Source organism: Haematobia irritans, chromosome 2 (genome assembly GCF_050003625.1).
Source record: "Haematobia irritans isolate KBUSLIRL chromosome 2, ASM5000362v1, whole genome shotgun sequence".
NCBI lineage: Eukaryota > Metazoa > Arthropoda > Insecta > Diptera > Muscidae > Haematobia > Haematobia irritans.
In genome coordinates this window covers 68003341-68075429 of record NC_134398.1, presented here as the reverse complement: position 1 = coordinate 68075429, position 72089 = coordinate 68003341, and the positions used below count along the sequence as shown (strand labels likewise).

Sequence of the window (72089 nt, the reverse complement as noted above, 5' to 3'; positions counted from 1 at the left end):
GTTGACCTTCCGGATTCTTGAATTGGAGCAACCATCGTAGAGCTGAGTGATCAGTCCTGAGCAAGAAGTGTTGTCCATACAAATATTTATGATAATGTTTTACACTCTCTATGACGGCTAGCAGCTCTCGTCGCGTTACACAGTAGTTCTTCTCGGGCTTGGACAACGTTCGGCTGAAATATCCGATGACCTTCTCCTTGCCGTCTATCTGTTGGGATAGCACACCTCCAATACCATGCGCGCTAGCATCTGTATCCAAAACAAATTTTTCGCCCGGAATAGGATACGCTAGAACAGGAGCTGAACATAAAAGTTCTTTTAAATGTTGGAATGAATCCTCCTGTTCGTCGCTCCACTGGAACTTCTGACCTTTTTGCGTCAATTTATGGAGACTAGCGGCGATGCTTGCGAAGTTTGGGATGAATCGTCGGTAATATGTACATAACCCAAGGAAACTTCTTAATTCGTGGAGATTTCGGGGTCGTGGCCAATCTCTGACAGCTTGGATTTTGTCTTCATCGGTTGATATGCCCTCTGCAGTCACATGATGACCCAGGTATTTAACTTCCCGCTGGAAAAGGTAGCATTTCTTTGCGTTAAGGCGTAGACCAGCGGCTGACAATTGCTGGATAACGTCCTTCAAGTTCTTAAGGTGCTCGTCAAATGTTTTGCCCATCACTATGATGTCATCCAAGTATATCAAGCACGATTTCCAGTGCAACCCCTTCAGTACCCGCTCCATCAATCTTTCGAAGGTAGCCGGAGCGTTGCAGAGCCCGAACGGCATTACATTGAATTGCCAGAGACCGCCATTAACGCCAAAAGCCGTCTTTTCCTTGTCTTTCTCGGCGATCTCTACTTGCCAATATCCACTCTGCAAATCGAGCGTAGAAAACCATGTTGTTCCGGCTAGTGTGTCCAACGTGTCATCAATGCGTGGGAGCGGATAACTGTCCTTTTTGGTGACATCATTCAGTTTTCTGTAGTCAACGCAGAATCAGGTACTTCCATCTTTCTTTTTGACCAGCACAACTGGGGAACACCAAGGACTTGATGACGGCTCGATCACACCACTCTCCGCCATTTCCTTTATGAGCTTTTGAACTTCGTCTCTTTTTGCCAGGGGAACACTTCGTGGTGCCTGTTTTATGGGCCTTTCTTCTGCGGTTTTAATTTCATGTTTCACTACAGATGTTCTTCCTTGATTTCCCTTTTCAGAAGCAAAAGCAGAGGCGTTTTTCCACAACAATTGCTTGGCTTTATTTCTCTCTGACGGCGATAGATGACGTGTCCAAGCCTCGACATACGCTTCTAGATGTTTTCTTACTGCTCCATGTGTCTTTGATGAGTTGCCTTCCAAATTGACTATTGCCTCGGCTGGTGTACATTTGCCAATGTCAGAAAATTTTACAATTTGCTCGTGATTGTCAGACAAGTTCAAGACACGAACTGGTATTAGTCTCTCTTCGTTCGTTGTTACCAGGGCATTTGCTATGAAGATGTTGTTGCTTTTGGTTTCTGCTGGTTCAACAACCCACAATTGGCCGACTTCACAATCTCCATCCATAGAAACCCATATAATTGCTTCGGCATTCGGTGGTATAGACTCTGACTGGCTCGTTGTCAAACGTCTGACAGGTGTATTCTCGTCGTATCCCACGTTTACCGTTATTTCGGCATCGCACCATGTCATTACACGACGCTTCATATCCAAATTGAGGCCAAAAGCAATCATGAAATCCGCTCCAATTATAACTTCGTCTACTATATCGGCCCCAATGAAATCATAAGTAACGGATTTGTTAGCAATAGTTAATTTTACGGCGACCTTTCCATATACGGTTGCGGGTTCACCTGTAGCCGTGCGTAGCTTGACTCCAATCAGTGGTGTAACTTTTCCTTTTGCTAAATCAGATCTAATGATAGACTTTGATGCACCAGTATCCAACGTCAAAGTACGCTTGTCGCCATTAATAACACCCGCAATAGTTAAATTGTTATTTTTCTGTTGAACTATTGCTATGGAGATGGTGGGGCCATCGTCTGTGGGAGCCAGCTCTTGCCCCGCTGAACTAGCTCGATTTAGTTTAAAGGTGACTCACTTGACTGTGGGGTCACCTTCTTATGGCTATTGTTTAATGGAGATGGTGATGTGGATCTTGACCGTTTGCGTCGTGCTTTGCATTCTCGAGCTAGATGTCCCGGCTTATCACAGTTATAGCATTTGATCCGGGATTTATTTGCCTCTTGCTTCATTTCTTGCATAGCCTGCTTCATGGCCTCTTTCATCGACTCAATAACGGACTTTGATTCGTCACACTCTGTCTCTACTTTACGTACCTTGTGAATTTGAGGCCGCGCTAGCAATCTCGCAGTCTCCTGTGCAAGTGCGAATGTTACTGTTTCAGCGAATGTAGCCTTTTGTGACGCATATGTTGCACATTTTATATCTGGGTCTCGAATTCCATTGACGAAGGTTTCAATCTTGATGCGGTCCACAAGAGGATGACTCTCACCTGGGTATGTCAAAAGCACTAGCCGCTCAACTTCTGTTGCGAAATCTTGTAGGGTTTCATTCGATTTCTGGATTCTTCCTCTCAATTCCATTCTGAAGATGTCCTGCTTGTGCTCTCCACCATACTTGCGTTGAAGTGCCGCTATTACTTCATTATAGTTATTTCTAGAAGCTGCGGGAATGCTTTGTATCACATCAGCAGCATTGCCCTTTAATGCCAATAGAAGTTCAATTGCTTTATCATCGTCATTCCACAAATTTCTACAAGCAACCATTTCGAATTGGAATTTGAAGACATCAAATGACGTTGAGCCATCGAAAACAGGAGTTTTGATTTTTGAGCCCTCGATGACGCGCACTGGACCACCTTTAATTTCTAGCTCTGACATTTTTTTCTCGGTGTGCAGAAACTTCTCATCATGAACCATAATTTTCTCATCCACGGAAAGAACTTTCTTATCCAATTCCACAATTTGATCTTCTATATGGTCCACACGTTTCTCCATGCCTTCAGAAATTTGTTGTAATTTTTCGTTGAGAATTCTAGAATTTTCGTCGAATTTTTCTTCCAATTTTCTAGAACTTGCTTCCATTTGTAGAGCATTTTCTTTCAGCAATTGTCTAGAATTTTCTTCCATTTTTCTAGAATTCTCATCCATGATTTTTCTAGAGTTTTCTTCCATCATTTTGCTCAAAACATTGAGCATTGATGTGTAATCCACAACACTCGAAGCCACAGATGGAGTTTCTACACTGCTTGTATTGACGAGTATTGATTCATCAATGTCTTCCTTATAATCAAACTCATGCGTCGCAATGTCCATATTACGCCGTTCAAACTCTTCCAGTAGACGCTTTTGAAGCTGGGCCTTATTGCCTGTTGTCGGCAGCTCCAGTTTGCTCAATTCCTTTTTTAAGTCTTCCACTCGAAGCTCATTAAACTTCATTGTAGATTTTTTTTTCGTTATTTCACTTCCGACACCAATTGTTACGTTTTTATATTTAGGCGTTTTTAATTACCCGACAATTAAAACACAGTTCTTTTAAATAACGACAATCTACAATTTATTTACTATGACTTCACACTTTACAATTCGTTCACACTGAAGTTATTCGTTTGACGCTTTAATTAAGACTGACTCGTTAGCAGCATGCGAGCGCTTTTATATATGACGGTGTGGCAATACGAGAACATTCTGGTAGCCCTACAATATTCTGGCAACGCCAGAACATTCTTAGACAATGCTAGAAGGATCTACGACCATTAATTTGTTTATCTGGTGGCTGACAAACACATACACACTCACATAGATATATGCTCGCATTACTACAACAACAACAATAATGACAATAGACAATGAGATGAAATGAGAATGCAAAATAACAAAGCAAAGGGGTTGCTATTCTATGAGAGAGTAAGAACTAACATTTCGATAAGCAAACAAAAGAACATAAAAGAAATTCAAGAAAATACTAGAAAATGAATAGATGATTCCAACAAGTGATAGCGAAATTTTATCGTTACAATTTGAAATTTTAAATTAACGGAAACTAATTTAAATAAACTTATATCTATAATTATCAAATTCGTAACAATATTGTTTTTTGGAAGACAACATTATTGAATTTGGATGCAAAAATACAAAATGTTTGGAACTTAGACTGCCCAAACATATATTGTTTAGACCAATATGCTTTCAAACATATTATATATTGGTAGAGATCAAACATATAAATGTTTGGGCAATACCCAAAAATGTATATGCTTGAAGCAAAATATGTTTGGGAGTATATGTTACAGAAGCGATTTTTTGTGAGCGTGTGGCTACCTGCAAGCTTTTACTGCGGGAGAAGGCTGTCATGATGGCGGGTGTTCGATGGGAGAATTGCAAGGGTTGTAACGACACCAAGCAAATATGACCCCATTTAAACTTAAACCGCACAATAGATATGCTAGTGTTCTCGAGACGCCAGATATCACTCCTGATATCTGCTATAACGGGTCGCTGCCCGATAGGCGATTTTGCAAAAACTATTGGTGCGAAGTGTAATGACTATTGTATGAGCTGTCATGATGAGGAGGAAAAGGAATTAATAAAACACCTCTTATGTGAGTGTCCTGCATTTTGTGTAAGGCGTAAGCAAATTTTAGGGGCATATAGCTTCAGATTACTGTCGGACCTGGAAAACGTTAACTTGAGCAGTCTGCTAATGTTTTTTGAACAATCTGGTTGGTTCAACAGAAGAATATACAGAGAGAATAAAAACACAAGAGGACGAAAATTTCTCTTCTACAAAAACAACAAATGTCAACCGTATAGATGTCGCACAATGCCTGCAGTGTTGGTATTACCTACGTTGCGGTCGATGCGCTGTTTTGATAAATTGTTTATAAAGGCATCAGCAGTTATAATTTCAAATTTTAAAAGAATGAAAATATTTGTATAAAATAACATTTGTTATTACAAAGTAGGTTCTAAATCCTATTTTCCTTACGTTTCGTAAAGCCGGCAGAGAACTGAACTGGATGACGCCGAGGCACACTGTATGATATTTGAGAGAAGCGCCGACAAAAACTGCATTTCCTCATGACTGCCACCTATTGACGCAGTTTCGCTTTACAGTTTCGTCCTGTTGTCTTTTTATTCTCTCTGGAATATAATTGAGAAGGTTCAGCGGTTAAAACTAGAAGTGCCCATATGTAATAGGTACTTTTAGTTAATGTGGTATCACAATGGACTGAATAGTCTAAGTGAGCCTGAATCTTAATCGGGCTGCCACATTAACCTAACCTAACATCGCTGCGGGAGTATAGTCATACTGACTACGTGGCAGGATGCTGTGCCAACGACAGCAGCAGTGGGTCGTCAGACTATGCGACATCTCCCGTACAACAATATTATCCGCCGCAGCATCTTACACCCATTATTGTTGTACCAGTTCCGGACAGTGCATCGTTTTTGCAATTTAATTGCAACGGGCTCCGAGGTAACATTAGTGAATATTGGACTTTATGAATCGAAAAAGGAAAAGTAAACTGAATTCCACCTGCAGCCTACTCCATTGTGGTGGATACAATGTGCTACGAAAGGATAGCACAAGAAGTGGAGGTGGCCTGGCTTTCATATTACACCGTTCCGTGCAGTATAGACCTATCCCGCTTGTTCCAGACACTAATGACCCGTATATGGAATGTATAGGAGTAACAGTCAAGTCTGGGGCTGCCGAGATAGAGCTATAAAATGTGTATATACCGCCTATTTGTAGCTGTGCTCCAGGTTATAGCCGAAACATTGAGTGGCTGTTGTGCGGACATAATCGATTGGGGCTAGGCGACTTTTATGCCCACCATGAACTTTAGCATTCTCTCCTAGGTAATGACCAGAGAGGCATAGCTTTGGCAGAGCAGATAGATGACTCCACATTTTGCACGGTTAACGAAGAGGCTACCACGAGAATTATGGGTGATTGCAGCAGTTCGTCAGATTTATCTTTAGCGTCGCCGGGTCTGATAAATGACGTTTCCTAGCAACCCGTCATTTCATTGGGATCAGACCACTTCCCCATAATTCTCACCATTAACCGACCCTCCGATTTCATAACCTCTGAACGCCGGACGTTTATCAATCAAAAGAAAGCCAACTGGGAAGGCTTCAGAGAATACAAAGACCGCCGCTTCAGTGAGCTCCCGTCCCCCTCTCATGTTCATGTTGGCCAGACATCATGAGGCCCAACTTCTCAGCCGAAGCGGAGGGACTCGCAGACGAGCGTGATGTACGCCGTCGTGGGTAGGGTGATTCCACTACTGAAGCCAGGCAAAGATTCGAGTAAAGGTGAATCGTACAGACCGATATCCCTTCTCTCGCCAGTAGCCAAGACACTTGAGGCGCTACTCCTCCCCAGCCTTGTGGAAAATTTCCATCTGCGCACCATCAACATGGATTCCGTAAGGTACATAGCACGACGAAAGCCTTGCATGCCATTTCAGCACACATTATTATGGGACTCAATCAGCCCAAGCCATGTCACAGGGCGGTCCTGGCGCTTGACCTATCGAAGGCATTCGATACGGTCAACCATGCCACACTATTCGAAGACATCGAGAATACGTACGCAGGCAGTTGAATGTCAGAGCCGACGGCGAAATAATTCCGACCACAAATTACCCCAAGATTCTCGGGGTCACATTCGACAGCCTCTTTAAATCATCCGCCCATGCCACTGCAATTTGTGATAAGCTCCGCGGTAGAAACAAGGTCCTCAAGTCGCTTGCCGGCAGCACTTGGGTTGCGGACAAAGAAACCTTGTTGCGGACAAAGAAACCAGTTCTGTACAGTGGTCTTTTATATTTCAAAATTACCACCAGCATAGTTTGCTTTACACAAATATTGTTGGCTGTTATCTAGGTGAAAAAATGCTCATGTGTTCTTGTCTGTAGGGAGAAGTGTTATCAGCCGTCTACCTAAATATACTAGAACCATTAGGGCTGATAACACACAGATGAGTATGCTACACATTCGCATAGCAATAAAATCCATGTGAAGGATTTTCCACACGAAGAGATAACAGCAAACACTTAATGCCGCTACTCTGTTCGGTTTTCGCGTTGAAACTCCATACAAAACCAAAAAATGCGAAAAACTAGCAAAATTTTTTCCATTTGTTATACTTTATTTTTTTCGAGTTCAAAAACTGACGTAAATCGATCAGTCAGTATTTTCATAACATGGCGCCATTTGCAATGTGAATTAAGAAATAGTTTATTTATTAAACTGATTTTTGTGACTTTATAATGCAAAAGTGGATCGGATTATTATTTAAAAATGTAATCTGATCGATTGATAAAACACATGGTATAACATGGAGTTGTATTTCCCTAATAAACTAGCAACCAACATCTAGCCGCTCGCTACTATATTGTAGAACATAAATAATGTATAAAGGTGAGTATTAAGTTCGAGTTTAGCCTCTAAAATCGCTAAAGTGAAAACTAAATCAGTAAGAAAAATGCATGAAATTATACATATTTGTTGCAAATTTTATTATAACTTGATGGGGAAAAGCCCAAAGCAAATTTTCACAATGTTTGTATTCCTTAAAATGGATTATTAAAGAAAAGTAATCGTGAAAAAATCATGTTTTTAGCGGCTAAAGGTGAGTATTAAGTTCGAGTTTAGCCGCTAAAAACGTCATTTTTTCACGATTACTTTTCTTTAATAATCCATTTTAAGGATTACAAACTTTGTGAAAATTTGCTTTGGGCTTTTCCCCATCAAGTTATAATAAAATTTGCAACAAATATGTATAATTTCATGCATTTTTCTTACTGATTTAGTTTTCACTTTAGCGATTTTAGAGGCTAAACTCGAACTTAATACTCACCTTAAACTCGAACTTAATACCCACCTTAAAACATGAAATTTAAACACAAATGTTAACAAAATAAAAGCTTTATTTGGTGAATTATAATTTTCAATCGTTTCATTTGTACTGGGCATCGGGATAATAAACACAAAACAAAATGTTAACAAAAGGAGCACAGCAATTGATGTTGCACAACAAGTATTAGCACTTCAACCAACATGTATATAGTACCGGGGTAGCAATGAATGGAATCACAAGAATTAATTGCTATGTTCCAAAAAATTAAATGCAGCATTGTAAAATTAGATTGTTTAAATCCAAAGTTATTTGTAAAATAACTTCTGCTTGTTCTTTTTCAATTTAATTATTATGTATGCGTGTGAGTGTAAATCGAGCCACTAGTTGCCTATGTATATGTAATCATTTCGTGACATTTTGCGATGTTGTCAATACATTTCGATGAAATAAACGCGAAAAGGTTCCAAAATGGCTGTTTTTTTCCTATATTGTCAGCACTATCATTTTCGGCGCGAAACAATGATTGAGGGGAACTTTTTTCGCACCAACAAACAGAGTACCGCCCTTTAGCTATAATTAGAATAAGTAGTATTTTACTTTCTAAAGGGTGATACGCTCAAAATTTGGTCAAGGGAAAACGCGTGTAAATCGGTGAAATCGTTTATTTAAAAAATCAAATTAAATTTCTTTTTCAAGTTCAATTAGTATAAAATTCAGGAAAAATATTCAGTTAGGCTTTCGCTTTTCCAAATCCGAATTGCCGGGCCTCACGCTTGACACCTGCCATCAGATTTTGTACAGCCACCTTGTCCACCTTCTTCGCCGCAGAAAGCCAGTTTGCCTTGAACAGCTGCTCGTTCTTAGCAGTTTTTTTGGTCTTCTTTAGTTTCCGCTTGACAATACCCCAGTATTTCTCAACTGGGCGGAGCTCTGGCGTGTTGGGAGGGTTCTTGTCCTTGGGAACCACCTGCACTTTGTTGGCGGCGTACCACTCCATGGCCTTTTTACCGTAATGGCAAGATGCCAAATCCGGCCAAAACAGTACGGAACAACCGTGTTTCTTCAGGAAAGGCAGCAGACGTTTATTCAAACACTCTTTCACGTAAATTTCTTGGTTGACAGTCCCGGAAGCTATGAAAATGCTGCTTTTCAAACCACAGGTACAGATGGCTTGCCAAACCAGATATTTCTTTGCGAACTTTGACAGTTTTATGTGCTTGAAAATATCTGCTACCTTTCCCCTTCCTTTTGCCGTATAAAACTCCTGTCCCGGAAGCTGCTTGTAGTCGGCTTTGACGTAGGTTTCGTCGTCCATTACCACGCAGTCAAACTTCGTCAGCATCGTCGTGTACAGCCTCCGGGATCGCGCTTTGGCTGTCGTATTTTGTTTATCGTCGCGATTTGGGGTCACTACCTTCTTGTAAGTCGATAGTCCGGCTCGTTTTTTGGCTCGATGCACGGTTGTAGACGATACACCCAGCTTATTTGCGGCATCTCGGAGAGAGAGGTTAGGGTTTCGCTTGAAACTGACCGTATCACCCTTTAGTATATAAATAAGTCATTGTAAATTTAACAATAAATTGAGTTTCCATCAAACCATCGTGGCGAGCACATCGTTTTCTTTTCTTCCTTCGCCGTGTCTTTAATGTACAACTAGGAGTCGTTGTACATTTTGGTGACCCCGACGTGATAGGTAGGCATACTGAAAATGTCTAATCTATCAAAGTGATAAAAACACGCAGGGCTAAACAAGTGAATGGGTAGTTTTGTGAGTGTTTGGAATTGGACAAAATGGCTTTTTGGAATTGGACAAAATTGTTCGTTCTCCAGATACAGAGAAAGGAAAGATAGAAGTAGGAAAGTGTGTAGACTTAGGAAAATCCTTTTATGAGTTAAAGAAGGATTTGATTGAAAATGATGGGGAGCTCCGTCGTGTGGGAGAAGTTCCATACGAACATAAAATATTCACTCTTTTAAAACATTTTATCATCTAGGAAGCCTTGTTACAATTAAAACAGGTACTGAAATAAGGAACGAGGAAGTATCCTTTAAAGTAAATGGATTTATATATGAAGAACTTAGGAATCTTTTGGAAAACGAATATTTTCTTGGCATTTGTGCTGATGTTATCAGCAATGTTAACTCAATAAAATTAGCACCAGAAAAATTAGACATTAAAAACGATTATGTTGAAATCGGTGGAATGTGGTTTCCATTAAGAATAGAACTTCCTAAATTAGTCCCAATCGTGGATGATTTCCATAATAAAACTGCCAGATTTGAACTGTGAAGGAACATTTGAGGAACCAATAGGCGATAAAAATTCCATGCTTACTAAGAGCACAGAAAAAATTACGCCATCGGACTGGAGGTCGGGAAGGTTCATCCAAACTGAGAATGTTTTGGATGAGAATAATATCGACATGTCAGAGACAAAGACAGTGGTCATATAAAAACATCGAAAGGAAGAAAGGTGCAAAGCGATGTGTTGTGTGATGGTGAACGCAATATTAACCTGTTTTGAGTATCGATTCAGAGATGTCCGTGGTAAAAATATTAAAGAAACCACAGAAAAAGAAGGATGTAATAGCTGCCAGGCATGAGAAGTCGAAAACAGCAACTAGTGGGATAACATCACCATCCACTGGAGCGAAATCAGTGGACTTAACAAATAGTCCAAAATCTAAGACAGCACTTCCGAAACAAGAGGCGCTTGAAGAATCTGAGAGGGCAAACAAATGGAGTGGATTATCTAAGACAAATAAAACCGGTAAGCAAACTGCCGAAACTATACACAAAATGAATAAGGAAAAGAAGACTAGTCCAGCTGAGATAGACGAAGAGCCAATTAATCAAAATATGTTTTGGTTACAGCTACAAATCCGAGATCAATCTACGACAATGAAATCCAAAAGATAAAAGAGCTAGATCAATTGAAGGATTTGGCCTTCAATATCAAAGGTTTTCATCATGATTATATATTGTTATCACGAGATAAGGTAGTTGTAAGCGGAATAATCATCTTCAAATTATATCATCGATGGAAAATAGAGTCCTTTACTTGCTGGTTGCTGCAATTACACGCCAAATTAAAAAACGTAAATTATAATTATTTATGTCCCCCATGGTTAGTTTTTTTTTTGTAATTTATTTATTTCATGTTTTCTAACAGTATAGTAACAAACAAGTTATAAAACTAAATTAACATATTGTTAAAATAATATATATATATATATATATATATATATATATATATATATATATATATATATATATATATATATATATATATATATATATATATATATATATATATATATATATATATATATATATATATATATATATATATATATATATATATATATATATATATATATATATATATATATATATATATATATATATATATATATATATATATATATATATATATATATATATATATATATATAAAGGGTGATTCTTTTGAGGTTAGGATTTTCATGCATTAGTATTTGACAGATCACGTGGGATTTCAGACATGGTGTCAAAGAGAAAGATGCTCAGTATGCTTTGACATTTCATCATGAATAGACTTACTAACGAGCAACGCTTGCAAATCATTGAAGTTTATTACCAAAATCAGTGGCAGAAAATCCGCTTTTTTATCGACAAATTTTGTTCAGCGATGAGGCTCATTTCTGGTTGAATGGCTACGTAAATAAGCAAAATTGCCGCATTTGGAGTGAAGAGCAACCAGAAGCCGTTCAAGAACTGCCCATGCATCCCGAAAAATGCACTGTTTGGTGTGGTTTGTACGCTGGTGGAATCATTGGACCGTATTTTTTCAAAGATGCTGTTGGACGCAACGTTACGGTGAATGGCGATCGCTATCGTTCGATGCTAACAAACTTTTTGTTGCCAAAAATGGAAGAACTGAACTTGGTTGACATGTGGTTTCAACAAGATGGCGCTACATGCCACACAGCTCGCGATTCTATGGCCATTTTGAGGGAAAACTTCGGAGAACAATTCATCTCAAGAAATGGACCGGTAAGTTGGCCACCAAGATCATGCGATTTGACGCCTTTAGACTATTTTTTGTGGGGCTACGTCAAGTCTAAAGTCTACAGAAATAAGCCAGCAACTATTCCAGCTTTGGAAGACAACATTTCCGAAGAAATTCGGGCTATTCCGGCCGAAATGCTCGAAAAAGTTGCCCAAAATTGGACTTTCCGAATGGACCACCTACGACGCAGCCGCGGTCAACATTTAAATGAAATTATCTTCAAAAAGAAAATGTCATGGACCAATCTAACGTTTCAAATAAAGAACCGATGAGATTTTGCAAATTTTATGCGTTTTTTTTTTTAAAAAAGTTATCAAGCTCTTAACAAATCACCCTTTATATATATATATATATATATATATATATATATATATATATATATATATATATATATATATATATATATATATATATATATATATATATATATATATATATATATATATATATATATATATATATATATATATATATATATATATATATATATATATATATATATATATATATATATATATATATATATATATATATATATATATATATATATATATATATATATATATATATATATATATATATATATATATATATATATATATATATATATATATATATATATACAGTTTTAAATACTGTTTTATGTTTATTTATAAACGCCTCAGCGTCTTTAAGACATTAGAGAGGCTAGTTGGCTTTTTTTTTTAAATATAAGATTTAATAAAATTAACAGTTCAAAACCATGTAATATTGTTGTTGTGAAATATTCAAAAATTCATTACATGAACACAATTCAATTCAAAAATTCATCTATATGTTCCAATAAAAAGGCTTTTAAACGATGTTTAAGGCTTTTAAACGATGGAAATTCTGTTTGTAGATTTCAGTTCTTTCGGCAATTTATTAAATTCTATGCTTCCAACATGTTCAATTTTTTGTTTTGTGAGCTCAAGTCTACACCAACCGATTCTTAAATTGCTATTATTTCTCGTATTAAAATAATTTTGATTAATGGAAAAATTTATTGTGTGATGCCCTATTTTGTGGATACATTTATAAACATATATTAACAGCTGCATCTTATAAATTCCATAAATAGGCAATACAATTGGGAAAACACTTGTATACAAAGTTGTAGTAGGATAAGTTATTGGCATGTTCGCAACTATTTTTAAAGCCTTGTTTTGCATTATAAATAAGGATTTTAACTCACTGCATTTCTTGTAGCCATACAAAAGAGTTAAGTAATTGAGGTTGCTGTGAACTATTGCCTGATACAATAAAAATTTTGCTTCAAAACTAAATTTGTTCTTAAATTTGTACATAAGCCCTAGAGATCTAGAAATCTTGGATTTAAGATAGTTTATGTGAACATCCCACGAAAGATTGCTTTGCATATGAAGGCCCAAATACTTTATTGAGTGTACTTCTCGAATGAGCTTTCTATTAATATAAATTTCAAAATTTAAGTTATCATGAAATGGTTTAAAGCGTACCACTTTAGTTTCCTCAGGATTCAAAAATAATTTATTAATTCTTGCAAATTCATAGATCAAAGCAGCATCACGTTCTATCACAGTTTTTACCACAGTCTCATGTTTGTACGGATACATGAGGCAAATATCGTCCGCGTAAATAAGCGTCTTTCCCGCCAACCCCAAATTTACTATATCATTTAGAAAGATTTTAAACAGTAACGGACCAAGAACACTTCCGCCACATGGTACGCCATGTTCAACCAGACCAATTTGACTCTTAACACCATTAATTTCCACATACTGCCTTCTATTTTGCAAATAACTCTTTAAAATTTGTATTGCATCAACACAAAATCCATAATATGGCAAATTCTTCAATAAAATATCATGATCCACGAGATCAAACGCTTTGGAGAAATCGTAGAATACCCCAACTACTCCTTTTGATCCTGAATCTAGACCATTGCAAATACAACTCAAAACATTGACAGCCGCCTCTTCCGTACCACATCCCTTTAAAAATCCAAATTGAAATCTACTGAGCATATCGTTATCACAAAGGTAATCAGATATCTGTTTATGTAATATCTTTTCAAAAATATTGTTAAAAATTGGTAAAACAGCTACCGGTCGGTACTTATCAACTGTGCATGCATTGGGATCCTTTGGAATTGGAATTACCTTGTGTGTTTTCAATGCATCAGGGTATGTGCAGCTAGTGATCATATCATTAAATATATTCACTAAATGCAACGAAATCAAGTCACAACATTCAAGTACAGTTGATGGAGAAATGCTATCATAACCTGGACTCTTTGTAATACACAGATTAACTATAAGTTCCCTAACTTCCTCTTCCGTTGTCAATTGTAGCTGTAACATTGAATCTGTTCGAATAAGTGTTCCCAAAGAATTACAATGATCACTGGGGGTTTGAGGTATCGATGATTTCAAATCCCTCACTGATTGTAAAAAGTAATTATTAAGTGCTGTTGCCCTATCAACATCCTTAGAACATAGGTTGCCATCGCTATCTTTGACTTTCACACTTCGATCCCTTCCACCTCTCCCAAGTGATTTATTCAAAAATTTCCAGCATCTTCCTGGATCATTTCGCATATTTTCCAAATTACAAATGTAAAAATTGTTTCTGGAATTTCTACATGCAATTCTAACTACTTTACTTATTGATTTCAATTGGTTCTGTATAAAGGAGTTTTCAGGACTTTTTCTCCTAGCTCTCAACAATTTTCCTTTAAATTCAATCAGTTTCCTCAAGTTCCCATTTATCCACGGAGTAATTTCATTCCTATCAACACATTTCCGTTTCCTTTCAGTGGTTGCCTCATTTCTGCATCTATCAAATAACAATGTTAATGAGTTCATATCTATCGATGCATCGTTCGTCAGTCTAAACAATGGCAATTTCCTAACATACAAATAGTTCTCATAAATTTGAGAAGGATCTTTAAGAGCAATTCCAATTCTAATATGAACAATATTATGATCGGTTAGCTTACATTCCACTGAATCTATACCTAATACACCATCCATATTTGAATATACGTGATCAATGGATGTGCCACTTCGTGGGCGAGTAATTAGAGCATGACAGTTTCTAAATTCATAACAACCTAGAATACTTTCCATTTCACCATTCGTCCGCTCATCTTTGGAATCAACGTTGGAATCTCCCATAAATATACATGGACTTCTACCATTCCCATCAAACATTCTCTCCAAGAATCGTATAAATGAATTCATATTGCATTTCTGAGATCTGTAAAACGAGATTAACTTTACCGGTTTCCCTTGCCACTTTAAACTATTCAAAGTTATAGATATTGACTCAATAAAATTATTGCTCTCACAAGTATCTGTTGAGAAATCTATATCATTCCTCACAAATATAGAAGTGCCACCATAACCATCCCGTCTACAACAATGTGTTTCTCTATAGCCATCAATATTATATATTTGTGTTACTTCTTCTCTAAACCATGTCTCTTGTACAGAAATTATAGCTGTCAGAATCGGCAAGCTTGAAATCATAGATTTAAATTTATTGAATTTATCAATTGATGACAAACTACGCATATTCACTGAAAGTATACTCACAGAATTTCCAAAACCGTAAACGTAATTTTTAAAATCTTTAAACTTAGAAAAATATTTATTATCCATGGTGCAAATTTTTAATTTAGAATACTACAAAAAAATATATAATATAAAAAATGTCTATATAATTTATGATGTCAACAAATATGCATCATCTTCAATAGTTGCCTTCTGAGATCGGGTTTTGTATGGCTTATGAGTTGAGGCCTCAAGTAATAAATCATTGACGTCTTCTTCACTTCTGATTAGCTTTGGTTTTGACAATTCACCTCTCTTTACAAAGACTTTTCCACCAGCAGCATAAACAGCACGATATCCCACCTTTTTGAGTGATTTTGCGTGATTTAATAGGGCCATTGTTTCACGACTCAAAAAATCTTGTACATAAACATTTTTGGTTTCTTCTTTTTCTTTTAGTGATTTTTTCATTGACATAATTTTGTCTTTAGTATGATTTGAATTTGTTTTCACAATTAATGTTTGTTTATTACTTTGTTTTGATTCTTTGTTTCTTAAAAAGTATGCATCTTCAATATTTTCTTTGTTTATTTCCACACCGGCATCTTTTGTAAATTTAAGCACAGTGTCTATAGCAGAAGATTCCGTCTTTTGTAGTCCTGTGATAACACAATCATTTTTAATTCTCTGTTCATTTACATATTTCATAGAATTTTTTAAGTATTTTATTTCTTCTTTTAATGTTTTGTTTTCTTTTTGAATTGATTCGATTTTCTTTTTGTTTTCTGCTACACCTTTAAGAATTTCATCATATTGTTTTGACATGAAATTCATAGTATCATGCATTGCTGTCAGCTGATCAAGTTTTTTCAATTCTCTTTTTATTGAACACAGCTCAGATCAATGGTACCACTATTCTCAGTGCACAGATGACATGCAAAATGTTCACTCTCATTACTCAACAGTCTTTCGTATTCTCTTTTATCTAATTTCGAGCACAAAACATGTAGAACTTTGTTGCACTTGTCGCACTCAATAGATTCTTCCTCTTCCTGTTTTACAACAAGCTTGCATTGGCCGCAAATTATTTGATTTGCTTTTAAACTTCTTCTAGGCATATTTGATGATTTTCTATTTCACAATTGTTCAAATGTTATACTTGTTAGATTTAAAATACTTTATTGTCACTATTTCCACACGATATTTTGAAAATCGTTTTCAATGCCAAGGCATATTAATTAATATGCCTTGTTTCAATGCTTGGAGCCGACTTATTTTTGATGTTCTCACATCCAGGGTTGCCAACTACTCTTATCCATATTTTGTAATTCTTTTTATATAATCTAAAAATATTTTTAAAAGATTAGGATCTTTTAAGGCCGGTTACACTTCAATCCTTTTCCCATCGATTGAAACTATTGGATCTTTTAAATCAATCCATTTTCGGCTTCTTCATAAGAACCCAATTTTCGGCTTCTTCATAAGAACGAAAATGCTGATCAGCCAAGTTACGCGGTTGCAGTAGCTCATTTCCATGGATAATTGGCTTTGACCTTGATGTTGACTATGACCCAATAGGTTAGGTTAGGTATAGTGTTGTTCGCTAAATCCTGTAGTTTCCTTTTTCAGTAAAACAAAACGAACAAAAAATTAAACAAATCAATTTAGACAAATATTGTACTATAAGTTTATTTATCATACATTTTATATCTGTATCATGATTTTAATTCTACGGATCTTGAGCAAATAGTTTCTTTAGAATCCGATACGGAGGGTTTTGAGTATATAACATCTTTTATTAATCTGTAAGGTTTATTTGGTACATGCTCTGCCATAGTCTGACTTGAATCCAAAAGTGAGTGATACCAGTCCAAGTTATTTACATTAGGTGTTTCGCCTCCCAATTCCGAGGGCAGTATATCCTTAGAAACTAATTCATGCAGGGAGTTAAGATTTGTACCGTGTATATAAAAACGTTCCTTTATATTTTCCTTAAAGAAAGGTTTGATCACCGATAAGGCCAATTCTACGTACCAAGGTTGAGCTATGAAATGTATACCTTTAAATTTAATTGGCATGCAATCCTGAAATTAAATAACGCGATTAGCTATGTGTGAATCAAAAAAATTTTTTGTTTGTTCATATAACTTTCGCTTGTCTGGAGACGAACGTATTATCAAATCATATCTAATTAAAGAAAATAATTAATTGGTTTCCTTTTAGTACTAATAACGTCAGTGTAAGCTATTCCGAACATAGGACTAAGGAGACACCTCCACTTTTTGAATGGGCTATTATATTGGCTTAGTACCTTGTAGGGCTTATTGTTTTTAGTGTACCACTTGAACTCATTCTCTTGAGTGTTTCAGCATATCCACCTGAAATTTTGTAATCATGTTCAGTGAAAACTCTTAGAAGTGGACACTAACGGCCGCATAAATTTTGTCCAAAATTGGGAGGTGTTCACTTCAGAGATGGTCTGTATCAAACTTGTTTAGGTTTGCGACTGTCGCAAAGCTGTAAACGTCGTAAACGTCACATACTTTTATAACTAACTTTTTGACTTATCAGAGTCAATTTCCATGCTATGTTATATGTGAGTAGAATGTGTTTGGGAGTATATGTTACAGAAGCGATTTTTTATGTACTTATTCTTCATTAATCTTTTATATCGCCGTCACGGCTTGGCTATCCAGTACTAAAAGAAAACTGGCTTATTGTAAATTAAATAGCATTTGCTGTAAAGAATTCCAACTTCGTTTTATAGTAGATTATCCATATTTTAAGTTACATGAACAAGCAATTATTTTTGTCTCTTACCTGTAGGCCCTCAATCATGTTTTTCAATATTTTTGGAGTTAGATGAGTCGATTGTTTATACGTGAAGTTTGTCCAGTCTACTATAACCACAAAACCCAAAGCTTGGTTCTGCACATCCTCTAATAATTTGTCTAGTGTTAGCAATAATGCCCTGTATATATCTTGCAGTCTATATTTGCTTGTATTCCAATTTGCCGCTGTAAATGTCACAACCTTGCGTCCTCTTCTATCACGTTGATTTAGTAGTCCGGGATTACCATCCCTCAAGGCCATTTGAATTTGTTCATCGAATATATTAATATCTTTCAGAATTTGGGCATTATTTTGTTTATATTGTAAATAATTTATAAGCAACTCCATTGCATTGTCACAGTCGAACTTTCTAGCATACAAAAAACGGTATAGGAAACTTTCATCATTACAGCAGGATTTTTCTTTTAAGGCAAAATTAAGACTAGATGCAGCCATGTCACTAAATTTTTTCAATAGATACTGATGATTTTTTACTTGATTTCCTTTGGGAGTCTCGAAGCCCTTATCAAAGTAGGATGAGAAGTTTTTATTGTTGTACGCTCGGTTTATAGAGATTTCAAAATATTCGGACATCTGTAATGTTTAGAAATATATGTATAAAAAATAAATAACAATAATTATTAAAAAATTATTTTCGGTTGGCAAAAAATTAGTTGTTTTTTTTTTTTGGTAACACTGGGAAAAAAACAATCTTAATATGAAGTGATTATTTCGCTTATTTTAGTAAAACGGTACATATCAGTGACAATTCTAAGCTTCTCTAATAGATTTACCGTTCGGACTCGGCACTCGATGATAAGTGCTACGTTCGTCTCTTGTGGTATCACACTAGACTCAATAGTCTAAAGGTAGGTACTATGTTCGGTTTCCGCAGCGAAATCCCATACAAAACCAAAAATGCGAAAAACTACCGAAATATTTTTTCGTTTGTGGTACTTTGTTTTTTTCGAGTTGAAAAACTGACATAAAGCGCATAGTCCCTAATTAGGTCGTGTTAAATCCTTCCATATGTTGAGATTAGTTAGTTTGAAAACATGGCGCCATTTGTAATGTGAATTAAGAAATAATTTATTTATTCAAATGATTTGTGTTAAATTATAATGCAAAAGTGGTTCGCGTTGTTATTTAAAATTGTTATACGATCGATTGACGAAATAAAAATAACATGGAGTGGTATTTTCGTAATAAACTAGCAACCACCATCAAGCCGCCAACTACTACATGATTGAATAGAAATAATGTATATAACATGAAATTTATAGAAAAGTGTTAACAAAATAAAGTTCTATTTAGTGAATTTCTTTTTACGATCGTTTCTTTTTACTGGGTATAGGGATAATAAACACAAATGCTGGCCGTGCATCGTAATTATAAAGAAGGCAGTGCGATTGATGTTGCAGTACTATGGTAGCTACGAATGGAATCACAAGAATAAATTGCTATGTTCCAAAAATAAAATGCAAAAATTAATTATGCATATATCTTGCATTTTATCGATTCAAAACACTGGTTGAATTTTATAACGTGACTGAAATAGTTATAAAATTATACATTGGGAGAGTATAACAAGAAACATTCTTCAGTAAACCAGCCACTTTGCATCTCAATGTATTAATTTCAGTCAACGAAGTGTTCCTGGTATAGAACACTAACATCCCTTTGTGACGAATTATCTTGCGAAATATAAGTCGGGAACAGTGACTTTTGCTTAGGAACTACCCTTCAACGTGAGTTATAGGCTTATGTTGATTGAACAAAAAGTTTCACTTTGACTATAGCTATTGTATGGTGTACGTGTTTTAACTGGTCACCCTATGATGTTGTTCCCCCCGAGGTAACAACAAATGAAATGGCGTTATTATCCTTTGTGGGAACCGTGGTGGTGACCACTGGATTTGAAATTGCTAGTGAGGCGGCAACAGCATGGGCATAAGTACACTCTTGTCCGCTGGTATTGCAATGCGATTGTGTAGATATTGTGGACACCAACGAATTAAGTTTGTTGATGAATGAGTCCATTGCTGCGCATGATGTAAAATTTAGCATAACACCGGAATTATATGTTTGTTAGATGGGCGTTACAAATTGACGGTATCCATTTGGAAAAACTGAAGAAGACGACAATGTACCGCATGTCTTTAAAGCTGTTGCCGAATGTGGTAAGACACCAGGAGTAGAGCGGCTGGCGTTTTATTCTTAACAATTATTAGTGTCCAGTGCTGTGTGAGGTTTGGTTGCAAAACAATTTAAAAACTGGTAGAAAAAACTTTTCAAAACAATTATCATGAATGCGTGTGTGTAAACAATCTAATCAGCTGCTGCGTATACATATGTAATAATTTTATGACGTTTGGCGATGTTGTCAATTAAATTTCGGAGAAATAAACGCGAAATATTTCAAAAATGGCTGTTTTCTTCCTTCGAAATCAATTGTCAACACTCTCATTTTTCAACGCGAAAGAATGATTTAGGGACTTTTTTTTCGTGCCAATAAACATAGTACCTACCTTAAGGCCGGTACTCTGTTCGGTTTTCGCGTTGAAACTCCATACAAAACCAAAACATGCGAAAAACTAGCGAAATTTTTTCCATTTGTGGTACTTTGTTTTTTTCGAGTTGAAAAACTGACGTAACTCGCGTGTTCAGTATTTTCATAACATGGCGCCATTTGCAATGTGAATTAAGAAATAATTTATTTATTAAACTGATTTTTGTGAATTTATAACACAAAAATGGATCTGATTATTATTTAAAAATGTAATCTGATGATTGATAAAACTAACATGGAATTGTATTTCCATAATAAACTAGCAACCAACATCTACCGCTCCCTACTATATGGTAGAATATAAATAATTTATATAATATGAAATTTAAACACAAATGTTAACAAAATAAAAGCTTTATTTGGTGAATTATATTTTACAATCGTTTCATTTGTACTGGGCATCGGGATAATAAACACAAAACATAATTTAAACAAAAGGAGGCACAGCAATTGATGTTCCAAACAAGCATTAGCACTTCAAGCAACATGTATAGTACCGAGGTAGCAATGAATGGAATCACAAGAATTAACTGCTATGTTCCAAAAAATAAAATGCAGCACTGTAAAATTAGTTTTTTAATTCCATAGATATTTGTAAAATAACTTCGCCTGCTTCTTCTTTTTCAAATTATTTATTTTGTATGCGTGTGTGTGTAAATCGAGCAACTAGTTGCGTATGTATATGTAATCATTTCGTGACAGTCTGCGATGTTGTCAATACATTTCGACGAAATAAACGCAAAAAAGTCCCAAAATGGCTGTTTTTTCCCCTCAAAATATATTGTCAACACTATCATTTTTCAACGCGAAACAATGATTTAGGGGAACTTTTTTCGCACCAACAAACAGAGTACCGGCCTTAATGTGATAACAGTCGATCAAAAACGAATAAGAATGAACATTTCTCAAGCTTGTTTGGATCGTTTTAAGCGAAATAAAATGGATTTTAAGCGTCGTTTCATAACTGTTGATGAGACATGGATCCACCACTATACTCCAGAGACAAAAGAACAATCCAAACAATGGACTGAAGCTGGAGGAAGTGCCCCTAAGAAGGCAAAAACAATTCAATCGGCTGGTAAGGTTATGGCAACGGTTTTTTGGGACTTCAAAGGTATTTACCAATAGGGTAAAACAATAAATTCAGAGTTCTATTGCAACCTTTTGGATCAATTAAATGTACAAATTCGAGAAAAACGTCCTGGCTTACAACACAAAAAATAATTTTTCATCAAGACAACGCACCAGCGCACAAGAGTGTTTTAACAATGGCTAAAATCAACGAATTAAAGTACGAGTTACTTTACCACCCACCTTATTCTCCTGATTTAGCTCCCAGTGACTTTTACTTGTTCCCAAATCTAAAAAAACCTTGCTGGCAAACGTTTTACCCCAAATGAAGATGCAATTACAGTTGAAGACCTTGAGGAAAACTATTTTAATCAAGGGATAGAATTGTTAGAAAAGCGTTGGACTAAGTGTATTGAAGTTTCAGGAGATTATATTGAAAAATAAAAATATTTTTGAAAAACTAACTATTCTCTTTCATTGATAGGCTAAGAAGTTTCCGAACCGCCCTCGCACGTATTTTATTATATTATATTTAGTGACATTTAAAATAACGATACTTCAACAGGTTCACCATACCCTCAGAAAAACCTGAACGAAATTTTTATATCCGATTTAACTTTATTTAGATCACGGAAAATACACAATTGTACTAAATCTGATAATAGTTCATACTTTCCGAAAATAGCTGAAGTTTACTTAAATTGCGTTCATAAGTTTCTGAAAAGAGTACATTTTCCTTAAATTGTGTCTGTCTTGAACTTCACATAGCGCTAAAGACATTTAAACAATTTTTAACTCCAACTTTTTGCTTAAAAACATGAAAATTTTTTAAACAAAAAAAAAATATTTTTAATAAATTTTCTTCATTTTTAAAAAAAATTATAACCTTATTTGTGTCATGTTGCAATTAGTAAAATATTTTAGTTACAATTTTCTAAAATTAATCTACATTTTCTTTCATGGTGGGTTCACTTTTTTTCTGGGTGTATACTACACCCCCCAACTTTGTCATTACGTTTGTAACACATAGAAATTCGGTACGACATGTTGGAATACATTCTCTAGTAACCAACACAATCATTGGTCCACAATTAAATATAGCCCGCGTATAGATCGATCCCCACATTTGATTTCTTGAGCGTCCAGTAGACTTATTTTCATCACATCCCAGCAAAATCATTGAATGTTAAGTCTCCGACAAAAAAAGAATTTTTACAAAGAGTTACCGACTATTTTTTCATAGCTCTTAATTTTTTGCTCATAAATTATTAAATCTGGTTTGAAAACAATAAAATGGTATCTGCCACACTGAACATGAGTCTTGTCCGGCTCCAAAGATTTTGTCTTTACACTAATGAACCAATGTTTTTCTTATCGATTCCAAGCCAACGAGGTTAGGTTAGGTTATGTGGCAGCCCGATGTATCAGGCTCACTTAGACTATTCAGTCCATTGTGATACCACAGTGGTGAACTTCTCTACGAAATAGGGATACCTTTAAGACATAATTACACGCAGAGAAGAAACATGATTGTCACAATCATATTCGAAGAGCAAAATAATATGATAGGAGCTATTTTTGCGGCGACCATGTAACATTTTAACCTGCAACCATGTTGGATCAATGAACATGGTTCTAAGAAAAATATAATTGTCCTCATCTAAAATGTTATTATATTGATAAAAAGAATTTTGTTTGAATGAAAAGACAATGGTCACGATTTAAAATGTTATGGTATTCATTCAAAATGTATTTCTTCTAGTTAAAAGAACATGGTCACAACCTAAAATGTTTTGATCTTTATGAAAAAACTTTTTTCATCGTCGAAAAAAGGACGCCACTTGAGAAAAGAAAACACAAAATTAACTTTATTTAGTTGTTTTTATTTATTTATATACTAATTCATTGTTTGTTTGTATTTATAATGTCAAACATCACATATTTTATTTCAATTTGAACAATAAGTAATCATTCCATATTTACATCGTGTGCCCATCAAATGTACAAACGCAGACATCATGTAACTGCAAATAAACTGCAAAATGTATGGTGGCAATAAGCATTTGAATGGTTATCAAATACCGCAAACATGTTCTATTATTTAAATTATAGAATTTGAGACCATTCCATGGTCGGGAAAATCATGTACCTGACCATTCAATTTTTTTACTTTTTTGCAGAGAAAAAGTATTTTTATAGGATACGTATAGACATGTCTACACCCAAAGAAATTTCTTAGTAGCGACAGCAGAAAAGTGTGCTGAAACAGCAAAAAGTCTGCTGAAAAAGAGACAGCAGTCACTGTTTGCTGAAATAGCAAACATTTCCTGCCATTTTTTAAGCTCGATTACACTAAAACATGTTTTATTTTGGCTAAAACAAATAAAAATGTCAACTTAGGAGCTATCCTAACATAATTAAAACAATATTTTATGAATATCTATAGTATTTGACCAAAAATCTGAATATTTATCGAATTGAGGCATAACAGCAAACAAAATGTTTGCTGATCGTATTTAGGAGCTTGTAAATATATTACAGGGCAAAAATATACCAAAAACTACTTTTGGTTCTTAAATATGCTTTGGGGGAAAATGTATAACCTAAATATTTTATAAATTGTTGTTCGTTAGGCTCTGAAGTACAAAAATATAACAGCAGACATCGACTGCTGTTTTTAGCAGACTTTTTTCTATGAGTTTAGAACCATTACATGGCCATAACGACCATGTACATTGTTTTCGTGACCATTTAATTTTTTAATTTTTTTGCAGCGAAAAGAATTTTATAAAAACATTGGGCAGGTACACACGATTTTCATTTTGCGCGTCAGTCATGTGTTGATTGTTTCTTGGAATGGACCAAGGCAGATTTAGTAAGGTAGTTTTAGTATTACAAAAACAAAAATGTCAGTCGCCATATGGAAACTTTGATTGTCAGTCAAATTGAATTAAATTGTCCACTTGTTGAACATATTGTGGGAAATTTAAAATAGAGATCTGGAAATATATCGATGTATGCTTCGAAATGTGTTACGATTCGCAAGAATAATTGAAGTAATTCTTATCATCAATTATGAGGACAATTTATTTCGATACCTTTCTGTCATAAATTTAAAGCAAATTGAAAATTCAAAATTTTTGGTATAAAATAATTTTATTTTAAAATTTTATTTTTATTTGTCACAATTGTCAATTAAACATTGACGTAGCTAGCAACATTTTCGTAGGGGGTAACAGCTACAATGTGTGCTCATTGTGAAGATACCTCAAAAAGAGAAAATATAAATTCTTATAGATGGGAAGAAACCAGAATATTTAATTCAATGATATATAATCACTGTTTGCAGAAATTCTGGATGGTATTTGGTAGGGGAAGATGACAAACCCATAAACCCACTTTAGCTACGCCTATGCCATTAAGCAAACACCGACAATCAAAGTTCTGCTCAAATGAAAAAATTGTAATCACCTGATAGCTTGAAACTGCCTTCCTAAATATATCTTGGAATGGACGGAGAATACGGAATTACTGTGTTTTGTGTTAATTTATTATTATTATTATTTTGATATACACAGAAAAAGTGTCTCGTAAATTTAAGTAGATTTTTACAATAATTTATTAAAAATAAATAAATTTTCCAGAATTTTAGTTAATTTTTCGTATCTTCAACGAAAATTAACTACTCGAAAGGAAATTTTACAAATTTTAAGTAGCAATCGTTTAGTTCACGGCCTACAAAATACGATGGAAATTTCCTTAAAAATTTTTTAACTGGTAGTCAAAAATTCTTTCGCCATACTATAAAACTACTTATGAAATGTAAAATACTTTCTAAATAATAAGTGCAATTTACTATAAAGAGTTTTTGTATGAGAAAATATTTTTTTACGAAAATTGAACTTGAAAGCGGATAGCAATTTCCTACTGGCAATTCCTATAGTTAATAATAGTTGGTACAACATTTCTCAATGAAATATTTTTAGTAATTAAATTTATAGAAATTTTCGTCAAAAATGGGTAGATATCATATCATGAAGTTTTTGTTAATTTTAAGTTAAACGTTCCATCGTTCTTATACTGATATGCATTAAAGAGTATTGCTTTTAGAGTAAATTGTGAACAGATGCGATGAACTAATGCATAGTACAGAGATCTTTCTTGGCCAAGTGGAATATGTTTAATGTAAAGATGATGTTACTTGAATTTTGTTTGAGAGAGAGAGAGAGAGAGAGAGAGAGAGAGAGAGAGCATGCAATGCAATAATGAGAAATGGTATCGAGTGATGGGCAGCGGTGCCAACTCTTACGATTTTTCGTCATTTTGACGATTTTTGATGGTAAATTTGGCCTCTGACAATTTGACGAAGAAAAAAACTTAGTTATGAGATGACGATTTTTTAAAATGCTGACTCAAGTGTTTCCTTTAAGGGTTTTTATGCCAATTTGATTTGATTTGATTTTTCAAAGTGATGTAGTTTTAAGTTGACGATTTTCATAAGTTGGATCTCAATAATATGACAATTTATATGTAGCTTGCTCCCAGCCGTCTCCAATGTAGAAAGAAATTTCAAAGCAATCAATATAAGTAAACCTAAAATTCGAAATCCCTTTGAAACTTAAACATTGTAAGGTATTCTTTTGTCTATAAACTATTTAAAGCGAAATAATTTTGATTGCTAATACCCACCTTTACCGATAAAAGTAATAATAAGAAAAATTATACATGAGCAAGTAATAAGGATTTAAATTCGCTTGGAGAATAGGAAATTTTTCTGTCAAGAAAATTTTGTTAAACAATGTAGTACATGTGGTCACAATCAGATATATTAATTTAAATTAATTAAAAATTTATTTCAATTAATCGTCGTTTAAAAAACTGGAAACTATATGACTTACTTAGAGATTTAAATGGCATTATTCATGTAACTAAAATGAATAAAACCCCTTTTTTAATAACAGCTTTATTGTGTATACAATATATGGATGCCTCAGATGTTTGAATAAAACTTTTATTTTGTTCCTAATTTTCCCTAAATTTCCCTATTTTTAAAATTGACGATTTTCAGCCCAAAACAGTTGGCACCACTGGTGATGGAGATGTTGTGTCAGTGTTGCCAGGTTGGGGGTTTCCCCCCAAATTTTTACACGTTTAGGGGGATATTTAGGGGTAACATTTATTTGGGGGGAGTTTTTGGGGGTAAAAAATTATTTTAGACCCTATAAAGTGGAGCAATTCTCAACAAATTATTCTAAAAATTATTTTAGACCCTATAAAGTGGAGCAATTCTCAACAAAAGTTAGAACAATTCTGGCATGAATTTTGAAAAAAAATGAGGGAAGTCAACCCATGTTCTTAAATACAAGCAAGTATGTTAAGCAATGACATTCTGTTTTAAACGCATCTGTTGAAGGGTCATTTTTAATATTTGATACAATTAAAAACAAATTAAGAAATGGTATTGTAACATTAAATTGTTGGTCTCTTAATTTCACGCCTACAATTTTGGCGAATAATGTACATATTTACTGAACTTTAATTTTTGTTTATTTTTTATTTCTATTATTTATATTTTATAAGCCGTTGTTTTAATTAATTTGATTTGAAAGATTTATACATTGAATTATATTGTTTTGTCTGTCCTTTATATTGATATACATTTTATTATTATACCCATAGAAAAATTACTTTCCTCATGAACGAAATTTTAGACAAATAAATCCGAATTTGTGAATAGTGGTATAATGACGTTATCTACTGATTTTTATTTACTTCAAAAGAAATTTTGTTCTTCAGAAAAAAAAATCTTTCAGTATATATATTTGTGTTAAATTTAATTTGTAAAGTGTATCTCTGCAGAATTTTTTAACGAAATTTGGGACACATTTTTGGCTTATTAACATTCTTAAATTTTTTGGGGGTTTTTGAAAAAAGTCTAGACCAATTTAGGGTTTTTTTCTTAAGGTTTGGGGGTGGTTGTTTTTATTTTTGTTCTTTCAGTGGTTTATGTGTGTGTTTGTTATTCGCGAATTATTTATTTGTCTAGATGAGGTGTTGTTTTCAATGAAGGCACATGTAGTTTTGTTGTTGTAGGAATGTGTTGGTTTTGTTTGGCATGCTTCAGTTGTATAGTTGTTGGCGTGGGCTGTTGCATCTTTTTAGCAGGTATGTAACAAGGGAATATAAAGGTATGGAATATTTTGGTTTTTGAGACATATATTGGTGTTTGTTTATTAAACCTGTTCAAAATAAATATCTTTTGAACATGAATGCGATAACGCCGACAATAGAAATATCTTAGAATTGGTCCCTATCATTAGATAGAGATTAGAGACGCATTTGTTTACTTAGGATCGCCATAAAATCATTGTACTAGCTGATAAGAGCGCATGTGTGCGGGATCTTAATGTAACAAAATAGATAAGAGATAGCTGTGTGCCACGATCAGTTGGTCTAATGCACAGGCAGTTTAGTTTGTAAGAGTATATAAGGAAGAATATTTTTGTAAATAAATTAGTATGAAAAGTATACTCATCTTGTTTGGTTATTAATCCAACAAACCTTTCAAATGAAAGTTATTAATATTTTAGCGATGAGATGTAAGATGGCGGTAGCTTAGAAAAAAGTTATTAAGAATGTTCAATATTTACGAAAAATGCTGAAATGGAAAGTATATTTAATTTTTTTTATTTTTATTGTTCAATGTAAAAAATTAATATTCAATTTCAGAGTAACTTCAAATTTGTTACAACTCAGCGTAAAGTTTAATCATAAATTGGTAAGTATTCTTGTGTTTTTCTTTTAAAAAGAATATATTTTATGTATATTATTATTTACTAATTATTATTATTATTATTATTTTTTTTTTTTTTTGAAACAAGTTTAATGTTTTACTTTGTTGTAAAAAAATATTTAATTTCAAAGCAACCCCAGATGGATTCGGACAAATTTTTATACTTCTCCTCAGCGTATAGTTTAATAGAGAAGTGAGAAGTTTTCTTTTAAAAATTGGTTTTCTTTTCACTAGAATATTTACGTTTTTATGACCTTTTTATTATCAAAATTACAGGTTTTTAATACCTTATTTTAGTACTACTTTAATCAAATATTTTTGGAAACCAATTCAATATTTTTATTGTCAAAAACAAATATTTAATTTCAGAATAACAATTTGGAAATATTTTTATGAATTGGTAGCTTTCTTTAACATTCTTTTAACCAGAATATTTACACGCACAGAAAAACCATGTTTGGACATTGTTGCCACATCCATTTAATGCTTATCTAGAGCATGTAATTGTCGCGAAAACCATGTATTTTGTATTGGTAAAAATAATTTTCGAGCGGAGAAAAATATATAGTGACAATAAGCATTTGAATGGTTCTCAAATACCGCAAACATGTTCTATCATCTAAATGATAGAATTTGAGACCATTAAATGGTCGGGAAAATCATGTACCTGACCATTCAATTTTTTTACTTTTTTACAGGGAAAAAAGTATTTTTATAGATTAAGTATAGACATGTCTAGAACCATTACATGGCCATAAAGACCATTTACATTTTTTCGTGACCATTTAATTTTTTAACTTTTTTGCAGCGAAAAGAATTTTATAAAAACATGAGCCGGTACACACGATTTTCATTTTGCGCGTCAGTCGTGTGTTGATTGTTTCTTGGAATGGACGGAGAATACGGACTTACTGTGTTTTGTGTCAATTTATTTATTCAGAAGTGGCACGTGGTTTTATGTGAACACAAAAAAGTAATTGAAAAAATGTACCTGTTTTTTGTTCTGCATTTTGATATATGGTATAATTTATTTTTATTTGCAGTTACATGATGTCTGCGTTGGTACATTTGATGGGCACGAAGTAAATATGGAATGATTACTTATTGTTGAAATTGAACCAAAATAGAGTGTGTAAAAATATGTGGTGTTTGCTTGCACGACAGTATAAATACAAATAAACAATGAATTAGTTTATAAATAAATAAAAACAAACAAATAAATTTAATTTTGTGTTTTCTTTTCTCAAGTGGCGTCCTTTTTTCGACGATGAAAAAAGTTTTTTCATAAAGATCAAAACATTTTAGGTTGTGACCATGTTCTTTTAACTAGGAGAAAATTATTTTTAATGAATACCATAACATTTTAAATAGTGACCATTGTCTTTTCATTCAAACAAATTTCTTTTTATCAATATAATAACATTTTAGATGAAGACAATTATATTTTTCTTAGAACCATGTTTATTGAGCCAACATGGTTGCAGGTTAAAATGTTACATGGTTGCCGCAAAAATAGCTCCTATCATATTATTTTGCTCTTCGAATATGATTGTGACAATCATGTTTCTTCTCTGCGTGTAGTTTTTATATGCATATTATTATTTCTTTAATCAAATTTTTTGGAAACCATTTTAATGTGTTTATTTAGTGCAAAATATAAATATTTAATTTCAGAGTAATCCCTTTTTATATTTCCCCTCAGCGTACAATTTAATAGAGAATTGGTCATTTTTATATTAAAACGTTGGCTTTCTTTTAACAAGAATATTTATTTTATTATGTCCTTCACATCGATAACAACACAGTTTTATGAGTTAATATGTTACTTAATTCAATATTACTCTAATTGTTTCAGGTACAAATTTTATGAGGTACATTTATCTAAGAAAATTTGAATTCCTTACACCATTTGATAAAATGTCCCCAAATATGGTAAGTTACAAGTAAATTTTTAACAATTTTCATTATTCCTTCCATTTTTTCAGCAAGATATGTGAAAAATATACTACGATGAATAAAAAACTAAGGATAAGTCAAAATGTCCAAACAGCGAGTTAAAATAAACTACTTTCTTGTTCCATGTGGCCGTAATTGTTATTCACAAAAACCAGAACTTCCATGATAAGTTTTTATAATAAAATACTTTTGCTGCGGTTTGTTGTTCATTTAGTTATTTAATTTCTCTGTTCTGTGGAATGATTGATATAAATAGTTTAGTCGTCGACATTTTAAGGAGACTGTTAACCAAATCTTATTATCGGTTTTCCCAAAAAGTAATCAAGTTAACCAAAATAATACCGACTTTTTAATTTGATAGGGGTATATAAATCTTATGGTGTTGTAAAAATGCACTAAAATACAATGTTATAGATGAACTAAAATTTAAGAGAATTATAAACTAGACAAGTTGAAAAAAATCCTAAGGGCTAAATCATGGTCAATTTTATACAGTTTAGTTCAGTTTGCAATGGAAAAGGTTCACTGTTTTTTCAGTGTATGGTATAATTTATTTTTATTTGAAGCTACATGATGTCTGCGTTGGTACATTTGATGGGCACGAAGTAAATATGGAATGATTACTTATTGTTGAAATTGAACCAAAATAGAGTGTGTAAAAATGTGTGATGTTTGCTTGCACGACATTATAAATACAAATAAACAATGAATTAGTTTATAAATAAAAACACATAAATAAAGTTAATTTTGTGTTTTCTTTTCTCAAGTGGCGTCGTTTTTTCGACGACGAAAAGAGTTTTTTTATGAAGATCAAAACATTTTAGATTGTGACCATGTTCTTTTAACTGGAAGAAAAACATTTTTGACGAATACCATAGCATTTTAGATCGTGACGACAATTTTATTTTTCTTAGAACCATGTTCACTGAGCCAACATGGTTGCAGGTGAAAATGTTACATCGTCGCCGCAAAAATAGCTTCTATCATATTATTTTGCTCTTCGAATATGATTGTGACAATCATGTTTCTTTTCTGCGTGTAGCTACACGACCATGTAACATTTTCACCTGCAACCATGTTGGCTCAGTGAACATGGTTCTAAGAAAAATAAAATTGTCCTCACCTAAAATGTTATTATATTGATAAAAAGAATTTTGTTTCCATTAAAAGACAATGATCACTATCTTAAATGTTATGGTATTCATCAAAAATGTTTTTCTTCCAGTTAAAAGAACATGGTCACAACCTAAAATGTTTTGATCTTTATGAAAACAACTTCTTCCGTAGTCGAAAAAAGGACGCCACATGAGAAAAGAAAACACAAAATTAACTTTATTTATTTGTTTATTTATAAACTAATTCATTGTTTATTTGTATTTACAATGACGTGCAAGCAAACATCACATATTTGTACACACTCTATTTTGGTTCAATTTCAACAATAAGTAATCATTCCATATTTACTTCGTGCCCATCAAATGTACCAACGCAGACATCATGTAACTGCAAATAAAAATAAATTATACCATATATCAAAATGCAAAACACAGTAATTCCGTATTCTCCGTCCATTCCAAGAAACAATCAACACGCGACTGACGCGCAAAATGAAAATCGTGTGTACCTGCTCAATGTTTTTATAAAATTCTAATAGAACATGTTTGCAGCATTTGAGAACCATTTAAATGCTTATTGCCAATATATATTTATCTCCGCTCGAAAATTATTTTTACAAAGACAAAATACATGGTTTTCGCGCCAATTACCTACTCTAGATAAGCATTAAATGGATGCGGCACCCATGTCCAAACATGTTTTTTTCTGTGCGTGTAATGGGAGACAAATTTGAATTTATTCATTTTTTGTTTGCTTTTTTCTTCATAAAGGCCGGTATGCACCTCTAGCGAAAAATGTCATTCCCATAAGAAATGCATTGCTATTTATGCTAACGAAATTTTCGGTAGCGTTCAATTTCGTAAGCTGGTACGCACCTCTAATGAAAATAACAGGGTAACAAGCATATTTTGGCAGCAAACATGTAATTTATTACAATAATTGTGTGCGTAAAAGTTTTAAAAGGTCTGTAAATAATAAACAATTTATTTGAGGAATATTTGGAACATATATTAACAATTTTTAAAAGCGATTAGCTGGTTTAAAATTTGTGTACACAGCCCTGTTTTTTTTGTTGTAGACTTCAATAAATTTTTGCTACCGAAAATTTCGCTAGAGGTGCATACCGGCCTTAAGCTATTACAGTCCTTAAAAATGTGGTAACGACAGTTTAAATTTCCAAATTCAGACTCGACTTCAAGAAGAAATTGTGCTTTGTTTGAAGTAAAACTCGTCTTTAGAATAAAGTGTTGAAAAGCATTTCCTATTTTTGAACGCATTTCAGCTCTATAGTCAAGATACAAAAGTCCAACTGAATGACGATTTCATCACTTTTGATATTTTTTTGTTAGAATTATTAAATTGGCTTTAGCCCACATAACCACAAGGACAAAACTACGTCGTTGAAAATTTTATTGACTTTTGGAAAAAAAAAACACAACAATATTTTTTTCAATGCATGAGTTGTCAATAACACTTTAATATACGCTTTTGACAACCTTGTTATGTTCAAAATATTTAATTAGAGGTGTATACAAGCTTGCGGAATTTAACACTACCGAAAATTTCGTTAGCATAAATAGCAATGCATTTCCTCTGGGGAGGATCATTTTCGCAAGGTACCAGTCCTTACTATAAAATCCAACCTAAATATACAATATATATATATATACCATTGTAGTTAATGTTCCAGGAGGCCGGTCCTAAGTTTATGTTGCAAATCAAACATGTTCACGGTAAAATAAAACTTATTGGATTGGTCCATAACATATTCCACGTCTGAAAAATGGATCTGTAATATTTTCTAACATTACGAGCCACTGTGGTTAGCATGCCAGGCTTGCATACACAGGGTCGTGGGTTCAAACCCAGTTTCGACCAAACACCAAAAAGTTTTTCAGCGGTGGATTATCCCACCTCAGTAATGCTGGTGACATTTCTGAGGGTTTCAAAGCTTCTCTAAGTGGTTTTACTGCCTTGACATTGAGCTTTACATAGAATCGGGCAGCACTCAGTGATAAAAGAGAAGTTCACCACTGTGGTATCACAATGGACTGAATAGCCTAAGTGAGCCTGAAATATCGGGCTGGCACTATACGAGTACCTAACCTAACCTAAACATTACTATTACATTACAAGTATTTTATTTGAAATTACTCTAATTTCCGAACGAAACAAACTTTCGACCTGAAACTTTGCACAAATAGTTGTTATTGATGTAGGTCAGATGGTATTCCAAATAGGCCATATCGGGCCATATAAACCGACCTTGCGGAAGCTCTTAGAGGAGCAAATTTCATCCGATCCGGTATTTTTTTATTTGTTTGGTATAGCTTACATCCAAAGAAATTTGTTAGTAGAAACATCTGAAAAGTCTGCTAAAACAACAAAAAGACTGCTGAAACAGTAACTGCCCTATTTGCTGAAATAACAAACATTGTCTGTTATTTTTTAAGCTCGATTTTACTAAAACATGTTTTAGTTTGGCTGAAACAAATAAAAATATCAACTTAAAGACTATCGTAACACACTTCAACAATGTTTTATGAATATCTATAGTAATGTTTGCTGATCGCATTTAGGAGCTTTTCAGGATATTATAGTGCAAAAATATACTAAAAACTACTTTTGATTCTTAAATATCTTTGGGGAAAAATTATAACAACAGATTTATAAAAAATTTATAATTTGTTAATTGTTAGACCCGGAAGTATAAAAATATAACAGCAGACGTCAACTGCTGTTTTTAGTAGACTTTTTTGCTACGAGTGTACAAAAAATAACTAGACATGTTTATAATTTTACAAAACTTATCATATAAAGTTAAATTTCAAAAAGGATTAATTGGCTACATATATGAAATATTTTATTTAAAAATATTAATAAAATGAGAACAAACAATCGGAGTACGAAAACAAACAAACAAACAAACGAAATGATTGACGTACATATCATTCAAAGACACAAACCTTTATATTTTCATGAATGATTGTGTACACAGACAAAAACAAAACAACAAACAAAGAGAACAAACAAAACAATTGCTTTTATACTCTTCGGAGCCACCGTGGTGCAATGGTTAGCATGCCCGCCTTGCATACACAAGGTCGTGGGTTCGATTCCTGTTTCGACCGAACACCAAAAAGTTTTTCAGCGGTGGATTATCCCACCTCAGTAATGCTGGTGACATTTCTGAGGATTTCAAAGCTTCTCTAAGTGGTTTCACTGCAATGTGGAACGCCGTTCGGACTCGGCTATAAAAAAGAGGTCATTGAGCTTAACATGGAATCGGGCAGCACTCAGTGATAAGAGAGAAGTTCACCAATGTGGTATCACAATGGACTGAATAGTCTAAGTGGGCCTGATACATCGGGCTGCCACTTAACCTAACCTAACCTATACTCTTCGGATTTACGGCGCCAAGTTGTTTCGGTTAATTAGATTTTACACAAAAGTTATTTTTATTACCATTTCAATCCTATACAATTTTACAAATAACATATATGTAATAATTTGATTTAAATGTTTACCCTGTCATTGATTTTTCAGGGTCTTCCAAAATGTGATCAACAACATTCGCTTGACTAATTTACATATCCGTAGCTATGCCAACATTTATGTTGTCGCCGCAAAAAAGTTCGAACGTTAAAAACGGCATGTTCTGAAAAGAAATGGGAATAAAACGTTTGTAAACGTTTGCTAAGCGAAACAATTATAACTATGGAACATAACCAAGTTTATTTTTTTTAACACAGCAATATAGCAGGCGTTATTGCTCCAAGAAAAAATTGAACAAATAATGCAACAAAAAATAACATTTGAGTTTTTCTTATAGTAAAGACTTAATGAATAATCAAACGTTTGCATTGAATGTTTACAGTTTTGTTTTCTATGTTTTAATAAGCACCGCAATACTTTTCGGTTTTGATTCAGTTTTCACTCACGAACAAAAATAATACAAATCCAAAGGCAATTTCCGTTATCTTGGATTTCGTTAGCGTGTGGATTGTATACACAAAAATTTTTTCTTATTCAATCACGAAATTAATTGATCCAATTAATTTTTTAATTGAAATGTTTTCAATAACAGAAATGATAGTATCAATTAAAAAATTAATCGATACTGTTCATTTTTGTACTAGATTTTTGTTTCAATTAAAAAATTTGTTGAATCAATTTAAAACTCAATTAAGACTTTTAATTGGAAAATTTTTTGTGAAATTTCTTTCTGTGTACGAAACGAAACAAATGGAGTCGTTTTGTTTGTTTTCGTTCTCAGCAAAAAAAATCAATTATGAAGCTAAAGTTTTGTTTTAAAATAATTGGCAAATATATCATTGAACAATATTGATTACTGAAAATGAGAATGAAGTCTACATTAGAATTGCCTTATGTGGAAGAAGTTTGAATACCTGGGGGTAAATTGTTCTAAAGAGAATTTATTTGTGAAGTTCTTTGAGTGTCTTATTTGTATAAGCCGACATCCTCGAACCGATCGGCAAAAAGTTAAAGATACGGTGGGGATCCGTAATTTATAATATTAATTCGATTGAAGATGATCGTTTTAGTAAAACTTTCTACGCAGTCCATGTGGAGGGCACATAAGATTCGGCCTGGATGAACTTACGCTCGAATATACTTGTTTAATATCGACTAGACTGAAATGAGACAAAATATTCTAAAGGCTATACACCCAAAAAAATTTTGTTACTCATAATAGCAAAAATGTTTTCTAAAACAGTAGAATTTGTTTGCTGAAAAAGGGACAGCAGTAGCATGTAGTTGTTACAGCAAACATTCGTTAATTGACATTGCAAACATTTTTTTACAGCTAAATTAGCAAACAAATGCTGCGGAATTAGCAAACTTGTTTGCTAAAAGTTTTTGACAAACATCGCTGCTGAAATAGCAAACTGCGTTAGTTGAAATAGTTAACATTTTTACTGCTATAACAACTACAAACGTTTGTTGTCCCTGCTACAAAATTTGTCGTTCTTAACGATATGTTGAAATGAAACCCGTAAATCATTTAATAAATAACTTTTACATTTATTAAATGTGTGATATAAATTGAATTCCATCGAAGTATTGGATGTTGAGTCGAAGTGTTGTACAAGATTTATTTACGTTTATTTTTCTTCTTTGGCCCTATACACGCGGATGAAACATAACAATCTGTAATGAAAAGAAGTAGAAAAAAGCAATTAGTAACTACACTAGCTTACACTACAATTTACATTTGATTAGAGGTTGCTTTTTATGTATTTTCATCAAGTGAATTCGAAAATATAGTTTAAAAATTTTTTAATGAAACAGTCTTGGAGATATTTTTTTTTTGTCCTTTTTTCATTAGAAAAATCATTTCTCGAGCTAAAAATGTACGATTATATCGAAGAAATGTGGATCTGTGATAAGTTAAGTGGTTCAAAATATATCTAAAAAAGGGGCACATTTTCAAACAATATGCTTATAACATTGTCATTTTTCTTCTTATTCTTACGTTAAAGTATACACTTTACGAGCATAAAGAGAAACCGGACGTTATTTCAACGGTTTGCACTTTTCCACCGGCACAGAATCACTGTAAAACATGATGAAAATCGATATATTTATCATTTTTATCGATATATTTAGAATCACTTAACTTATCACAGATTCAACGATATAAGCGGATATTTCTAGCTTGAGATATGATTAAAAAACTAAAAATGTAAGTATATCTCAAAACGTGTTGCATATACAAATTTAACTTCTATATTCGAATTCAGGAGATGAAAATACATAAAAAAATCACCTCACATCAAATATACATGACAAAAATTTTATTTTGTAAACTATTTTTATTTAATGGTATTGTATTGAACGTCATCAAAGTTCAAATAGGTACTTTTAGCAAAAATTAAAATGGTTAAAACTAAAAGCATACATTATTCTCTTAAGGCCGTATTTAGTAAATAGCAAGATTGTAATGTTATCCTGGTTTTAATACTCACATTTAAGGTGTACTTTGCCAATTGTGAAACATTCGGGTACAGTTTAGGTTAGCTATAGTGGCAGCCCGTTATTTCAGGCCCACTTTGACTATTCTATTCAGTCCCTTATGATACAGCAGTGTTGAACTTCTCTCTTGTCACTAATTGCCACCCGATTCCATGCAGGAAGCTCAAAGACAAGGAATCTCCTTTTAATAGCCGAGCCTGAACACCATTTCCCATTTCGATGAAAAATTTAGAGTAGGTTTGAAACACTCAGAAATGTCACCAACATTCCAGAGGGAGTAATCACCCTATCCACCGTTGCAAAACTTTATAGTGTTTAGTCGAACCTGGATTGAATCCATAACCGTTTGTATGCAAAGCGGGCTTGAACCATTGTACGACTGTTGCTCCCATATATCAATGTATAATAGCAACTTTTCCAATCTAAAAATTATTAAAAACAAAAGGTCTTTAAAAGGAATACAATATTATACAATCCAATACTTACCAAACAACACAAAATAATTTTTCTATTTTCCCGGCTTGTCTCGTGTTTTCTTTTAAAAGTGATGCTTTGACGGCGGCAAAATCAACATTAGGTCTGTTCGCGTACTTTTCTAGCAATAATTCTCCAATAAAAACTAGCAAAAGAGTAAATGTGCATTTTACTCTCTTTGCTTAAAATTGCTGAAAAGTACGCGAATGCAATCCAGTAACTAGAGAAAAGTAATCGTGAAAAATTAGGGGCTAAACTCGAACCCACCTTAAAATGTAAATTACTAAAAAGTGTTGCTTATTCACAAATGTTATTGCATCATCCAAAAATACTAATTGTTTTTAACGTTTGAAGTTTTATAATGTGTACCATTTACTATTGTCTATTTGACTGGAGAGACTTTATAATTTTATTCGGATCAGCAGAAAATTTCAGCAAACTACTGACTTTTCTGCAGTATGTCTGCTGTTCCAAAATAACAGATTGTTTTCTGTTTTAAGCCTAGCACTAAGATCACGTTTTCGCACGAAAAACTGTTATACTCCATATAAAAAACGTTATCGCGGAATAAATTCGAAATCTTTGTTTTGAGCATTTTAAAGCACATACTTATATAACCCTGGATTTTTCGCACGAAAAAATAGGCAGACATATTATTTTAAATAAGGTAACATCCCTGTGTTTGAGACCCTATTTACGGAGATAGATGAAGATATTCATTTTTCGCAGAAACGAACTTAGTACTAAGCATTAGCAAAAAATCTGCTAAAACAGCAGCATTTTGTTTGCTGAAAAACAGCAGACAGCGTTTGCTATTAACAACAGACTTTTTTCTATGAGTGTAGTAACATAATAAATTGTAATTGCATCAATCTGCATTTTTTATCAAATCAAATAAAAAAATTACAACAAACAAAATGATTGTATTTATTAGCTTTGAAGAATCAAAAATAATTTATTTGGTATACACAAAATACACACATTCTTGCACGCACAGAAAAACCATGTTTGGACATGGTTGCCGCATCCATTTAATGCTTATCTAGAGCATGTAATTGCCGCGAAAACCATGTATTTGGTCTTTGTAAAAATAGTTTTCGAGCGGAGAAAAATGTATGGTGGCAATAAGCATTTGAATGGTTCTCAAATACCACAAACATGTTCTATAATTTAAATGATAGAATTTGAGACCATTACATGGTCGGGAAAATCATGTACCTGACCATTCATTTTTTTTTACTTTTTTTACAGGGAAAAAATTATTTTTATAGGTTAAGTATAAATATGTCTAGAAGCATTACATGGCCATAAAGACCATTTACATTTTTTTCGTGACCATTTAATTTTTTAACTTTTTTGCAGCGAAAAGAATTTTATAAAAACATTGAGCCAGGATTTTAATTCGGGGGGGGGGTTCAACTTAAAAAAAAATATTCATATAATCTCATGTGTAGAAAATTTTATTTATGCACAGGTATGTATACAATATTTATACCCTTCACCACTACTGTGGTACAGGGTATAATAAGTTTGTGCATTTGTATGTAACGCCAAGAAATAGTGGTCCTAGACCCATCTTTTAGTATACCGATCGGCTTAGAATTAAATTCTGAGTCGATTTAGCGATGTCCGTCTGTCTGTCTGTCCGTCCGTCTGTCTGTATATGTAATTTTGTGCACAAAGTACAGCTCGTAATTTAAGTCCGATCGTCCTCAAATTTGGCAGAGGGCCGTTTCTTGGGACAGAGATAATCGCTATTGGTTTTGGAAAAAATCGGCTCAGATTTAGATATAGCTGCCATATATATTTATCCCCGATGTGGTCATAGTTAGCGTGTTTATCAACCGATTTTCTTGAAATACCGTACATCCAAATATTTTATGAATCTCGAAAATCTTGCAAAATATCAGCCAAATCGGTTCAGATTTAGATATAGCTCCCATATATATTTTTCGCCCGATATGGACTTATATGGCCCCAGAAGCCAGATTTTTGGCCGAATTTGGTTGAAATTGTGCACTAGGAGTACAATTAGTAGTATATTCAAGTGTGCAAAATTTGATTGAAATCGGTTCTGATTTAGATATAACTCCCATATATATCTTTCGCCCGATATGGACTAATATGGTCCTAAAAGCCAGAGTTTTGGCCCAATTTGGTTGAAATTTTGCACAGGGAGTAGATTTAGCATTGTAGCTATGCGTGCCAAATTTGATTGAAATCGGTTCAGATTTAGATATAGCTTCCATATATATTTTTCGCCCGATATGGACTTATATGGCCCCAGAAGCCAGAGTTTTGGCCCAATTTGGTTGAAATTTTGCACTAGGAGTACAATTAGTAATAAAGTCATGTGTGCCAAATTTGATTGAAATCGGTCCAGATTTAGATATAGCTCCCATATATATGTTTTTCTGATTTCGACAAAAATGGTCAAAATACCAACATTTTCCTTGTTAAATCGCCACTGCTTAGTCGAAAAGTTGTAAAAATGACTCTAATTTTCCTAAAATTCTAATACATATATATCGAGCGATAAATCATAAATAAAATTTTGCGAAGTTTCCTTAAAATTGCTTCAGATTTAAATGTTTCCCATATTTTTTTTACTAACATTGTGTTCAACCCTAGCGACTTAAATTTTGAGTCTATAGATTTTGTAGAAGTCTTTCAAATTCTGTCCAGATCGAGTGATATTTAAATGTATGTATTTGGGACAAACCTTTATTTGTAGCCACAGCTTACCATTGCACCACGGTGGCTCCCTCCGTTCTGCAACCCACGACCTTGGGTATGCCCGCCTTGCATACACAAGTTCGTGGGTTCGATTTCTGCTTCGACCGAACACCAAAAAGTTTTTCAGCGGTGGATTATCCCACCTCAGTAATGCTAGTGACATTTCTGAGGGTTTCAAAGCTTTTCTAAGTGGTTTCACTGCAATGTGGAACGCCGTTCGGACTCGGCTATAAAAAGGAGGTCCCTTGTCATTGAGCTTAACATGGAATCGAGCAGCACTCAGTGATAAGAGAGAAGTTCACCAATGTGGTATCACAATGGACTGAATAGTCTAAGTGAGCCTGATACATCGGGCTGCCACCTAACCTAACCTTTATTTATAGCCCCCAACACATTTGACGGATATGATATCGAAAATTTAGATCTACAAAGTGGTGCAGGGTATAATATAGTCGGCACCGCCCGACTTTAGACTTGCCTTACTTGTTTTAAAGGGTGATTTGTTAAGAGCTTGATAACTTTAAAAAAAAAAAAAAACGCATAAAATTTGCAAAATCTCATCGGTTCTTTATTTGAAACGTTAGATTGGTCCATGACATTTACTTTTTGAAGATAATTTCATTTAAATGTTGACCGCGGCTGCGTCTTAGGTGGTCCATTCGGAAAGTCCAATTTTGGGCAACTTTTTCGAGCATTTCGGCCGGAATAGCCCGAATTTCTTCGGAAATGTTGTCTTCCAAAGCTGGAATAGTTGCTGGCTTATTTCTGTAGACTTTAGACTTGACGTAGCCCCACAAAAAATAGTCTAAAGGCGTCAAATCGCATGATCTTGGTGGCCAACTTACCGGTCCATTTCTTGAGATGAATTGTTCTCCGAAGTTTTCCCTCAAAATGGCCATAGAATCGCGAGCTGTGTGGCATGTAGCGCCATCTTGTTGAAACCACATGTCAACCAAGTTCAGTTCTTCCATTTTTGGCAACAAAAAGTTTGTTAGCATCGAACGATAGCGATCGCCATTCACCGTAACGTTGCGTCCAACAGCATCTTTGAAAAAATACGGTCCAATGATTCCACCAGCGTACAAACCACACCAAACAGTGCATTTTTCGGGATGCATGGGCAGTTCTTGAACGGCTTCTGGTTGCTCTTCACTCCAAATGCGGCAATTTTGCTTATTTACTTGGTCGATTATGTAGACCATAAATCGGACGTAAAGCGCGAAACACATTTCGAACCGAACACTGATTTTGGTAATAAAATTCAATGATTTGCAAGCGTTGCTCGTTAGTAAGTCTATTCATGATGAAATGTCAAAGCATACTGAGCATCTTTCTCTTTGACACCATGTCTGAAATCCCACGTGATCTGTCAAATACTAATGCATGAAAATCCTAACCTCAAAAGAATCACCCTTTATAATATTAAATTGAGCCGACGGGCTTTTTGGGCAGCAAATAAATCAATGACTTCTTCAGTCGGCACATTTATTCGGCGATGAACCGACATTAATGCCAATCCTTTGAGTCTACTCTCGCTAGTCGAATTTCTAAGATACGTCTTTAATCTCTTCATTGTTGAAAATGAACGTTCGGATGAGCACGTAGTAACTGCAGGGATGGAAAATGCAGTACTATAGTACTTTTTTCAAAACGTTTTCACCCCGGTCAGTACCGTGATACCCCCGCGAATGATTTAGTACCTTTTGTGTATACATTTTTGAGTCGATATCATTTCATAAAGATGAAAACATTTTAGGTTGTGACCATGTTCTTTTAACTAGGAGAAAAACATTTTTAATGAATACCATAACATTTTAAATCGTGACCATTGTCTTTTCATTCAAACAAAATTCTTTTTATCAATATAATAACATTTTAGATGAGGACAATTATATTTTTCTTAGAACCATGTTCACTGAGCCAACATGGTTGCAGTTTAAAATGTTACATGGTCTCCGCAAAAATAGCTCCTATCATATTATTTTGCTCTTCAAATATGATTGTGACAATCATGTTTCTTCTCTGCGTGTGGATACCGTAAAAATGTTTGTTAAAATGTCAGTTTTTGTCCGCTGAAAAAGCAAACAAATACTGCTGAATTAGCAAATGTTTTGAAAAACTGTTTAGAAAATCATCTCTGTTTCACCCAGAAAAAGGTGACCCCTTCTTCAAGTTAAAATGAACTCATAGTGAAGAAAGTTGAACTTAGTATAGCGCCAAAGACCTTTTTATTTGTTTTAACGATGTGATTTTCGTAGAAATTAGGTAGAATGCATTCCATATATTAACATTTTATATCTATATATATTTACCACTATACTACAGAATGAAAAAATTTAACTGAATTGAATTCATGGAAAGATTTTATTGAAGTTTTTTCATTCATTTGGACAAATCTTACATATTTGTGGTAAACCTTCTACTACAAAATTAGAACTGCTTACCTTCGTTTTTAAATACATTTTTATTTATTTATATAAGCAATTTCTTATTTAATAAAATACATGTTTTATTAATATATTGAATATATTTATTAAGAAATTAAACTTTCTTCGTAAAAAGCTGGTACTTTTAACGAAACTTTATTCAAATTTCATGACTATTTAAAATTCATGAACATTTTACGAATCATTCTGTTTTAAAAATTTTTCATAAAAGGTACGAAACATTTTCTTTGAAATAACGAAGAAGTTTCATTGAAGTTTCCGTTCGCGACATAAAATTGTCTTTGATAATGTGCTTGAGTGTATTCCTTTATTCAATTTTTTAACGCATGTCTATGCCACTTCTCATTTGGGTTACATCATGCTATGAATAAAAGTGAAGCAACCAAACTAAAAGTTATTCAAAAATTTAAGATGTAAAGTAATGATTATATTTTTCAAATGCACTTTCAACTATATTTTTTTTTTCTAAAAGTTCGAAAATTTTTCACAAAAAGTACAAAAGTTTTTCATAAAAAGTACGAAATTGGTTCATTAAAAGTACGTAACAATTTCATAAAAAGTATGAAAAATTTTCGTAAAAAGTACGAAACAATTTCATAAAAAGAACGAAATAGTTTCATAAAAAGTATGAAGCTTTTTCATAAAAAGTACGAACTTGTTTCTTACAAATTACGAAAAATTTTAAAGAACTTTACTGCGTAAACAAAAAAATATTTCGTACTTTTAATGAAGAGTTTCTTTGGTTGTAAAACAATGACAACATTCGTACTTTTAACGAAAATTTTCGTTCTTTTTACGAAGAAAGTTCTTTCGAATTTCCAATTTTTGAAAATATTTGACGTCAAACATTTCAGACAAGTGTTAGAGAATGCATTAAAAATCCTAAAAAATATAAAAATTATATATTTGGTAAAATATCACAAAATCTTGTAATTCACATTTACACCCAAAAAAAAGTGAACACCATGATAGAAAATGTAGGTTTATTTTAGAAATGTTTAACTAAAATTGTTTTCTAATTGAATTATGTTACAAATAAGATAATACTTTTTGTCATATTGAAGAACATTTATTAAAAATAATAGATTTATTTCTGTTGTTTAAGAAAATTGCCTATGTTGAAGGCAAAAATTGGATTCAAAAATTGTTAAAAATTTTGAGAGACTTATGAACTCAATTTAAGCAAACTTCCCTCATCTTAGGAAAATATGAACTATTTTATTTAGAAAAATTGTGCACTATATTTATATACAATTTTTTTCATATTTTTAGTTTCCCCCTTTTTTGAGTGTAAAACATTGAATTCGTATCACACCTTAAGAAGTGATGCAAATTCAGCGCAACAGCTGTTGAAATGGTGGACATCCGTCCTATGAAAAGCCCATGTTGAATTCATCGTTTTTGTGTCAGTTTCGTACAACTTCCGGATCTACGCTTTACTTGCTAGCTAGGAAGTTAAATTTTGACACAAGTTTGATCAAATTTGCGATTTTCTTATTTAAAAAATATTAATATTAAAAAAAAAAAACAAGTTTTCCCATTAGGTGGGTATTAAATTTGAGTTTAGCCACTAAAAGCAAAAATAAATCTGGAAAAGCATAAAAACTTTATAACGTTTTTTTTTTGTAAATTTTATTATAACTTGTTGGGAAATGATCTGAGGCGACAATTGAAAAAGTTTATTTTCTTTAAAATTGATAATAAATTAAATTATGAAAGAAAAGTAAAAATGGCTTTTTTAGAGCGATAATGCCAACTTTATACCGGTTTATTGGGAAATTGTTAACTACCATCAACTAAATATCATGAATTAAATAAAGTTGAATTGCCTATACAAAATTTCATTGCCTATTCAAATACTGTATCGTTCTTCGTATTGCTTTTTTAATTACTTACAGATCGGACGGGAAATACACCTACTTTCATAATAATAAAAAAAAAAACATTCTTATTCTGAAAGTATGGTGTCCCACATGCATAATTGCATTTCCTGTTACATGGTTTTGCGAAGTAGCCCTTTTGTGGATAGAAGTTTATATAGAAAAGTAGGTTCAACATACTTATATCCATAGATATACAGAACGCACTAACTAACGTTCATAAATGATAAACGGCTCTTTATAACGGAAATACTGTTTCCGATACCAAACAATATTCAAATTAAATACATTGTTATGCTATGTATGAAACATTCCATGATTTAATAAGAATTTTGTGCTATTTTTTATCATATATATATATATATATATATATATATATATATATATATATATATATATATATATATATATATATATATATATATATATATATATATATATATATATATATATATATATATATATATATATATATATATATATATATATATATATAAATATCATTAATAGAGACTTTCAAAAGTGGACTCATATAAAATGAAGCAAACCACAAAACTACTCCACCCTGTGATTAAGACCCTTAACCCAATATTCAAAAAAGTCAAGTTTAAACCCACTTCTGTTCCTAAAATACACACTAAATTAAATACGAGTATGTAGCGAGATGTAAAAAACGAAACAAAACACTACTCGAACAGACACATACCTTACTTGTATACATGTACGTTTATTTATCTAGATATGTAGTCACAGATATGTTTTTGTAATTACGTGTGCGTAGGTTTGTATCTTAAGAATACCCAGCGAGACATTTCTCAGATTACCAAAACATTGAGACACCAAGTAAAAACCACAATGAAACAAGCATATAATAACAACTTCGTCTATCGCAATAATATAATATAAAAAATGCTTAATACCTTTTTTATGGATGAATAAACAATTAAACCGTTTTCAACGTACAATTTTAAATTATAAACAAAAGTATTTGCAACAAATTAATTTTTATGAGTCATAACTGAATCTACCGAAACAAAAAGTTGAAATACAGCAAAAAAATAAAAATGAATACGTTGCGTTGCTCTGTTTAACACAGTTGATACTAACTGCTGACAGAGTATAATGGTTGATTGGTAGAGAGTTAACAATGGTAGAATATCAGTGATGCCAACTCCCAAAGGGAAAAAAGCATAAAATATATATTATAAATTCTAACATACCAGTTCCCACAACAAACTAGGGCTTTCGGGACGGGATTTATCCCGGGTGACAGCCCTACCACAAACTCTACTCTAGTCGGCTAAAATTCAATGTACTACTAAAATAACATTTGATTTGAAGCATTTTTAATTTTATGAAATTATGACCCTCTATCCAAGTGTACAGCTTTATAAATTTTAATGCTTATTTTACTTTCAATTTGATCAGTAATGAATTTCAAAATATATATTTTTTCGATTTGGAAATATTCTAAAGTATTTTAATATTCGAAGGGAGTCTATTTTTTGATTTATTTAATTATGAGTGCTTTTGTAGATTGAACACAAACGTTTTTAATGACATCAGAATTTTTTATGAAAAGTTGTCGAAATCGAACTGCTAAAATTGAAAAGGAAACGCTAACGCTGTTGGTGTTGTTTTTTTATTTTATGGAAAGGCACCGAACATGCAATTTGGTGCTTTTTGGAAATCAAAAAACCAAAAAGCACCAAATTGACATCACTGAAGAAGAATATTGCTAAATTCACTACAAACATATGGTCAATACGGTTACTTTACAAGCAGGCAGGGTTATTTTAGAATTGTTAAAATGATTGGCAACGATGGTAATTGGAATTTCAAACTCAATGCCGTTAATTTCAAAGTTCGATTTTATCCCCATTGTTGCCATAGACACTTCTAAGTAGAATTATAGCGATCTCTAAAATTGATTCGAAATGTACAAAAGAATCTTAGTATCGGTTGTTAGAAGTGCCAATTTGTTATTGCATGTAAAGCTGGGTACTATTTTCAGTTTTCAAGCTGAAAACCAGCTTGTTTTCACGGTTACTTTTTTAATTAATTAATTTCGAATTTATAAAATTATTTGCAATCAATTCCTTGAATCTTTTCCATCAATTATTTGGCAAGAATTGAGCAGATTTTCACAAACTTTATATTCTTTTTAATGAATTATTAGAGAAAAGTAATCGTGAAAAATGATTTTAGAGAACTATAGAAAATGAAATAAAACAAACCAACATTTCGTTATGAAAATAAGGAAAGCAAAAGATTCAAAGATTAAACCGTTGTTTCAATAGAATTATTCGGTTCGTTTATGGGTTGCACATACATGACCATGTTTCCTCCTATGTAATCGATTTTTTGGGATGTTCTTTCAATGATTTCGTCAATATCAGAACTTTGTTGTTATTTTATAGGGCTATAAAGAGCGGAGTTCCCCGGTATCTCACATAAAGTTTTTTTTTCAACATCCTCTAGAGCTCACTCTATAATATGCCCTCGTTTTTCAGCGTTTCTAATGCAGCATTCTTTTATAGTTCGTGTTTGCAGGCTTTGGAATACTATTGTACCTTACAATGAAGGAAAATTTTCCTATTCTCCAAACGAGTTTAAATCATTTTTGTTTGCTCATGTATAATTTTTATTATTATTATAATCTTTTAGCAGATATAGAAGTAACTTTAAATCCTTTTCTGTAAGGGTCAGTTTGATTGTTAGAGTGACATAGATGCAGTGCGATTTTTATAGTCAGTTTAGTTTGTAGTTTTTAAAATTAGGTTATTGTAGAATAAATTATTTGAATTCAATATTTGGTAGTGTCATGAAGTATTTTACAGTGTAATCATTTTGGCCAATTTTGGCTTATCGATTATGAATAAAGAGAATTAAATTTGAATTTAAATGACGTAATTTTATCGTTACATTTTGAAATTTTAAATTAACGGAAACTTATTTAAATAAACTTAAATCTAAAAATATCAAATTCGTAACAATATTTTCTTTGGACTTTGTTACGCCAGAAATAGCCCTGCCAACATTTTCTGCATTTGACGATGCTTCTAAGAATCCCCACCACGTCGAAAACAATCGTATGCGACGTCCAAAACTCGTCGGAAAAGCGGCGTCACTATTGAGAAGTTGTACCACGCCAAATTAATACAAGTTACAAAAAGTATCGCACGAGTGCAATTATTAGGTGCCTTTTTTAATAAATTTAGAACGACGCCAATAAGAGCCCCTTCAAACAATCAGAAAAAGTGCATTTTAAGATAGTTGTAAAAAAAATCATTGTGGTCAAGTAAAACACGATTATTTAGATGTTTATTAATTTGATTCAACATTTATAAATTCTTATAAATATAACATTTATACCGCTATCACAACACATATAACATAATTTTTTGCATTAATAATAGAATGATGTTGAGTTACATGTTGCAGCGTCAATCAGCCAGTGTTTTTATTCCATGGAGGCAGCGTGTCTGGAAAAATATCTGAAAAACAATCACTTTATTCCATTTGGAAAGTCAAAATTTGTTCACCAATATACTTTTCACAATTTTAAGCAGAGTAACAATGTTTTCAGCACTTCAAAATATAAAATGGTTCTTGTAACAATACCCTGCCAGCATTTCAAAGTTCCATTTCAACCTCATCGTTACCACAGACTCGTAAATGTCACTTCAACCATCATGAAAAGGTACATCAAAAAGTACATGCAAGTAATTTGCCATCCCTACTGTTAAAAAAGCCATTTGTTTTTTTGTGAAACGCCAAGCGCAACCAGCTTGTTATATTTTAATTAAATAAAAACGAAAATAAAGTTCTGAAAACATAGATTATACGCTTAAAATTGTGAAAGGTATATTGGTGAACAATTTGGTGATTTTCCAAATGGAATAAAGTGATTGTTTTTCAGATATTTTACAGACACGCTGCCTCCATGGAATAAAAACACTGGTTGATAGACGCAGCAACATGTAACTCGCTACTTGTAACTCAACATCATCATTAATGCCAAAAATTATGTTAAATGTAATGTGATAGTGGTATAAATGTTATATTTTTAAGAATTTGTAATTGTTTAATCAAATTAATAAATATCTAAACAAACGTGTTTTACTCGACCACAATGATTCTTTTACAACTATCTTAAAATTCACTTTTTCTGATTGTTTGGAGGGTCCCTTATTGGCGTCGTTCTAAATTGATCTATAAAGGCACCTAATAATTGCACTCATGCGAAACATTTTTGTAGTAACTTGGCGTGGTACAACTTCTCAATAGTGACGGCGCTTTTCCGACGAGTTTTTGATGTCGTATATGATTGTTTTCGACGTAGTGGGGATTCTCAAAAGAGTCCCCAAATTCAAAAAATGTTGGCAGGGTAGTGATGGCAAAATATTTTCATGTACATTTTGTACTTTATGATATGCTTCCCCCATCACAGTTGGCGATTGTTGTCATTTACGAGTCTGTGCACGGATGAAAAAGACTGTTTTTCATATGTTTGGCTATAAACATTATATGTTTGGAACACAAATTTTTAAACACAATATTTTTGAGTGCAAGCATATAATGTTCATAAACTAGCATAACATGTTTGGGACATATATGTTAATATGTTAGAACATATTATGTTTGGGACATAAAATGTTTGTAAATATAATATGCTTGGATGCAAACATATATTAATTTAGAAATAGCCTATAAACATACATGTGTTTAGTAGCTTGGAGCGCTATTTAACAGGGAGCGATATTGAATTAAGTTGGTGGTTGTTGCTTGTTATTAGAAAATTAACATTTTATTTTTCCTTGAGCAATTGATCAGCTACTTCTTTGATCCTTACAAACTGTGTGGTCTGCTGTTCGAATTCCCGTCCGGCAAAAGGTAAAATTAAAATAAAAAAATCATAAAATTGAATAATTTCTTCTACAATGTTTGTATTAGAGAAAAAGGTGCTAAGAACTAAAAAATCTCGTGGAAGTGAGAAAGATGTCGGGGAATATACAATTGGGCAGAAACAAAATTTTGAGCATTCAGGTCGAAAACCTATGTTGTTAGCACCTATATTACCTGTTTATTTTCATAATTCATTATGATTGTAAATATATAAATAAATAAATAAAATTTTGAGCACAATATTGTTTGGGAGAATTTTTTTAAGCATATAATATTTTTGGGTGCAAAATGCTTCCAAACATATTATATGGTCACATCATAACATATTGTTTTTGGGAAGACAACATTATTGAATTTGGATGCAAAAATACAAAATGTTTGGAACTTAGACTACCCTAACATATATTGTTTAGACCAATATGCTTTCAAACATATTATATATTGGTAGAGATCAAACATATAAATGTTTGGGCAATACCCAAAAATGTATATGCTTGAAGCAAAATATGTTTGGGAGTATATGTTACAGAAGCGATTTTTTGTGAGGGTGTGGTAGCGATGAGAATGAAATGGAACTTCTCTGCCAACATTTTTTGAATTTGGGGGCGCTTCTGAGAATCCCTACTACGTCGAAAACAGTCGTATACGATATCTAAAACTTCTCGGAAAAGCGCCGTCACTATTGAGAAGTTGTACCACGCCAAGTTACTAGAAAAAAGTATCGCACGAGTGCAATTATTAGGCGCCCCTTCAAACAATCAGAGAAAGTGCATTTTAAGATTGTTGTAAAAGAATCATTGTGGTCAAGTAAAACACGATTGTTTAGATGTTTATTAATTTTATTAAAAATTTATAAATTCTCATAAATATAACATTTATACGACTATCACATCACATTTAACATATTTTTATGCATTAATAAAAGATTGATGTTGAGTTACAAGTTGAAGCTACATTTGTAGCGTCTATCAGCCAGTGCTTTTATTCCCAATGGAGGCAGCGTGTCTGGAAAAATATTTGAAAAACTATCACTTTATTCCATTTGGAAAGTCAAAAATTGTTCACCAATATACCTTTCACAATTGTAAGCGAAATAACTATATTTTCAGCACTTCATTGTCATTTTTATTTAAATAAATTATAAGAAGCTAGTTGTGCTCGGTGTTTCACAAAATATAAAATGGCTCTTGTAACAATAGTGATGGCAAAATACTATCACAGTTGGCGATTGTTGCAGTGTCACTTACACTTAATTTATTTGCATTTTAATGCTGTCAATACTTGTCGTAGACGCGTTTGGTTCGATCAACGAAAAGTATGCAACTAACACCGTAAATGGTTTGATGTGCTCAGTAGCCAATTTCCCATCTTCCTAAAGTCTATTGTCTTTAGGCGAAAAATTTTTATGGAAACCATTATTTCGCACATAGAAAGCGGCGTTTTTTTAGGTAGCTTGGATCGCTATTTTACAGGGAGCGATATTGGATTAAGTTGGTGGTGTTGCTTGTTTTTACAAAATAACATTTTATTTTTCCTTGGGCAATTGATCTGCTATTCCTTTGATCCTTTGTATAGTTTCGGAACAAAAATATGGTCCGTGTTTGATTTATAAACCCGCACAAATAGTTTTTAATAAATAAATTATTTCTTAATTCACATTGCAAATGGCGCCGTGCTATAAACGTCAGTTTTTCAACACGAAAAAACAAAGTATCACAAATGGAAAAAATTTCGCAAATTTTTCGCATTTTTTGGTTTTGTATGGAGTTTCAACTCGAAAACCGAACAGAGTACCGGCCTTTTGATGCGTACTGTTTGAATCATGGCTGAACAAGAAGGTTAAATCCATGGCTGTATAAGGAGGTTAAATCACGATAACAAAAACAACAAATTTCAATATGTTGTTTACAATTTTAAGAAGTCAAAATCAGCTGATAAAAGAATCGTATGGCATTGGTAAAAGTGGCAATTATTTATTCTTTCAATTGTGAATTTGCTATGCAGTGCTTGGAGAGCTGCAATCACCATAAACATATGATTTTGATTTAACCTTCTTGTTCAGCCATGGTTAAATCATAGGCCCATATGATTACAATTTTTTTATTTCGACAAAATTTTAAGATGTCAAAATCATATGTTTATGGTGATTGCAGCTCTCCAAATGACACTGCATAGCAAATGCATCTCAAACAAACTCGCGCATTCATAGCTGGAGAATTATTCAAAGATGACTTGAGTATCTTGATAACATATTCCAGAACCAAAATACCACGCACATCAGTTTTTAGACTGCATCATAAACTGTTTTTGTTAATAGATGGCGAAGATCCATTTGACTGACTTCCATTCTTAACTTTGGTGGGTATTATAGTCTTATTTGTCTCATATCGGCGTTCATCGGATGAATTATCCACTTCACAATCACTCATAGGTGACGCAATTAAATTTGAACCTTTATTTTTCTCTGATTTGAATTATTTTGTTCAGGTCAATTGAAAGAATAATTAATTGCCACTTTTACCAATGCCATACGCTTCTTTTATCAGCTGATTTTGACTTCTTAAACTTGTAAACAACATATTGAAATTTGTTGTTTTTGTTATCGTGATTCAACCTCCTCATTCAGCCATGGTTTGAATGTTAGCTTACAACTGACTTGCCTGCCAGCATTTCAAAGTTCCATTTCATCCTCATCGCTACCACAGACTCGTTAGTGACACTGCAACAATCCCAACTGTGATGGGGCTAACGTATCAAAAAGTATGAAATGTACATCAAGCCAATTTATATTTTGTTAAACACCAAGCGCAACTACCCTGCCAGCATTTGAAACCCTGCCAGCATTTCCATTTCATCCTCATCGCTACCACAGATAGTATTTTGCCATCACTATTGTTACAAGAGCCATTTTATATTTTGTGAAACACCAAGCACAACTACCCTGCCAACATTTTTTGAATTTGGGGGCGCTTAAGAGAATCTCCACTACGTCGAAAACAGTCGTATACGATATCCAAAACTCCTCGGAAAAGCGCCGTCACTATTGAGAAGTTGTACCACGCCAAGTTACTACAAAAAAGTATCGCATGAGTGCAATTATTAGGAGCCCTTCTGGATACATTTAGAAGGACGCCGATAAGAGCCCCTTCAAACAATCAGACAAAGTGCATTTTAAGATAGTTGTAAAAGAATCATTGTGGTCAAATAAAACACGATTGTTTAGATGCTTATTAATTTTATGAAACATTTATAAATTCTCATAAATATAACATTTATACGGCTATCACATCACATTTAACACATTTTTATGCATTAATAAGAGATTGATGTTGAGTTACAAGTTGTAAGTTAAATGTTGTAGCGTCTATCAGCCAGTACTTTTATTCCCAATGGAGGCAGCGTGTCTGGAAAATATTTGAAAAACTATCACTTTATTCCATTTGGAAAGTCAAAAATTGTTCACCAATTTACTTTTCACAATTTTAAGCGTAATAACTATGTTTTCAGCATTTTATTTTCGTTTTTATTTAAATAAAATATAACAAGCTGGTTGCGCTTGGCGTTTCACAAAAAATAAAATGGCTCTTCTAACAGTAGTGATGGCAAAATACTTTCATGTACATGTTGTACTTTTTTATATGCTTCCCCCATCACAGTTCGCGATGGTTGTGGTGACATTTACGAGTCTGTGGTAGCGATGAGGATGAAATGGAACTTTGAAATGCTGGCAGGGTAGCTTCTTATAATTTATTTAAATAAAAATGACAATGAAGTGCTGAAAGCATAGTTATTTCGCTTAAAATTGTAAAAGGTATATTGGTGAAAAATTTTTGACTTTACAAATGGAATAAAGTGATAGTTTTTCAAATATTTTTCCAGACACGCTGCCTCCATTGGGAATAAAAGCACTGGCTGATAGACGCTACAACATGTACAATCAATCTTTTATTAACTCAACATCAATCTTTTATTAACGCATAAAAATATATTAAATGTGATGTGATAGTCGTATAAATTTTTTATTTATGAGAATTTATAAATGTTTAAATTAATAAACATCTAAACAATTGTGTTTTACTCATAAGCGTAGGAAGGCCTCTGGGGAGGGGGCTTAGACCCCCAGAAAAATTTTAGCCCCCCCCCCAGAATTTGAAACTCTATTTATGATTTTCCATTTTTCAATAAATGTCAATAGTTTTTTTTTTTAATTTTTTAACAATTAAACAAGTATATACAATCGCACAAAGTTCCGCTAAAGACTTTCATGAACATTCGAATTACTTGGGTTGTGGTAGCAGTTGCCGATGGCAATGTTTGAAGTCAGATGTTTATGAAATAAAGCTGTGGGTGACCTTTTGATTGATTTAGTTTAGTCAATTTAATTAAAAAAATAGTAATTGATATTAAAACTATTCTTTCATAAATTAATATCTTAATAATGCTGCGAAAAAGCGTCGCCCAAAAAAGTAGTGAAATGTTCTTTTTGGGTCTAGAAGTGGTGCAAACTTGGCGGAGAAGCAATGAATGTAATATGAGCTTGTCATAGGACAAATGTCCAACGTTTAAACAGCTGTTGCAATGAATTTGCATCACTTCTTAAGGTGAGATCCGAATTCAGTGTTTTGAATATGAATTAACCATTTTGTGATATTTTCCCAAATAAATAATTTTTTTATTGTTTTTATGATTTTTAATGCATTCTGACGCTTGTTTGAAACGTTTTTCCTCGAATAATTTCCAAAATTATCGATTTTTATATAATGGATTTAGCAGTTTTATGGCAAAATTTGAATAATTTGTACCAATTTATTTATTCTTACTCTTCTTTTAAATTATTTGAAAAAAAAAGAAAACAAAAAATTACACATTAAAATATGAAAAAAATGAAGTAAAAAAACTTCCTGTGTAGTTAAAATAATTGAGGACTTTTTGCAAGTGATTTTAAAGTTGTGCCTTTAGAACAACTCACAATTTTTTTGCTGGGAAAAGTGTGGAACTACTTTTAGTTGCTTTATTATAAATTAATTGTCGAGTTATTTTGATGTCTAATTTTTTATTCGATTTTATGAAATAAAACATTAATTGAACCTATAAGTTCAGTCTATAAATTTTTAGCTAGGGGGGCTATAGCCCCCCTAGGAAAATTGTCTAGCTACGCTAATGGTTTTACTTACAACCCAATAAACACAAACGTTTGCAAAATGCTAAATTTCAACAATTTTTCAAACATTTTTTCAAAGGATTAGGGTAATATTCAAGTTGAAAAATTGTTGAGAAAATTGATAAATAATAAACTTATTAAACATATCAACAAATAAGAACAAAAAACAAACAAAACTTTAAATATCTTAAACATTATTAGTAAACACTTTTGCATTGATAATTCGATTTCCTTCCTTTTGGTGTCATAAAACAGCATTAAAATTTATTAACATGCGGGCAATTTGAAATCAGGAACTTACTGGACCGCGTGTTAGAATTAATTTCCAGCAGAAGGAATTCACAAAATATTCATTTTAAACTGTTAATAGCATATGAATTAAACTGACGATGTGATGCACAGTTTCATCCAGAAGTTGTTGATTTCAACAATTTGTTGTTTTTAACAATTTTAATTGGTTGCACTTGTAATGTTGCAGGAAACTTTTTCTTGTCGATAAGCCACTCATTTTTCATTGATCAGCTTCTTAATGTTTGCAAGAATGTAGCATCCAAAGATTTTAGTTTTCTGCAAAGAAATTGATTTACCAATTATTATAAACTATTTGAAGCAGTTCCAGTTAATTGTCCACCATTTTTCCATCGGTCAGCTTAATGCTTTAATGTTTTCAAGAACGTAGAATCCATAATTTTCTTTTCTGCAAAGATATATACATTTAGTGATTTGCTTAAAGTTTTATTTCAGTTTTTATTTTCACTTGCCTATTTTTATAAACTATTTGGTTATTTGTCTAAAATTTTCCATTTTTTTAATTTCTTGCAATTGACCACGAACTTCGTTGCACAAATAAGTATTGAAAACCACATGGTTTTTTCGTTGCATTTTAGGGTAGTGTTTTGTCAAAGTTTTCTCATATTATCTTCAACACCTTTTCAAAGATTTCGTCAACATTTTGGCAAATTGGAAGTAATTCGCAAACAATTTGAAGATGTATTGAAGATGAGCTATTTCAAATCAAGTTGAATTTATGTTGAAAATTATATTTACCCTCAAACTGAAAAGTTGTTGCATTTGAAAAACGCTCTTCCTGTGTTTATTGGGAATGATTATTTTACAACTATCTTAACATGCACTTCGTCTGATTGGTTGAAGGGGCTCTCATTGGCGTCCTTCTAAATGTATCCAGAAGGGCACCTAACAATTGCACGCATGCGATACTTTTTTGTAGTAACTTGGCGTGGTACAACTTCTCAATAGTGACGGAGCTTTTCCGAGGAGTTTTGGATATCCTATACGACTGTTTTCGACGTAGAGGGGATTCTCAGAAGCGCCCCCAAATTCAAAAAATATTGGCAGGGTATTTGCATTTTAATGTGTCGAACCAAACACGTAAACGACAAGTAGGGACCAAGCGCCGTCAATGGTTTGATGTTCTCAGCAGCCAATTTCCCATCTTCTAACGTTTATTGTCTTTGCTGTCTACAATTGGACGGCATCGGTTGCCGTTACAGAAGTGTTGTATACTCTTTTATTAATGTATTTTTTGCATTGCATAGTAGTTAGCTTAAAGTTGGACTATACAAGCGAACTTAAAGTTAGTGTTTTTTGTAGTCAGCTACTGATTTGACGGCAGGGTTGGTTCAATCAATTCCAGAGAGTAGGTGTGTAAATATAACCATAGCGATAGGCGGTAGACGAAACATTTTTGCCGCAACGGCAAATACAATAAGCTTGACGGCGAATAATTCCCTTTTTCACGTTTCCTAGCGTTTTTGTTGTCAATACAGCATGCTTTGACAATATTAAACAATGAAGTTGAATAAAAACATACAATGGCTTGTTATTTGTTGAGTTATTTCAAGAAAAAATTATCTACACGTGTCCAGGCAACAGCAATTCCTAGTGGTGAGTTAAAAAAATTGATAAGCGATGGCAACACTATACCAGTTTTCGCCAAGGAGTTAGAATAAGTTTTAATTTAGCGACACGCCGCTAGCCGTCACGGTATTCCGTCACGGATTTTGGGCTTCCCATAAGAAATACACGTAAATAAGTGTTCGCCTACCGCCTATCGCTATGGTTATATTTACACACTATGAAATACAAGAGAACGAAACTGTGAAGCAAAACTTCGTCAGTAGGTGGCATTCTTGAGGTAAATTTCTCTAATATCGCAGTTTTTGTCGGGTATCTCTCAAATATCATACAGTTTGTGTCGGTGGTACCCAGTTCTGTTCTCTGCCGGCTTTACCAAACTTAAGGAAAATAGGATTTAAAACCTACTTTGTAATAACAAATGTCATTTTTTATAGATGTTTTCATTCTATTAAATCTTTGGCAGACAATCTGAAATTATAACCGCTGAAGTTTCTATAACTATTTTATCAAAGCAGCGCTTCGACCTCAACGCCGGTGATACCAAAACGCTATGTATAGATGTCATTGTGTGACATTTGTTTTCTTTGCAGGAGAGAACTTTTCGTCCTCTTGTGTTTCCTACTCTCTGATCAATTGAGCTAAGAGATTTATTTTTCAGACATTTTTATGAAAACAGCTCTGCCCAGGAATAAGCCTAAAACAGCAATGTGCTAAAAAAAAAACAATAAATATTCGCTATATACATTTATCGTTTCTAAATGGCTTTTGTGATTTCTATTTATGTTAGTAGAGACCTCTGGTGCTTCAGTTTTGCAACGACAAATAGAACTCTTGTTAACTAAATTCCCTTTGGACTATCAGCATTGCCATGTTTTTTATGTAAAATCAGTAAAAAGTCGTCCTAATAACAACATCGACTATAAGTTAACAACAATTGGAAGTATTTTAGAATTGGCAATGCTTTAAACACATCCAAAAATCTTTTATTAAAATCTTTGTCTAGTTGATTCTCAGTATGCCGGAAACAGTACCAAAGGATTTTGATAAATTTAATTCTACGTTGTCCCTTGACGATCCCTTGGGAGACTATGAGAACCTTGTGAACAAAAAGTTAAAAATTTTCCATTTTTTTAATTTCTTGCAATTGACCACGAACTTCGTTGCACAAATAAGTATTGAAAACCACATGGTTTTTTCGTTGCATTTTAGGGTAGTGTTTTGTCAAAGTTTTCTCATATTATCTTCAACACCTTTTCAAAGATTTCGTCAACATTTTGGCAAATTGGAAGTAATTCGCAAACAATTTGAAGATGTATTGAAGATGAGCTATTTCAAATCAAGTTGAATTTATGTTGAAAATTATATTTACCCTCAAACTGAAAAGTTGTTGCATTTGAAAAACGCTCTTCCTGTGTTTATTGGGAATGATTATTTTACAACTATCTTAACATGCACTTCGTCTGATTGGTTGAAGGGGCTCTCATTGGCGTCCTTCTAAATGTATCCAGAAGGGCACCTAACAATTGCACGCATGCGATACTTTTTTGTAGTAACTTGGCGTGGTACAACTTCTCAATAGTGACGGAGCTTTTCCGAGGAGTTTTGGATATCCTATACGACTGTTTTCGACGTAGAGGGGATTCTCAGAAGCGCCCCCAAATTCAAAAAATATTGGCAGGGTATTTGCATTTTAATGTGTCGAACCAAACACGTAAACGACAAGTAGGGACCAAGCGCCGTCAATGGTTTGATGTTCTCAGCAGCCAATTTCCCATCTTCTAACGTTTATTGTCTTTGCTGTCTACAATTGGACGGCATCGGTTGCCGTTACAGAAGTGTTGTATACTCTTTTATTAATGTATTTTTTGCATTGCATAGTAGTTAGCTTAAAGTTGGACTATACAAGCGAACTTAAAGTTAGTGTTTTTTGTAGTCAGCTACTGATTTGACGGCAGGGTTGGTTCAATCAATTCCAGAGAGTAGGTGTGTAAATATAACCATAGCGATAGGCGGTAGACGAAACATTTTTGCCGCAACGGCAAATACAATAAGCTTGACGGCGAATAATTCCCTTTTTCACGTTTCCTAGCGTTTTTGTTGTCAATACAGCATGCTTTGACAATATTAAACAATGAAGTTGAATAAAAACATACAATGGCTTGTTATTTGTTGAGTTATTTCAAGAAAAAATTATCTACACGTGTCCAGGCAACAGCAATTCCTAGTGGTGAGTTAAAAAAATTGATAAGCGATGGCAACACTATACCAGTTTTCGCCAAGGAGTTAGAATAAGTTTTAATTTAGCGACACGCCGCTAGCCGTCACGGTATTCCGTCACGGATTTTGGGCTTCCCATAAGAAATACACGTAAATAAGTGTTCGCCTACCGCCTATCGCTATGGTTATATTTACACACTATGAAATACAAGAGAACGAAACTGTGAAGCAAAACTTCGTCAGTAGGTGGCATTCTTGAGGTAAATTTCTCTAATATCGCAGTTTTTGTCGGGTATCTCTCAAATATCATACAGTTTGTGTCGGTGGTACCCAGTTCTGTTCTCTGCCGGCTTTACCAAACTTAAGGAAAATAGGATTTAAAACCTACTTTGTAATAACAAATGTCATTTTTTATAGATGTTTTCATTCTATTAAATCTTTGGCAGACAATCTGAAATTATAACCGCTGAAGTTTCTATAACTATTTTATCAAAGCAGCGCTTCGACCTCAACGCCGGTGATACCAAAACGCTATGTATAGATGTCATTGTGTGACATTTGTTTTCTTTGCAGGAGAGAACTTTTCGTCCTCTTGTGTTTCCTACTCTCTGATCAATTGAGCTAAGAGATTTATTTTTCAGACATTTTTATGAAAACAGCTCTGCCCAGGAATAAGCCTAAAACAGCAATGTGCTAAAAAAAAAACAATAAATATTCGCTATATACATTTATCGTTTCTAAATGGCTTTTGTGATTTCTATTTATGTTAGTAGAGACCTCTGGTGCTTCAGTTTTGCAACGACAAATAGAACTCTTGTTAACTAAATTCCCTTTGGACTATCAGCATTGCCATGTTTTTTATGTAAAATCAGTAAAAAGTCGTCCTAATAACAACATCGACTATAAGTTAACAACAATTGGAAGTATTTTAGAATTGGCAATGCTTTAAACACATCCAAAAATCTTTTATTAAAATCTTTGTCTAGTTGATTCTCAGTATGCCGGAAACAGTACCAAAGGATTTTGATAAATTTAATTCTACGTTGTCCCTTGACGATCCCTTGGGAGACTATGAGAACCTTGTGAACAAAAAGTTAAAAATTGATGCTGTAATGCCGAATGAAATGATGTACACCGTATGGGACAAAATTTCTCAAGGAGCCCGCGAAGCTTTGTGGAATATGATGTTTGGATTTGTTCATACCACCAACGATGAATTGGATAAAGCTGCAGTTTTCCTGAAGGTATTTAAGGACGATTCCTGTTTTTATTCAGCTTCTGCATACAATGACTGGATAGTCAAAGTAAGAGACGAGCTTTTGGAACGACGCATGTTTGATTTCTGGAAAAATGTAATAGTTGAGAAAGAATTGGGACCTGCTTGGGCACGTGATAGTGATTTATTTGAAGACTCGGGCGATGAGGAACCAGCCCAATTTTACAATTATGCAGGTTGTATAGCACCTTGGAAGAAGAACAAGTGAATGTTAATTTGAAATTTCAAAGATAGCAGAAACAAGTGTGTCCTTTTAACACGGAAGCTCATTTAAACAGGGGAAAACATGGTGAAATGGTGAGGGGTCACATCAGTATTTAGAAAGGAATATCTAGTAATAATTGCAGAATTCGAAACACTATCCAAAATGCTTCTCGAAAAAAGTTTGACACTCATTTTTGTCAATTATTTGTCTAATGTGACCTTACTCCTATTAAAGAAAAGTGTTTAGTTAACTTTATTATGTGCTCACTTTGTAATAAAGGAACTTACAAAATATATGCCTTTGAAAAGTATCCCATAAACACGAACGCTTGAAAAATGCTAAATTTCAACAATTTTTCAAACATATTTTCAAAGGATTAGTGTAATATTCAAGTTGAGAAAATCGCGTTCTCAACAAAAAACAGACATTACCCTCAACAGTAAAATTCAACACATTAGCAATAATTTCTCAATTGTAATGCTAAAATTGAAATGGATCGCTACTCAACAATTTCTCAAACAATTTTCGATACGAGTCAAATTAAAAATTAACATCCGTTGCAAATACTTTTCAACCAAAATTTGTATAAATGATATCCCCACTTCAAATTAAAAGTCAAAGCCAAAATTCTCTGAATTTTGTATAATTTATTCATTTTGTATAATTTATTACAATACCAATTGACACTACAATACCAATAATTAAACATATCAACAAATAAGAAAAAAACAAAACTTAAACATTATTTGTAAACACTTTTGCATTGATAATTCGATTTCCTTCCTGTTGGTGTCATAAAACAGCATTTAAATTTATTAATATGCGGGCAATTTGAAATTAGGAACGTACTGGATCGCGTCTTACAATAGAAGGTATTCACAAAATATTCATTTTAAACTGATAATAGGTTATAAAGGGTGATTCTTTTGAGGTTAGGATTTTCATGCATTAGTATTTGACAGATCACGTGGGATTTCAGACATGGTGTCAAAGAGAAAGATGCTCAGTATGCTTTGACATTTCATCATGAATAGACTTACTAACGAGCAACGCTTGCAAATCATTGAATTTTATTACCAAAATCAGTGGCAGAAAATCCGCTTTTTTATCGACAAATTTTGTTCAGCGATGAGGCTCATTTCTGGTTGAATGGCTACGTAAATAAGCAAAATTGCCGCATTTGGAGTGAAGAGCAACCAGAAGCCGTTCAAGAACTGCCCATGCATCCCGAAAAATGCACTGTTTGGTGTGGTTTGTACGCTGGTGGAATCATTGGACCGTATTTTTTCAAAGATGCTGTTGGACGCAACGTTACGGTGAATGGCGATCGCTATCGTTCGATGCTAACAAACTTTTTGTTGCCAAAAATGGAAGAACTGAACTTGGTTGACATGTGGTTTCAACAAGATGGCGCTACATGCCACACAGCTGGCGATTCTATGGCCATTTTGAGGGAAAACTTCGGAGAACAATTCATCTCAAGAAATGGACCGGTAAGTTGGCCACCAAGATCATGCGATTTGACGCCTTTAGACTATTTTTTGTGGGGCTACGTCAAGTCTAAAGTCTACAGAAATAAGCCAGCAACTATTCCAGCTTTGGAAGACAACATTTCCGAAGAAATTCGGGCTATTCCGGCCGAAATGCTCGAAAAAGTTGCCCAAAATTGGACTTTCCGAATGGACCACCTAAGACGCAGCCGCGGTCAACATTTAAATGAAATTATCTTCAAAAAGTAAATGTCATGGACCAATCTAACGTTTCAAATAAAGAACCGATGAGATTTTGCAAATTTTATGCGTTTTTTTTTTAAAAAAAAGTTATCAAGCTCTTAACAAATCACCCTTTATATTAAACTAACGATGTGATGCACATTTTCATCCAAAAGTTGCTGATTTTAACAATTTGTTTTCAACAATTTTAATTGGTTCCACTTTGAAACTTTCTGGAAACTTTTTCTGAAAGAAAAAGGAGCCCACATGGTTTTTTCGTTGCATTTTAGGGTAGTGTTTTGTCAAAGTTTTCTCATATTATCACATTTTCAAAGATTTCGTCAACATTTTGGCAAATTGGAAGTAATTCGCAAACAATTTGAAGATGTATTGAAGATGAGCTGTTTCAAGTCAAGTTGAATTTATGTTGAAAATTATATTTACCCCAAAAACTGAAAAGTTGTTGCATTTGAAAAACGCTCATCTTGTGTTTATTGGGTACAAATACCTTGCCAATATTTTTTGGATTTTGGGTCACTTATGGATTTCACCATCAAGTTCAAAACACTTGTAGGAAATATTTAGTTTTATCTTTTTTGCCAAAATTTTTCTGGGGCCACCCCAGCACCTCTAGCTACGCCAATGGCTATTCCCCATCAAGTTATAATAAAATTTGCTTCAAACAGGTATAATATACTACCCCAATAAACACAAACGTTTGAAAAATACTAAAATGCAATAATTTTTCAAACATTTTTTCAAAGGATTAGGGTAATATTCAAGTTGAGAAAATCGCGTTCTCAACAAAAAACAGACATTACCCTCAACAGTAAAATTCAACACAATAGAAATAATCTCTCAATTGTAATCCTCAAATTGAAATGCATTGCTACTCAATAATTTCTCAAACAGTTTTCAATGTGAGACAAATTAAAAACTAATATTGCTGCGAATATTTTCTAGCCACAATTTGCATGAAAGTCAATCCCAGTTCTTACTGAAAGTCAACACTAAATTTCTAGTGATTTTGTACATTTTATTAATTTTTTTCGTTAAAAATATAATAATATTAAAAATAACATTAACAATATATAAAAATAATAATATGTTATAATACCAATCAAAACATAATTATCTTATTGAAGGTATTAATTACTAAAACTATCAATACAACTTTAAATAACTTAAACATTTTTCATGTATAATTTCCCCCATAATGTTGGTGTCACATAACTATTAATTAATTAATTATTAATTAATATGCTGACAATTTCAAATAATTACTATCGAGGAACTTGCTGGCCTGCGTGTTAGAGTAGATTCCATCAAGAGGAATTCACAAAATATCAAACTGATGACGGAATGTAAATTGATGTAATGCACATTTTCATCCAGAAGTTCTTGATTTAGGAACTGTTGCACTTTGTTTTAATTGGTTGCACTTTGCAAGTTTTCTGGAATCTTTTCTTTGTTGTTTCCTTCATCATTTTTTCACCGGTCAACATCTTCCAAGAATATAACATCCAATGATTTTAGTTTTCTGCAAAACAATCGAGTTTTGTGATCTCCATTACGTTTTCATTTCATTTTTTATTTTGACTTACCAATTATAATTACCGTTTTGGATTAATTTCGGTTTTATGTCAATAAAAATAACTGACCACGTACTTCGTGGCACAAAATGTATTGAAACCCACAAAATTCCTCAAGAACGTTGATGTCACAAAATTCTTGTAAAACTCATTAAAATTCGGGAAATTAGCAAGGATCTTGATGACTAGAGAGTTAGAATAAATTTCCAGCAATTTCAATTCACAAAATATCAAATTAAACCGATGATGCGATGTAAATTAAACTATAGGCGTGATGCGAATTATCACCCAGTAGTTGATATGGAAAAGCATAAATACCAAGTTTAATTCATTGTACTTTGATTTATGGAAACTTTCTCTTTTCGATAAGCCACCATCATTTTTCATTGGTCAACCTCTTAATGTTTCCAAGAATGCAGCATCCAAATATTTTAGTTTTCTGCAATGAGATTTAAATTTAGTGACTTCTCTAAAGTGTTGATTTAATTTTTCATATTGACTTACCAATTATTATAAACTATATATTCCAGTTACTTGTCCAACATTTTTTCATCGGTCAGCTTTTTAATGTTTTAAAGAACGTACAATCCATAATTTTAGTTTTCGGCAAAGAGATATAATTTAGTGTCTTCCTTAAAGTTTCATATCATTTTTATACCCTCCACCATAGGATGGGGGTATATTAACTTTGTCATTCCGTTTGTAACACATCGAAATATTGCTCTAAGACCCCATAAAGTATATATATTCTGGGTCGTGGTGAAATTCTGAGTCGATCTAAGCATGTCCGTCCGTCCGTCCGTCTGTCCGTCCGTCCGTCTGTCCGGCTGTCCGTCCGTCTGTGGAAATCACGCTAACTTCCGAACGAAACAAGCTATCGACTTGAAACTTGGCACAAGTAGTTGTTATTGATGTAGGTCGGATGGTATTGAAAATGGGCCATATCGGACCACGTTTACGTATAGCCCCTATATAAACCGATCACCAAATTTGGCTTGGGGAGCCTCCCGGAGCAGCAAAATTCATCCGATCCGGTTGAAATTTGGTACGTGGTCTTAGTATACGGTCTCTAACAACCATGCAAAAATTGGTCCATATCGGTCCATAATTATATATAGCCCCCATATAAACCGATCCCCAGATTTGACCTCCGGAGCCTCTTGGAGGGGCAAAATTCATCCGATCCGATTGAAATTGGGTACCCGATGTTAGTATATGGTCTCTAACAACCATGCAAAAATTGGTCCATATCGGTCCATAATTATATATAGCCCCCATATAAACCGATCCCCAGATTTGACCTCCGGAGACTTTTGGAGGGGCAAAATTCATCCGATCCGGTTGAAATTTGGTTCCTGATGTTAGTATACGGCCTCTAACAACCATGCAAAAATTGGTCCATATCGGTCCATAATTATATATAGCTCCCATATAAACCGATCCCCAGATTTGACCACCGGAGCCTCTTGGAGGAGCAAAATTCATCCGATCCGATTGAAATTTAGTACGTGGTCTTAGTATACGGTTTTTAACAACCATGCAAAAATTGGTTCATATCGGTCCATAATTATATATAGCCCCCATATAAACCGATCCCCAGATTTGACCTCCGGAGCCTCTTGGAGGGGCAAAATTCATCCGATCCGGTTGAAATTTGGTACCTGATGTTAGTTTACGGCCTCTAATAACCATGCAAAAATTGGTCCATATCGGTCCATAATTATATATAGCCCCCATATAAACCGATCCCCAGATTTGACCTCCGGAGCCTCTTGGAAGAGAAAAATTCATCCGATCCAGTTGAAATTTGGTACATGGTGTTAGTATATGGTCTCTAACAACCATGCAAAAATTGGTCCATATCGGTCCATAATTATATATAGTTCCCATATAAACCGTCCCCAGATTTGACGTCCGGAACCTCTTGGAGGAGCAAAAGTCATCCGATACGGTTGAAATTTGGTACATTTTGTCAATATATGGCCTCTAAGAGCCATGTAAAAATTGGTCCATATCGGTCTTTAGTTATATATAGCCGATGACTTATTACACAAAAATTGGTCCATATCGCCAAAAATAATCTACCAAAACTTTATTTCCATAGAAAATTTTGTCAAATTTTATTACTATAGAAAGTTTTGTCAAAATTTCATTTCTATAGAAAGTTTTGTCAAAAGTTTATTTCTATACAAATGTTTGTCAAAATTTTATTTCCATAGAAAATTTTGTCAAAATTTTATTTCTATAGAAAATTGTGTAATCTACCAAAACTTTATTTCCATAGAAAATTTTGTCAAATTTTATTACTATAGAAAGTTTTGTTAAAATTTCATTTCTATAGAAAGTTTTGTCAAAAGTTTATTTCTATAGAAATGTTTGTCAAAATTTTATTTCTATAGAAAATTTTGTAAAAAATTTATTTCTGTAGAAAATTTTGTCAACATTTTATTTCTATACAAAATTTTGTCAAAATTTCATTTCTATACAAAATTTTGTCAACATTTTATTTCTATAGAAATTTTTGTCAAAATTGTATTGCTATAGAAAATTTTGTCAACATTTTACTTCCATAGAAAATTTTGTCAACATTTTATTTCTATAGAAAATTTTGTCAAGTTTTTATTTCTATAGAAAATTTTGTCAAATTTTTATTTCTATAGAAAATTTTGTCAAAATTTTATTTCTATAGAAAATTTTGTCAAGGTTTCATTTCTATAGAAAATTTTGTCAAAATTTTATTTCTATAGAAAATTTTGTCAAACTAGATTATATACGTATTTAATCGGCCTTTTTATACCCTCCACCATAGGATGGGGGTATATTAACTTTGTCATTCCGTTTGTAACACATCGAAATATTGCTCTAAGACCCCATAAAGTATATATATTCTGGGTCGTGGTGAAATTCTGAGTCGATCTAAGCATGTCCGTCCGTCCGTCCGTCCGTCCGTCTGTCCGTCTGTCCGGCTGTCCGTCCGTCTGTGGAAATCACGCTAACTTCCGAACGAAACAAGCTATCGACTTGAAACTTGGCACAAGTAGTTGTTATTGATGTAGGTCGGATGGTATTGAAAATGGGCCATATCGGACCACGTTTACGTATAGCCCCTATATAAACCGATCACCAAATTTGGCTTGGGGAGCCTCCCGGAGCAGCAAAATTCATCCGATCCTGTTGAAATTTGGTACGTGGTCTTAGTATACGGTCTCTAACAACCATGCAAAAATTGGTCCATATCGGTCCATAATTATATATAGCCCCCATATAAACCGATCCCCAGATTTGACCTCCGGAGCCTCTTGGAGGGGCAAAATTCATCCGATCCGATTGAAATTGGGTACCCGATGTTAGTATATGGTCTCTAACAACCATGCAAAAATTGGTCCATATCGGCCCATAATTATATATAGCCCCCATATAAACCGATCCCCAGATTTGACCTCCGGAGACTTTTGGAGGGGCAAAATTCATCCGATCCGGTTGAAATTTGGTACCTGATGTTAGTATACGGCCTCTAACAACCATGCAAAAATTGGTCCATATCGGTCCATAATTATATATAGCTCCCATATAAACCGATCCCCAGATTTGACCACCGGAGCCTCTTGGAGGAGCAAAATTCATCCGATCCGATTGAAATTTAGTACGTGGTCTTAGTATACGGTTTTTAACAACCATGCAAAAATTGGTTCATATCGGTCCATAATTATATATAGCCCCCATATAAACCGATCCCCAGATTTGACCTCCGGAGCCTCTTGGAGGGGCAAAATTCATCCGATCCGGTTGAAATTTGGTACCTGATGTTAGTTTACGGCCTCTAATAACCATGCAAAAATTGGTCCATATCGGTCCATAATTATATATAGCCCCCATATAAACCGATCCCCAGATTTGACCTCCGGAGCCTCTTGGAAGAGCAAAATTCATCCGATCCAGTTGAAATTTGGTACATGGTGTTAGTATATGGTCTCTAACAACCATGCAAAAATTGGTCCATATCGGTCCATAATTATATATAGTTCCCATATAAACCGTCCCCAGATTTGACGTCCGGAACCTCTTGGAGGAGCAAAAGTCATCCGATACGGTTGAAATTTGGTACATTTTGTCAATATATGGCCTCTAAGAGCCATGTAAAAATTGGTCCATATCGGTCTTTAGTTATATATAGCCGATGACTTATTACACAAAAATTGGTCCATATCGCCAAAAATAATCTACCAAAACTTTATTTCCATAGAAAATTTTGTCAAATTTTATTACTATAGAAAGTTTTGTCAAAATTTCATTTCTATAGAAAGTTTTGTCAAAAGTTTATTTCTATACAAATGTTTGTCAAAATTTTATTTCCATAGAAAATTTTGTCAAAATTTTATTTCTATAGAAAATTGTGTAATCTACCAAAACTTTATTTCCATAGAAAATTTTGTCAAATTTTATTACTATAGAAAGTTTTGTTAAAATTTCATTTCTATAGAAAGTTTTGTCAAAAGTTTATTTCTATAGAAATGTTTGTCAAAATTTTATTTCTATAGAAAATTTTGTAAAAAATTTATTTCTGTAGAAAATTTTGTCAACATTTTATTTCTATACAAAATTTTGTCAAAATTTCATTTCTATACAAAATTTTGTCAACATTTTATTTCTATAGAAATTTTTGTCAAAATTGTATTGCTATAGAAAATTTTGTCAACATTTTACTTCCATAGAAAATTTTGTCAACATTTTATTTCTATAGAAAATTTTGTCAAGTTTTTATTTCTATAGAAAATTTTGTCAAATTTTTATTTCTATAGAAAATTTTGTCAAAATTTTATTTCTATAGAAAATTTTGTCAAGGTTTCATTTCTATAGAAAATTTTGTCAAAATTTTATTTCTATAGAAAATTTTGTCAAACTAGATTATATACGTATTTAATCGGCCTTTTTTTGTTTAATATTGTTACGTTTTTATATTTAGGCGTTTTTAATTACCCGACAATTAAAACACAGTTCTTTTAAATAACGACAATCTACAATTTATTTACTATGACTTCACACTTTACAATTCGTTCACACTGAAGTTATTCGTTTGACGCTTTAATTAAGACTGACTCGTTAGCAGCATGCGACCGCTTTTATATATGACGGTGTGGCAATACGAGAACATTCTGGTAGCACTACAATATTCTGGCAACGCCAGAACATTCTTAGACAATGCTAGAAGGATCTACGACCATTAAGTTGTTCGTCTGGTGGCTGCCAAACACATACACACTCACATGATATATGCTCGCATTACTACAACAACAATGACAATAGACAATGAGATGAAATGAGAAAGCAAAATAACAAAGCAAAGGGGTTGTTATTCTATGAGAGAGTAAGAACTAACATTTCGGTAAGCAAACAAAAGAACATAAAAGAAATTCAGGAAAATACTAGAAAATGAATAGATGATTCCAACAAGTGATAGCGAAATTTTATCGTTACAATTTTAAATTTTAAATTAACGGAAACTAATTTAAATAAACTTATATCTATAATTATCAAATTCGTAACACTGCCTCCCGCTTAAGCCTGTTCGTCCCGAACAGGCACAGAACCTGTTCCGTAAGGAGCCAATCGTTCCAGATGTACAACTTTCATCTTTGATCTAGGGCTGTCGTCCTTCTGAATCCGGTATACAACATCATTGATCTTCTTGATGACCTTGTATGGGCCTTCCCACTGTGTTTGCAGTTTAGGACACAATCCTTTCTTTCGTTGCGGGTTAAATAGCAGAACCAATTCTTCTTCTTGGAAGCCCTCAGTATTTACAGCACGATCGTATCTCGCCTTCATTCTGTTGCTGACCATTTTTATTTTGTTGCGCACTGATTCGTGAACTTCACCGAAAGTGTTTGGGATGTCGTTTCTGTTTTCTTCCATGGCGAGCTCATTAGGTTTAGCACCGAATATCAGATCACCAGGCAACTTCAACTCAGTTCCGAATAGAACATTGGCAGGTGTTCGAGAGGTGGAATCATGAATGGCAGATCTATACGACAGCAAAAACTTTGGTATATGCTCGTCCCAGTCCCTCTGGCCGTTGTCCACTACTTTTCGAAGATGTTCCTCCAGAGTGCGATTAAACCTTTCTACCATGCCATCGGATTGCGGATGTAATGGTGTAGTCCTCGTTTTCTTGATACCAAGGGATTCACACATCTCTTTGAATATGGCCGATTCAAAATTTCTTCCCTGCTCTGAGTGAATCTCGGACGGCACACCGTAGCGACATATCCAGTTTTTGTTGACAACATCCACAATCGTTTTTGCTTCTTGGTTTGGAATTGCATACACCTCCGGCCATTTGCTGAAGTAATCCATGACCACAAGGACATAACGGTTTCCAGAATCACTTACTGGGAAAGGGCCTGCCACGTCCATTGCTATTCTTTCAAACGGGGCTCCTGGTCTATATTCTTGCATAGGACCTCGACTTTTCCTTGTTGGACCTTTCGCCTTCATGCACTTCTCGCAATTGGCTACCCATTCAGCAATTGATTTCTGGCATCCAACCCAGTAGAATCGTTGCTTCACTTTCTCGGCGGTTTTGGTTATTCCCAGATGACCTCCACTGGGACCATTATGGAACTCCGCCAAAACATCTCTTATTTTGGAATCTGGAACGATGATCAAATTTCGGCTGCTCTTGCCATCTTCGCTTTCCCATTTACGTTGCAGGGATCCATTGACTAGAACTAAACTATCCCATTGAGCCCAGTATGATTTCATAAGTGGACTTTCGGCTGCGATGTCTTTCTTACTGGGCTTCTTGTTCTCTTCCTTTGCCGAAATAATTTTGTTCAAAATGGGATCTTTACGCTGTTCTGTTGGCCAGTCCACTCCAGATTCGACGTGTAACAGCCGAATATCAACAATCTCCTCCTTGTGTTCAGCCTTCGAGCAGTGCTTGCATTCTATACTGCAAGGTCGACGTGACAAAGCGTCAGCGTTACCGTGTTTTCCACCTTTTCTATGCTCGACACTGAAATCATAGCTTTGGAGCCTCTCGATCCAACGTGCCAGTTGAGCTTCCGGATTCTTGAATTGGAGCAACCATCGTAGAGCTGAGTGATCAGTCCTGAGCAAGAAGTGTTGTCCATACAAATATTTATGATAATGTTTTACACTCTCTATGACGGCTAGCAGCTCTCGTCGCGTTACACAGTAGTTCTTTTCGGGCTTGGACACCGTTCGGCTGAAATATCCGATGACCTTCTCCTTGCCGTCTATCTGTTGGGATAGCACACCTCCAATACCATGCGCGCTAGCATCTGTATCCAAAACAAATTTTTCGCCCGGAATAGGATACGCTAGAACAGGAGCTGAACATAAAAGTTCTTTTAAATGTTGGAATGAATCCTCCTGTTCGTCGCTCCACTGGAACTTCTGACCTTTTTGCGTCAATTTGTGGAGACTAGCGGCGATGCTGGCGAAGTTTGGGACGAATCGTCGGTAATATGTACATAACCCAAGGAAACTTCTTAATTCGTGGAGATTTCGGGGTCGTGGCCAATCTCTGACAGCTTGGATTTTGTCTTCATCGGTGGATATGCCCTCTGCAGTCACATGATGACCCAGGTATTTAACTTCCCGCTGGAAAAGGGAGCATTTCTTTGCGTTAAGGCGTAGACCAGCGGCTGACAATTGCTGGATAACGTCTTTCAAGTTCTTAAGGTGCTCGTCAAATGTTTTGCCCATCACTATGATGTCATCCAAGTATATCAAGCACGATTT

The 72089-nt window shown here is 33.6% G+C and overlaps 2 protein-coding genes and 2 long non-coding RNA genes across 6 annotated transcripts; 3 read left to right on the top strand and 1 right to left on the bottom strand.

The window, feature by feature from the left end:
- Nucleotides 1-17165: 17165 nt before the first annotated feature.
- Nucleotides 17166-46483, bottom strand: LOC142225408 (clavesin-2-like). 2 transcript variants are annotated; one of them, XM_075295155.1, is made up of 4 exons: nt 46294-46483; nt 35367-35497; nt 18323-18928; nt 17166-17586 (listed from the first exon to the last, which is right to left on the bottom strand). In XM_075295155.1, the coding sequence occupies exons 3-4, from the start codon at nt 18926-18928 to the stop codon at nt 17218-17220; spliced, it is 975 nt and encodes a 324-aa protein (XP_075151270.1). In that variant the 5' UTR covers nt 35367-35497; nt 46294-46483; the 3' UTR covers nt 17166-17217. The 2 variants fall into 2 exon arrangements, with proteins under 2 accessions (XP_075151270.1, XP_075151269.1); XM_075295154.1 differs by lacking the exon at nt 35367-35497.
- On the top strand, nt 28625-29993 carry LOC142227639 (uncharacterized). 2 transcript variants are annotated; one of them, XR_012719936.1, is made up of 3 exons: nt 28625-28752; nt 29576-29740; nt 29811-29993. It is a non-coding gene; the product is annotated as an uncharacterized LOC142227639 (long non-coding RNA). The 2 variants fall into 2 exon arrangements; XR_012719935.1 differs by having other exon boundaries at nt 29576-29993.
- Nucleotides 46484-48996: 2513 nt separating the features above from the next.
- On the top strand, nt 48997-49509 carry LOC142227638 (uncharacterized). Its single transcript, XR_012719934.1, has 2 exons — nt 48997-49238; nt 49296-49509. It is a non-coding gene; the product is annotated as an uncharacterized LOC142227638 (long non-coding RNA).
- Nucleotides 49510-60385: 10876 nt separating this feature from the next.
- LOC142225402 (uncharacterized) lies at nt 60386-61337 on the top strand. Its single transcript, XM_075295152.1, has one exon. The coding sequence runs from the start codon at nt 60536-60538 to the stop codon at nt 61019-61021; it is 486 nt and encodes a 161-aa protein (XP_075151267.1). The 5' UTR covers nt 60386-60535; the 3' UTR covers nt 61022-61337.
- Nucleotides 61338-72089: the final 10752 nt, after the last annotated feature.

What these genes read in the sequence shown, in the direction of transcription:
- LOC142225408 (XM_075295155.1), bottom strand. Translation starts at nt 18,928, where the DNA reads ATGTCCGAATATTTTGAAATCTCTATAAACCGAGCGTACAACAATAAA. An exon ending in ACATGATTGAGGGCCTACAG is followed by an intron (nt 17,587 to 18,322) that starts GTAAGAGACAAA and finishes ATTTAATTTCAG; the next exon opens with GATTGCATGCCAATTAAATT.
- LOC142225402 (XM_075295152.1), top strand. Translation starts at nt 60,536, where the DNA reads ATGCCGGAAACAGTACCAAAGGATTTTGATAAATTTAATTCTACGTTG.